The sequence below is a fragment of the Lagopus leucura genome, unplaced genomic scaffold, assembly GCF_019238085.1.
Source record: "Lagopus leucura isolate 7727_CA_CO unplaced genomic scaffold, USGS_WTPT01 Super-Scaffold_100002, whole genome shotgun sequence".
NCBI lineage: Eukaryota > Metazoa > Chordata > Aves > Galliformes > Phasianidae > Lagopus > Lagopus leucura.
In genome coordinates, this window is record NW_024962263.1 from 36,776,163 (window position 1) to 36,848,251 (window position 72,089).

Sequence of the window (72,089 nt, forward strand, 5' to 3'; positions counted from 1 at the left end):
ACCATCATGAGGCCCTAGCTGAAGTATTGTGCCCAAGAAACCTACTATTGATTGAAAAACTGTTATTCCTAGGGCTTATCACCAGACATATATCTTATCTTAAGGCCACATAATTTCAAAAGGAATTATGTGCAACGTGCTTCACAGAAGTATTTAATAAGTGATTAATTTTGTAATTCACAACTTAAGCTCAGTAATCCATCACACAATAAGGTCTAAAAAAAGACACATGAAAATTAATTCTATGTTTAGACGGCGTCTGAATTTATTTCATCATTCAGCATCAGTTTTTACTGAAGAAAGACTAGGAAGCTTCATTTTAATTTTACTGATGACTCATTTAATGTTATGTACAGAACTATTGTTGAAGAGATAAATCTGTCCTAAAGCAAGGAAACAGATATTTAAAATGGTTTACTTTCCTTAAGCACTTGGATAAGATTCTGGTTTCTATTACACAGCTGTAAGGAAACTGTTAGGTCATGGCTTGAGTTGGTGTTTGAGCACCTGGTGAAGGGGTGTGTCTGGTCCAGGGAGCACAGGCTTCTCAGGTGCTTCCCAGGTGACTAGAAGGTGTGGACACAGGGTGGAGCCACGCTGGGCTCATATAAGGACCAGACAGAACAAAGAATGCAGTATTGGCAGAGCTTCTCCTTCACCAGCTAGGTAAGTTCAGCTTGTCTTTCTGTATAAAATCATTAACTGTTTTGTCTTAGAAGGGATCTTTAAGATCAGATAGTTCCAGCACCTCTGCTATAAGCAGGGACACCTCCCAATATACCATATTTCTCAAAGCTCCATCCAGCATGGCTTTGAACTTGTCCATGGAAAAGGCATTCACAACCTAACTACGCAACCTGTTCCAGTGTCTCACTGCGAACACAGTAAAGAATTTTTTCCTAATATCCAGTCTAAATCTATCATCTTCCAGTTTAAAATCATTTCCCCCTGTCCTATCGTTACGTGCCCTTAGAAGAAGTCCTCCCTAGCTTTTCTGGAGGCCCCCTTTACCAGAAGGCTGCTATAAGGTCTCCTTGGAGCCTTCTCCAGGTTGAAGAGCCCTGGCTTACTCTGCCTGTCCTCATAGGGCAGGTGCTCCAGCCCTCTGATCACCTTCATGGCCCTCCTCTGGACCTGCTTTAACAACTTTATGTCCTTCTTGTGTTGGGGGGCTCAAGAACTGGATGCAATACTCCAGGTGGGGCCTCGCAAGACAGAACCTTGCACTTGGCCTTGTTGAACTTCATGAGGTTCGCAGGCCCACCCTGTCCAGGTTCCTCTGGATAGCATCCCTTCCCTATAGGGTGTCAACTGTACCACTCAGCTTGGTGTCACGATATTTGTCACAATTATTGGTCTACATGTGAATGCTTTGCCTGGTATTGCTGAGAGCTTGTTAGGAGTAATTTTGCTTATTTGTGAGCAGAATAGTGGCCACAGATATAAATAAAACAGAAACAATTTCCTTTATTTTTGCAGAAGACATCAGGCTACTATATATGAGTTTCCTCAAATGCATTCTCTTTTTCTGCCCATGTGGAATTCAAGGACTCTGGAAATTCCTCCAGGATTTTTGGCATACATTCGTGCAATCCTACCACAATTTAGAAAAATAATGAGCTTGGATCTGCCCTGGTATCACAGAAAATCTGTCCATCTTTATGTCCATACAAGTAGGCATTCTCAGTATTTCAGGTTACAGTTAACACAGATCTTTCTGGGACTAAATGCAGTAAAATTTTATGAACGTGACAGTGAACTGCATGGACTTCTCACAGACATTACATATTCAAAACTTCATTTTCATAGGATTGTGTTAGCTGTCCTTCTCTCTTGGGCACCAAAATCCTCCATTACTCAGAAAACTGAAAGTTAATTACTATTGGTTCTCAAAGGAGATTTGCTTTTTCAAACTCACAAGAGGAGCAATGCCTCCAATCTCCCAGACCTTTTAACATTCTTACTATGTTTAAATAAATTCTCAGTGGTGGAAACACATGTACATAGCAGCACAAACAAGGCCTAAGTGATCCCAAAATCTAGCTACTCCAGGTAGTGAAAATAACTGAAAACTGTAAATTACTTAGCAAGGTACTGAATACCACAACATTTACTAATACCTGATATATCATTGGTACATTTTACATAATCTTCTACTTCTGGGCAACTTGATCTAATGAAAGATATCCCTGTTCTTGGGAAGAAGTTCAGAACTAAATTATTAAAATCCTATTCAAAATTATGCCATTATTTTATTTTTCTATTATCAGAGAAAAAAATGTAACTTTTCTATTATTTCCATTATTTTAGCAACCATGCTAAACAAAATGTGGTCTCATGAGGAACAAAGATGAAACATGAAGTTTTCTGTACATGCAGGATTTCTGGCACAAAACCATTTGCTACTTCCTTCAGGTTATCCACAGGAGCCATTTATATAACAGTACTTACCATAGTCATTGATGTGACAGGTAAGCAGAGGGAAAAGGAAGAAAAAGGAGAGATGTCTCCCAGAACATATGTACAGAAGTAAAGCCTGAAAGAACCAGAACCTGATTATTTTTTTTTTTCCTTAAGAATTTATCATCTTCACTAGAAAAAAAATAGTAGCAGCAAACAAAACTAACTCAGCCAGCTACTCTCCTTATAATTTTGCAAATCTTCTCTTACCGTTCTGAATAAAAGATCACCAAGAAATACCAATAATGCTCTTTGAATAACCATGAAATGCTCTAGATTTGAAGGTTTTATGCAACAGCCATATCAGAATACTAATAAGGACATTATTCACGTCCTATTTTATCTGATGTTTTCGTCAAGGACCACAGAGAGAGACCGTAAGCCATATATTTTTATGGTTTTACTTTTAGGACCCACTTTTAGGACCTGAGACAAGTGATCCAAACAATAAAAAGGACATTTCTTCCAAAGAGGAAGTGATAAACAATTTTGCTGAGCATGCACAATTCCTCCCAAAATATTCTGTGCCACTTTTCCTGACTAAAACTCATCAAGTCAAGCAGTAGTTGTCCTACCTTCATAGCTCCTCATTGAAAGGCTGCCCAAAAGGCTGCCTGCACACTACCTGCAGCTGTCAAAACAGCTCATTGTTTTGCAAGTACGTTACTTTCTCTGGCTTTTTTTTTTTTCTTTTTTTCTTCAAACAGCCATTTATCCTCCATAGGACATAATGACTGTTTGAAGTGGTTAGTGTTCAATAAATGTCATAGACCCCATCAAAGCTAGTCAGGAGAGAGCTTGAAAGTAAACATCAAGAAATTATATTGTTTAATCAAAGTAAATTGTTAAACCCAGAAATACCTCATTGTGAAAGGACTCTACACCTTTCAGGTATTGTATTGGAACTGTTGAATCACAGCCTGAACCTCTGATTGATCACCTGAGGCAAACATGGAGTCAGCTGTGGGAGCACAGGTGAAGGTAATTTACCTGTGTGACTGGAAGGGGTGGAGCCTGGCTCCACCTCTCCTAGACCCCCCATTTAAGGGCTGACTGCCCCTGAGGAAGCATCTTTTTCTGGAGATTGCTCACTGTGGAGTTTCTTGCAAGCCTACACCACTGGTGAGTACTTTCCATTTTTTTCTGATTGTCTTTTCCAACACGATAATCTTACTAGCCTGACTTCGCTGTATTCTTATTGGTCTTATAGCATATATAATTTATCTTCATTGTTAATTTTGGGTACAAGAAATACCAGTTTCTCCAGGTTCTCATTGTTGAACAGTGGCCTAATAAATGAAAGGTTGGTCACCCATTTGTAGTTAAAAATGATAAAAAACAGTTATGGTTTAATGTAGAGAGTAGGTAAGCACCACAGAGCCTTTCACCAAATCTTTTCTTTCGTCTCAGTAGGATAGGACATAAAATAAGGGGGGAAAAAAGGTAGAAAGCATAGGTTGAGATAAAAACTATTTACTAAAATGAAAGAGAGAGAAATAACTGTTATGATATGTATAAATATATATATATGTGTAATTGAAACAAGTTATACCTAAAGTAATTACTCACTACCTGTTGAACAATGCCTCTGGGCAGGGTCCCTCCCCCTGCCGTCTTCCCCTTAGTTGTATTATTTTTCACTTTATGGCATATGGTAGAATATTCCTTTGGCCAGTTTATGTTAGCTGTCCTGGTGCTGTCTGCTCCTAATTCCTTGTGCCCCTGATTCCCCTTGCTGGGAGGTCAGTATGAGAACCTGAAAAACTAAAATGTCTTTGCCTTTGTGAAGCACTGCACAGCAACAACTGAGACATCCATGTGTTATCAGCATTGTTTTTCTCCTAAAACCAAAATACATCATCATAGCAAACACCATGAAGAAAATAAAATCTGTTTCAGCTAAAATCAGGACAAAAATGAAAAATCTTTCCACAAAATGTGGACAGATCCAATCAGTATTCTGGTCAGGAGAGAATAAATGCGCGCCTGTAATCTTAAAGGCACTTAATAGACTTTGTGTGTGATTGATTAAAACAGGAGCAAGCACTTTAAAATGTCCCAAATTATCATAAAACGGTATTTTCACTAGCTGCTTCTTTAACTGTGATATCATAGGTTATTTTCATGGATGAATCATACAAGACATAACTGAAAAGCTGGAACTTAGGCATTCATCTAGACTAAGGGTAAAACAGCTATTCTTTGGCTACTCACTTTTATAAATAAGTATAGAACCACTGAATGCTGAGTTGAAAGGGACACACAAGGATTATTGAGTTCAACTCCTGTCTCCACCCAGGAACACCCAATATTCAAACCCTCTGTCTGAGAGCAATGTCTGAATGTTCCTTGAACTCCCACAGATTGGGGCTGTGACCATTGCCCTGGGCAGCCTGTTTCAGAGCCCAAATACCTTCTGGTGAAGAATCTTTTTGTAACACTCAACATGACCCTGCCTGACACTGCTCCATCTGATCTAGCTCAGTCTACTTTGTGTGAATTATAATCCACTTCATAGTTTTCTTCATCATAGTAGTAGGAGTTTATTGCTATCGAAATTTCTTATTTTGTGTATTTTGCTAAGCCAAAGTAATATTCTTGTAAGGATTAGGTTGAATTTGCCTTCTTTCTGCTTGTTTCTCACATGTTTCTAGTATTTGCACATGGTCACATCAGAAAAATGTGATACTTATTCCTCTAAACATTATAGGGACAATCTAAGCAAAGTTTATGCAGCATATTTTCCAATGGTATCAGTACAGTAGTCAAAATATGAGACACACAACTTCTTCAGAGAAGTTCACAGTTAAAGGAAGAAAGTGAAAGAAAAGCTATCTTCTCTTTGATATAAAGTTTCACTTTGATTTTTGTATTGTACTTGCTTTAGAAGACAAGATGTTGTCTGGTCCAGCTCCTTAATGCAACTAGTCCCAGTTACCCTTCACAGATCTTCAGGTGTGTCCCTGAAGACTTGTTATTCTACCTCTGTACACAGAGGAACTTTCACATTTCACTGATAATTTAACAAACCCCTCTTTATATGTCACTTCAGCTGACTTGATCTGCCACCATATGCCCCACTCCTCCTCAATCCAGCTGAGTACCTCGAACTTTTTTAAAGACACAACTGTGAACTTTCAAAGGAAAAGAAAATATTCTTCCTCCCTGGAGATCATTGCTTGTCTTGTTAGTATGTTAGTTATTACCTACTCGTCTGCTTCCCACAGTCACTAGGGCAGGAACAGCAGGCACAGGCAGTTTTGCTCCCAAAATCAATGTACAGTCAAGCTAATAGGATCTGGTTAAGCTGGTTTTAAACTGAGAGGACTGTTGATTTGAATCAGAACTAGTAACAAAAATGTAGAAGAGCAAAGGGGGGTGGAAATAGATTCAAATATATGGGGACCACTGTAATAGCTTTCATTCCAGTGCATATAGAAAAGTACCAGTTCAATTGATAAGGGGAGTCCTAATCTTATTCTTGCTGAATGTTTAATTGGGAATGAAGTTGGTAGGCTTATTTCAATCTTTCCATTTTATGTCATCATAATATATCTAAGACAGAAGAATTAGAGTCCCATTCTTGAATGAATTACCTCTTCTTTACACACAGAAATGTTGTATAGTGTCTCATTTTTTTTTTCTTCCAGCCATCCCTAAGCACAATCACAAATCTGTGGCTAATTGTCAAATGTCTCCCTCTTTCCTCTGTGAGTGATTAAGTTTAACTATTAGGGAAGACAGTAGTATGGGAACTGCTGGGTCATGGCCTGAACCTCTGATTGATCACCTGAGGCGAGCCATGGGAGCACAGCTGAAGGCAATTCACCTGTGCTGCTGGAAGGGTTGGAGCCTGGCTCCAGCTCTCCTAGACCCATTTAAGAGCTGACTGCCAGTGAGGAAGGATCTCTTCTGGAGATCCACTCCCCTGGAGTTTTGTGGTGAGCCCAGGATGCAAGTAAGCTTTCTATTTTCTTTTTGTTATCATAAACTGCTTTGCATAACTCTCTTGTTTATTTTGTAATTATGACATCTTAATATTCATTGATGATACAATAGTATTTCCAGAAATAAAATATTTTGTGGGGCATACCCTCTGTCTCATATTCAGATGGGCAGTTATAAATTGATGACACCACAGCTGACTTTTCCTTCAAATAATGAAGCTTTTTCTATGTAACAGCATGTGAATTCTAACTTGAAAGATATTATCTTTTATGAACAGTTTCATTGCAACTTCATAAATCATCTTTGTAAATGATTTCTCTATGTTACATGAGCAAAATGCTGAACCTATCAATCCTCCTAGCTTTATGAGTCTTGGGATAGCACAAAGGCATGAAAGATAAAAGAATGTGTTAATTCTTCTGAAAACTCTAGACTCAGCTAACGTAGAGAAGCAAATATGCCTGACATTGCTTATTTGAAAGGTGCCACTGTCCCATTTTCACAGAGAAATATAACTAATGGTAATCTATTATCAGCAAAATAAGATAATGTCATCTATACATCTATTTATTTGAAAGGATAGTCTTGTTTTTTACTTTCTACTATTTGGTAATTATACACTGCTATCAAGCCTACAGTACTTGCAAATTACTATTAAATCAATTTTTATATGCTGAAACTATAGGAATGTCCCTAAAATTCAAGGGATTTACCTGGGAACTCTGTGCTATGGTAAAATGATTATGACAAACATATTCATTCACTGATAATCTTTTACAGTGACTAGCTTCAAGGCTTTGGGTCAACTGATAGTTTAAGAAAAGAAAGAATGTGGATATACCACAACAGTACATTTGATTAAGTGCATAATCCTATTTGAAACTTTTGTTGGGGTTTCAGGGTTACCCTTGGGATACTATCAACATGAGAAACAAACATCAGTAGCAGAAACCAGTCATCTTAGTTAGCAACTGTTAGCAGATAATGTACTTCCGAATTTGACTTTTTTTATGTCCTTAACTTCCTCTACAGAGCCCCCAAGGTCAGATAAAAAGGTTTGATTTTTAAAGATATTATCTTTAATGTCCTAAGGTGTGAAATCAGCATTTGACTGCCTGCCAGTCACCTTCACAGAGGAGTCCCTCTGGTATGTACCTCAGTGCTGGGTCAATATGATGACATTTTCACGATTTAACAACTTTCACTATTGACAGAATCGTGATCCTTATGCCACTTGGCTCATAAAGACATCTGAAACAGAACTGATATCTAGTTTGACTGTGTTTGAACAAGAAAGACAGAATGCAAAGTCACAAAGAACAGCGATTTGTCTCAGTACACTACAAAAAAGGTGAAGTGAGTCCTCCCCACCTACACACAAAAGATATTTGGCAGAGCAAGATCTTTCATTGAGCAGTATAATTTCAGATTAGAAGAGTGATTCCGTATGTTTACTAATAAATAATCATCTGATAACCTGTTAAATTACCTGCCAACATCATATTGGCTTATTTTGTGTATGAGCTGCCCCAGCTGCTAAATAAGACAATAAAACTAAATCAACTCTCTTGTGAAATTTGCGAAAACAGTCAGCGCTATTCTAACACCTGCAAAGTCCTTTGATTTCAATGCCAGCAGAAATTGGAAAACATTATAAAGGTGAATTCTTTCTGTATTCCTTTCCAAGAACATACAAATCTTAGGGTATGGAGAAATAATCATTTAATTACAAAATGTTCTGTTTACCAGTCAATTTCTAAACCATGGTCTCAATTATGGTCTGCACTGAAACAAACTTTGAAACCTTTAGTAAAGGACAAGACTGTTCAAGACTTCTTTGGTTTTAAGCTACTTCTTAATTTTTGAATTCAATAACCAGAAAAAGTGAGAAGAATAGATACCATTTTCATATCTGAAAATAAGAGTGAATTGTTCATTGCTTTTCTTTTTAAGTTCAGATCACCACTAGAATAATCAGCAACCTACTTAGGCATAATGAAATCAAAGATAACAGAACCTTAAGAAACAAGATAGGTAATTAGCTATTTACATTTCTTAGTAAGTTAAAGTTCCTTAAAAGTACCTTATCTACATTTGACAGGTTATACTGCCTTGCTAAAGCAATGTCACTGCTTCTAGTAAGAACAGTGGTCATGACATGAATTGCTTCCGATTTTCTAGCCAGGAAGGTCAAGTGGAACTGCCTGTCTTTATTTATGTCTCAAAGTAATTTAACTTGTACTTATATGATGCAAAAGAAAATGAAAATATTCTTTAGTAATAGAATATGAATTCAGTTTTTTCTCAAAGTGAAAAAGGGAAATGCAAGCTCATAAAATACTATTGGCTAATTTACTTTACAAGGAAAAGCAAAAATTCCAGTCATTTACAGAGTTCTAGGAATCATCATTGAAGTAATATTCATACCCTGACTACATTTCCAAATGCAACTGCCAGTAGGTGTGTCAGGTTCCACTTTCCTTCCCTGATGGAAGAGGGAGCCTTGGAGCTTAGAATAAAACAAAAATGAAACAAAAACCTTCAATTGATTCCAAGTACCTCTTCATTAACAGATCCAGCACAGGAATCACTGCTTTCACTCTCTGACTGGTTTAGACTTTGCCTTCAAGCTATTTATTCACATGTGTACATCATAAGAGAAATTTTTATACTAAGTAAACAATTGTCTGCATGTTGTTCATGCTGGCATAAGACTAGTTCACTACTGTATTTAAGGCTATAAATTATCCTTCAATCCATCTGAACTTCTTCAGTCTCAGTCATATATAAATGCATAAACATACATGCACAGAAAGGGACGGACATATTATGAGTTCTGGTAAGTAACTCCTTGGAATTATTCCTTTGAAAAGGTTACACTGATCTGTTTGGAATCTGCATCATGCCCGCTGGTTTTTTTTCCTCTACTTCCCCTCATATTACTTGCCTCAAAGTATAATGCTTTCTGGAAATCTTTTTAGCTCTCCTACCTGTTTTTATCCAGTTTCTCAGATAATTTACTTGAGGCTCAGAGAAATTAAACAGTTTGTGCAAGGTTGCATAAATCTTGGCTCAGGCAAAATCAGCATTAAGAACTAAAAAGAGTGCATACAAGATAGGGAGAAAAAGGTGAAAACCTCAGTGCTTTGAGGGTTTTTGCTGTAGATAAGTTTAGATAAGTGCTAGCACTGTCAAGAAAGGATTTTCTTATCTGCTTCTGTGAAGCAGGTCCTTGATTGTGCCATACAACTATCAGCTCACACAGAATGAGCCAGGTTCATCACAGTTTTTCTCCAGTTGTACCACTGTTGAAGACAGAGTGGAGTGGAGTAACAGGCAATGTTGCATTGGATTCTTAAAAAGGGAAAGGCATAAATAACTGCTGGTAGCTACGTTAAACCCCCTGCTGCATAACTATTTGTTCTCTTGAAAGCTGAGAGAAAAATAGGATGCTAGTCTTTCCTTTGAAGTAAAAACTTTTTTTTTTTTTTGCCCTCCTTTTTAAACAACCTCATGCTTATGCCTGAAAGTAGCCACATTTAAGAGAATTGTGTGAAATACAATAAAAAAAAAGAGGCTTTAACAGTGGGTAACAAAAGGTAATGAAATATTATCTATTTCACTATTAATGTAAGCATGAGGAAAAAAATATTTTGAAAAACTGTAAAGAATGAGAGCCTCATACACGGGAAAAGCTTGTCTCAAAATGTGTTAAAAATGTGTAGTTTCAAAACAGCATACATTTCTAAGGAAAAATGAGGACACAATGGTATATTATCATACTATCAAGTGTAGATGAGGTTATCATGCTATATAACCTTTATATACTTCATAATGTTGTTTCATTATTATTTCTTATCACTACCCCAGCTGCATGTCAACAGCATTATGATTGTTTAAAGTCTGTATGTTTTCAGGTCTAAGAACTGAAACTTATAAAAGGTCTACAGAGGAGGAAAACATTTCAATTCATTCCATTATTTTCTTAATTTCTCCAGCCCTCAAAATCCTTTGTACTTAAAAGGAAACACTATCATCCCTCCCTAAAGGATTAGCTTGTGCTTCCAACTGATCCCTACAGAAAGGAAAAGATTTCAGCTGATTGCCAATTTTTTACAATATCCACCCTCTGAAATTCAAATTTGTCGTTATTTTTTTTTCCTAAAGGGTCCCTGATGTTTCTTCCTACAATACCACCTTCAAGTTCAATTCCAAAAATGCAACTTTTTATATATATTTTACTCTTGAAAGGGACAGGGTAATGTAATAGCTTTTACAGTTCTAAGTGTATGTGGCAACAGATTTTCTTATGCCTCCCAGTGCTGCAGATAGAAAACTCAGATTCTTCTCCTATCCTTTTAGAGGTAGGAAATCACTCATTATGCACTTTTTTAAATTACTTTCCACTATTTAAAAAAAATCTGTGGCCAAACTCCTTGGAGGTTTTTGGTTTCTTTCCTACAGAAAAAACTCACAGTATTTGACATGCCCTTCAGCATCAGTACTTTTGCACTAGAATATATCTTCCCTTTGTTCATTATCAAAATCTATTTGTGTATTTCCATTGGGAAATATCTGAACTCATAAAGCAACGAGAAAGAGCACTAATCCATTCATTAGCTGAGCATTTGATCTTTTCCAAGGCAATCAGGACAGGAAAAAAGAGAGGAAAAAAAAGTTGTTTCTGGTAGGTCTTTGAAGACATAATATTTAAAAAATCTCAAGAAGCAGCCTACCAAATCTCTTAAAAGATGTGCAGATATCAAATTATGAAGCCTAAAATTTTTACATAATAGGTAGCTACATGATCAGGGGGAAAAAAAAAGGAGCAAAATCCCTGCAATGTAAAATACTGCTATTCATCTTCATCCAATATCCACTCTACTGGTATTGCATCTCTTGCATATTAAAACATAAGGAGGAATTATTTTTTCCCTACTTCCCTCAATTTTTTTTTCATTTTCCTCCAGCAATTTCATCACCTCTGCAACCCAAAGTAAGCCTACAATGTTATATGAAATAGATATGTCAGTATGACTCCAGACATAAGGATGACAAGGTCAGATTATTTTCTTATACACATTTCAATGAGATTTTATGCCTCTAAACACATTTGTGGAAACACTCCTTTGGCAAGCACTGGAGGAAAAAAAGGTAGTTCAAATTTCCTCTTGCTCAGCTTCTGTGTGCTGAAGTATTTATATGGTGCAGATTTTACTTTGGTTCAGATACCAATCTCAAATACCCTGACAGAACAGTTAGGCAGGATTTTAAGATAATGGTGGTAATTTTGTGCTGGCCACAATGTTAATTTCTCTGGAACCAAAAAATAGCATCATACCAGATGCTCTGGAAAAAAACAAAAAAACAAAAAAAAAAACCCACAATTCCTTCCCAGCTGAAACTAAGGCATAAGACTAATAATCTCTCATCTAAAGTAAAAACATAAGCATATGCATATGGTTACACCAAAGGTCCACACAGCTCAATATTCTGTTTGTCATGTAAGAACCAAACTATTCGAAACACAACACAAATATGAAAAAATCAATTGATGCTTCCTTCAAAAGCCCTCATAGCCACCTCAAGTCATTGTTGTATTTAGCAGAACTTTATGCATTTTCTGAACTACGTACATTCTTATCATCCACCACAACCACCAGTAAGGAGTTTCACACCTGAAGGTCTGCTGTATGAAAAACTTCCTCTTTTTGTTAGTTGGGTTTGTGGTGGTGGTGGTTTCTTCATTTTTTATTTATTTATTTATTTATTTATTTATTTTTAACTCATCCTTCCTGCACTTACTTTTTGTCCCCTAGATCTTGTTTTGGGAAAGGCAACATATGATCCCACTTCATACTCCTTGCATTACATAAGTGAAATTGTTTTGTAGCCCCCAGCCAGGGAACTACATGTTGTATCAACATGGAGCTGGACACAGTGACACTGAGTAATGGCAGGTCACATGCAGGGCAGGCAGATTGTGAGCAGCAGCACTCACTATAAATGGAGGCTCACTTTTCTGGCATATTATTCTTACTCTTGTTATGACAGCTCTTGTGAACTGCTGCTTTAAACCATGAAAAGCCTCAGGCACTAGTATGTATAGGGGAGTTTTCTAGAGACTTCTAGAAACAAATACTTAATCTGCTCCCTCAGACTGCAGAGTAGCTTCCTTCAAGCTGTCAAGCAGTAATCATTACCATACCACAGAAACCAGACAAGGGCTTAACCCAGAGGCCTTGCAGAGAGCCCCTTCACAGGGCTATGTGCCTTGGCACACAGTACCAGAAACTGGATATGTTTACATTGTTATTCTCTCCAGCATAAAAGGACAATGAGCAAAGAATATGGTTTATCTTCAGGCTCCACTGTGGGTCTTAATATGGATATCCCATACAGCAAGCATGGCAGTGATGCCGCAAGGGGCATTGGGGAAAATGGCACCAAAACAGTGATTAAAGCCCTGAGGGACATTGGGTTGTAAACAATCAGGTTGGGTAAAATGTGCATGGGGAGAAGTGTCATAGCTACAGCGCTAAAGAGGACTGATGCTTCTACGCACTCAGATAGTCTGATGGAGGGAGGTGTACAGAACTGTCAGCATCATAAGGCATAATAATAACTTCTTAGAGAAAATCAGGAATTTTAAACATTGCTACTCTTCAGGTAGATTTCATTATACTTAAAAATTATATTTTATGAAAAAAAAACAACACAATATTAATATCTTTTTTAAAAATAAATTATAAAGCCATTTCTGAGAGCTCTTTTTCTAGCTATTGTATCTCATATAAAATATTACAAATTTTACAAGCATAATACTGTTCCAGTGACTGAACACACTGCCTTCAATTTTAAAGCAAACTTCTACCAAACCAAACATCAGTTTCCTAACTGCAAAATGTAATATTCACGTTTGAATTAGCAGAGCTGGGGAAAACAAAAAAAACCCTCCACATACTGCAGCTGAGCTCAAGTTTAATTCTGATATAAATCTATATATAATTAATCAAATAATTTTGGTATTAACTACAATTTTAAGTGACTCTTGGAGGGATAGCTAATTCACTGAAAAGTTACATGAAATAAATTTTTATGTATGATATAGGTCTTCCTCAAATTAATATTAAGTTGTATTATTTTTTATATTTTCAAAAGTGTATCACTTTCATTTATGTATTATGCAATGATATTTTTCTTTTTTTTTTTTTCATTTTTTTGTCTTGAGCACAGGTTTGGCAATGCATAATAAATGCCATTGAATTCTAACTATATTACTCAAATTATAAATGCTGATTTTTTTTTTTTTTTTTTTTTTTTTGCTGTTGTTTTTTCAAAAAAACTTTTAGATTCAGTTTTGCATGTAGCTTTTTAGAAAAAGGATTTGAAAGTTGAGGAGAGATGAAGATGGGGATTACTTCATGTACTTATTCCAGGCATTTTCTGTCTTTGAAGTATGGACACAAGGAAACAGCCTCGCGTTATGCTGGGGTGAGTTTAGATTAGATATTAGGAAGAATTCCTTCACACAAATGTGATATGATTATGTATTGTCCAGGGAAGTGATGGAGTCACTGTCCCTGGAGGTACTTAAGAAACATGGAAAAAGAACATGGTGCTTAGGGACATGATTTAGTGGACTTAATGATTTTGAGTCTTTGCAACCTAAATGATTCAAGATTCTATGGCATTAGCCATGATTTCATTAAGCTTCCACCTTGTGCCTCCAGCATTTCACTCTTCCACTCTTCCATTTATGAAGCTGATTGAATGTGAGATAGAAGTAATAAGGATTACAGGTATCTTGATTATAAACATTTCAGACCTGCTTGCCTCAGCTGTAAAGTAAACTGCTACTCACCTTTCTTTGCTTACCATTTGAGAATGTATTCCATTTTCACCAAATTCACTGGAGTGAACAACAGAACAAAATCAGAGAATTACACGCATTCAAGATGGAGAGTAATCACACATGCATACCGAACTTGTAATAACATCAATCACAGTAGGAAAGAGAAGGTTGATTTTTCTTAGGTGGCAAAAACTATGAGATGTCCCTGGATTTTGGTTTAGGACCTAAGTTACAGAATATACAACAAAGTACATATCAGCTGTAGACAATAATTGATAATATGAACGCTCATTACTAGCTATCAAGGTATTTTTGTTTGCTTTAAAAACACATTTATAACTAGACCCTTGGGGGGCAAGTGTTTTCTTAAATATGAGAGTAAGTTTAAGTGAGCCACAAGTAGAATAAAACATTAACTATGCATATCCTTCAAGATGTTAACAATTCCTTACCTTCTGAGATATATATATATATGATATATATATATATATATATATATGATTTTCCAGAGTTGAAAAGGTTATTCATTTTAAAAAGAAGATCTAGGAAAGCATCAAGTGAACATGTGAAAATCAACACCAAATATTATTTCATATTTTGGAAATAAGAACTCTTGCCCATCTTGGTACATCTGGAGGAAGACTTCTGTAACAAATTCTCATACTGTTATTGTTTTGTTTGTTTGTTTAGGAAAAAAAGATGCATATAACTTGCAGCAGATACGCAAATATTGTAAAAATCATGTTCTTGAAAATTTTACTCTTTGAAAACTAGGCATTAATACAATTTGTATATGGAAATACTTCATTTTGAAAAGTCCATTGAGAGTGGTAAAAAGAACATATGGAACAGCTATAATCTATGGAATCTAGATTTTTAAGTCAGATACTCAAATCTACAATGTCAGGTTGGTTTTTTATTTTCTTTAGTGTTAGAACTTCATCCAGGTATAGAACACTCCACAGATCTTCTTGTGAATGAAATTTTTATTTACACACTGTATCCAGAAGCAGATACATAAATCCTTATACAATTATTTCTCCAAAATGTGCAAGAAATTACTATAATTTTGTTTACAAACCAAAACACATTAAAATCAATGGACTTTGGATAATTCACTCTGTGGCGTGCTTAGTACAAATAGTGCACACCAGGTCTGAAACAGAGAAAAGTGTAAACTACAGCAATCTGGATTGCAAGTATTAACTTCATGGCACTCCATCATCACTATAAAAATTCTTTAACCCGACATAAAAGTCATAGAAAATTCTTGAAGATTTTTTCACTATCTTTGTAGAATTTAGGAGTTTCCAGACACATCAATACCGTATAACGAACTACCACCTTGTCCATTTTTTATTTATAAAGGATGTTTCTAATTTTTATTCTTTGCAGTCATAAAAAGATTGAAAGAAATGAAATTCATCCATAGCTTAGCTCAGAAATTGAAAATACAGTAACAGAGAAATACTTCCTCAACAGAATCATAGCCCATATATTGCTGGTATGCCATGTAAAATTTATAATTCCAGTATTCACATAGATGAAATGCATCACAAGAAAAACTGCACAGATTTCACTTAGCCCAGCACCCAATATTCAAAGAAAGAAATTGGCCTTAACAAAATGTAAAGTCAGTTCATTGATGAACAAAGAATTTAATTATTAATTGCATTTCTGATCCTTCTGACAGGAAAGCATCTTTATCAAAAGATGATATTTGCTATGTCAAGAGCAGGATAAGTGCTGTATCCTTCAAATTGATAAAAGAATACAAGTTTCAGTTGTTTATAACACTGACCTATAAATTTTTTTAAAAAGAAAAAACAGTGCAAAATTTTGTATGTTCAAATAACAGACATTGTTTTACTCTCTAATCAGCGAAACACAAGTGTTACCAATAATTTCAGTTATTTCATATGCTCAAAAAAAGAAATTTTATTTCAAAGTTTCATTCTGAAAAACATTGTTCCACAATTCAGTTGCATAAAAGGCCTATCTTTTGAACCCTTAAGCTGTTGTGCTGAATAAATAGTTACTTTTCTACTCTATGAAAATGGTAGTCATTTAAGTTTTTCTTAGTGTAGCTATTTTAAAAGTCCTCAAAATATCTGCAGTTATTTTCCTTTTTGTTTGTCAAGGACACATTGTTTCTCTAAATTTTACGAAGTAGACATAAAACAATTTTTTGTGGTTACTCTGAGTATTTTAAATTGTCTCATAATTGTTACTGTGTTTATTCTATATTAATATCTCTTATATGAAGTTGTAATTACCCTTAAGGTTTTCAAAGTATTTTTTCTGGGTTCTTTCTCCTGGCTGTCCAATTACCTTAACATAAAACATACTGAGAAATTCTGAATAACGAAACCTGTAAAAATAAGTATTGGGTTTTTTGTTTTTGTGTTTTGTCTGCTTACTACTGAAGTATTTTGATCTCAGTAGAAACATCACCTCCATTTTTATCAAGAAACAAAGTGCTATGTGGTCCCCACATCCTAGGCCTCCAGTACTTTAAAATGTTCCTTTTGTGGAAGCTTTATAGGAGGGGGAAAATGACAAAAGTAAGTTGACCTCATTAAACAAATATAGCAAGGGAGGAATTCAAGAACTGGACAGCTGAACTACAGTTTCAAAAATCATCAACACATATGAGTGAACAAACAAATCTGAAAAGGCATGGGCACGTGTTCTTACATATTTTTCAATTCAGCAATAAGAATGGGATATTATAGATTCAAATACTTTGATTTCAACGTAGTAACTGCTAAATTAATGCATGTGGCATAGTATAACTTTAATGCATTCAATAGTGGTATTTAATGGCAAAGAAAATATTTATTATACAACAATCTTTCAAAGATTCTGTAGAATGCATAGGCCCTCCAGCTTGCACAGGGAAAGAATTTTTAAAGTGAAGTAAATGCCAGAGGTTTTTTTCCCAAGATGTATGCATCTGAAAACTATAAAAATGATTTTCTTTTTCTCCTCACAGACAGAACCAGAACACTGTACCATACAATAGGTTATTGTGCCTTTTTTGAATAAAGTTAGTGATTCTGATTCAGAGGGGTTAGAGCTGGGGAGATGTCAGTAGAGGAAAAAAAGAAAACAGAATTCACACTTGCATACATGCATCTCAATTGCAGAAACAAATTATGTATATAGACAGCTCTGATTTATTTTTTTTTTTAATTTAAAACTTTTACCAGACTAAAGAAGAAATCCTTACTCTTACTTCCTTAAAAGCAAAGGCAGCCTTTATCTACCTTTGTAATTTTTTTTTTGTTTTTTTGTTTTTTGTTTTTTTTTTTTACTTTTTTGTTAAACATTATGGTCAAAAAATAAATTAAAAAAATATAAATTTTGTCTATCAATTCAGGCAACCCAAGATGTAGTGCTATTACACCACCTTGCAGCAATAGTGTATTCATTACTAAATACTCACTTCAGGGGGCAAAAGGCTAGATAAAACAAAAAGAAGAAAATGACCTAAAAAAAGAAAGCTGTATCAAAGATAAACAGCCCTTTCTATGGTGATGTTTACTAACTAGCAACTCCTACTAGAGATGGGGAAGATGACACTCTGAAATACTAAAATCTAGGGACAGAGGGAGGCGGGCAGAGTAAGCCTCCCTCCCAAGTCTGTTAGCCATGATCCCTTTAACATAAAAGGGACAGAATCACGGGCAAGGAGGAGGAGTAAAAAAAAATTAAAAAAAGAAAAAAAGAAAATGAAACAAAAAATGTCATGGATTAACATTGCAAGAATGAATGACTGCAGTGTGGAACCTGTATTCCCAACTAAAAGTCTTTTTCCCTATCAAATGTCAGAATAACTATAAGCTTTTCAAATGCCAGAATCTTCGACAGATATCATAAAAATTTACTTAATGGATTCAATATTTCATATGTCAAAACATATTTCATGACAGTTAACTGAAATATTTTCTGTGGTCGTTATATATTCAAACCTCCCCTCCCCAGAACATTGAGGCCTATGAGAATAGAGCTTTAGAGATTCATTTCAAGCAACTTCCATCCAAAATATTATTAGTCCTATTTTTTCCTTTACAGAAAAATGGAAAATCCTGAAACTTCTAGTATTTTTAATAAATATTGTAGAAATCCTCCTGTTAGAAGTTTTACCCAATCCCTGAAATGGTTTATCAGTTCGTATTTCAGTAAAAGCTTTTCCTAGAGTCTTCCTACAATTTCAGGGCATATTTTTGCCCAAAGGGAGGTAAGAGGGTGAACAACAGAAAGAGGGGTCCTGGTGGGAGTTTGCTCATTTAACTGATGGCATTTAAAGATATTTGATGTCATCCCGATACTGCAACTTCCTCATAGGTATGATGAATTGACACTCACACACTTCTTTTTTTAAAAGGCCATTTTTAGAAGAACAAAATACTGAGACAACAAGAAAGCTGAACCAACTTTCTCAAACACAAAGTAGTGTACAGACAATACAAGGCTTAAAAGAAAGATGTTTTGTTCTTTATTGGGTTTGGGTTTTTTGTTTGTTTTTAAGATATCTGCTGCATAAGCATGTCTTTATCACACAGCTCTTCCATATTAGAAATTTATAATTAGGAAACTAAGAAATCATTTTTAGGATAGATGTAAATTCTTTAATTTAGAATACCAATGTTTTAACCATGATCATCTTTTTCAAACAGGCTATTTTAAAGGAATAAAAATCCATTGAACAAGTTTCATTGACTTTTACTTATGGTTGAATACACATGAAATGTGCTTTCAATGCATAAAAATCACAGTGGATAGCAGCAAAGGACTTGGGGGAAATTAAGGATAATTTGATCATTCACATTGTGATTAATCTGCACATTGATGAAAGATAGCTATTTCACACTTCTAAAAATAAAGTTGAGATCATTCTTTACAAAAAAATAAAAATAAAAAGCCCCCCAAAATACACAACCCCCCCACCCAAAACAAACATAAATCCAAATGCATTACCTTTCTTTTACACACAAAAATGAAATATTGTTATGGCAGCAAAAGATTTTGATAATAATGAAAGTTTGTAAACTGTAATTCAATCTCTTTTGTTGTTGTTGTTCCCAAAGTGCAAGATGCAAGATTCCCAGAAGCTTTCAGTAGTGCTTTTCCTGTAAATAATCCTTCATTTTGTTTGGCAAAGGCAGTTTCTGAATCAGGTCTATTCTGGTGTACTGACGTATTACAAAACGACACAGGTATTGTAAAGAACGCACCTGCATAAACCGAGATACTGGATTTGTTAGTCTCACTGGATAAGTTGCAGATCCAGGCAACCGGGATCTTGAATAGCAGAAAGCTCCATTTTCAGAGTCCCTGATCGAATGTTCAATTAGGTCAACTATAGACGTATGCCCCTCCACATCTGGTTGTTCATAAAAGCTAAACCTACCATTTGAATGTTCAATTCTAGTGTGAAGTGTTTTCCCATGGGAACGAAAACTCAAACTTAAAAGATAACGGTCATCAGAACTGTCTCGAACAAGAAACGAGCCATCAGGCACATTAGCTAATTTTCCCTCTGCCTCCCAACGCGTAATGGGGCCCCAGTACCATCCTTGTTTTGCAAGTTTTTTCAGTTCTTCTGTGAGACTTGTCACAACCATAGGACCACTGTTCTGTACAGAATCATAAACTCTTCCAACTCCAGGGGCAGTGTTAGGATCAAAATTCAAATGGCAGCGCATACTTTCGGCCACATGGGCATCAGTGCCATTCAATCCATTAAAGTTCCTTTGGATTTGATTATTCTGCATTGGAGGTAGCAAAGGTGAAAGTGGAGGGACATCACTGTGATTAACTCTTGGACTTTGCAACATGACTCCTGTGGTACCAATCAACAAACCATTCACTGTCTGGTCCACAAAGATATCCGGTGCAACTACTACATCCTGATCCACTTGACTCTCTTCTTCGTGGAAAGCATTTCCTCCCACTTGAGAAGAAACAGTTGAAACTTCCATGGGTGAGGAACTATCCAGACAGTAACTACGTGATCCTTCCAAAGGATACATTCCCTCATCTAAAGGCACAGTATACTGAATGTAGTCCTGAGGCATTAATCCAATAACTACAGGCACATGTTCATCAATATGAAGATGCAAGTCCCCATTCTGAGATTCCGTATTTTTTAATGCATTGTTTTGTTCCTGGAACACGTTTTCTGACTGCAAGTCATGGAAGTCCTTTCGAACACCATTCAGTGCTGGGCCTGGATTAGAGGAATGGACCAAGGCCTTGACTTTCACTTCCATTTTTATGCAAGTCTCTTCTGAATTTGTAGGTCGAAGGGGCCATGGAGTTGGACTGTAATGATGATTACGGAGGGAAGTGGATCTCAGAGGTCTTTGAGCTCGCACATCTTTGAAAGTTATTGGAGCAGATGACGAAGAAAAGGTGTCATCATCTGCAGAACTTCCAGATGGTGTGCTGCCTTTGCCTTTTTGCTTTTGTTTTGCTGAAAGCCTCCTTTTTAACGTACCCATTAAACTTTCACTTTTTGATCTATTTTTGCCTCCTTTTTCATCTTCACTATTGACTTCACAGCTAGCCAAATCTTTACCATAGCAGCTGCCAAATAGGGAGTCATCTTTTCCAAATTCACTTAAAGATGGCTGTTGAACCACTACAAAGTCACTTTCATCTTTACTTTTATTTAAGTTAAAGGACTTGCGAATTGTTTTGAGACTAATTTTCTTCATTATGACAAGTTACCACGTCTGGCTGATCAGCAGTGCTTGTGGTGATATAGCCCTAACACATGCAGAGCAGCTTCTGCTTCATTTATGTGTTTTATCCAGCCCTCATTTAACTTCAAGAGCCATCTCCTGGAAGCAAATAAAAAAAAAAAAAAAGAAAAAAAAGAAAAAAAAAAATCAACTTCACAAAAGAAATATTTTAAAAATTATCAATAAAGATATATTTTTTTTCCCCTCTAAACAAAACAAAAATTGCAGCACTTGAGTAAAAGGCATCAAATAAACATATGGGGAAAAAGCTGACTTGGAAATCAATGAGACTCCAAAAGTGAATCTGCCACTGGTGCCTTGATTTCCACAACTTCATTCTGCTTTTATCATGCTATTTTAAAATACACACATATCACACGCACATATATAAAACCGTAAAGCAAAGAGACATCTCTTCCAGAAAGCATGTAAAAACATCCCCACAAAAATAACTGCAGAACATAAAATGATGTAAGATACAAATCCCAATAACAGTCACACATGCTTTAACACAGATTTAATACAGATTAAAGCATGTTTAGTCACAGTCACACTTTTTTTTTTTTTTTTTCTCCATAAGGTAGTAGAGCAAATCTCAGGTAATTGTATAATTACAGGAAAACTAATTCAAGTCAATGAAAATAGAAAGAATTTAACTGCAAAATAACATCTACTGAGAGAAAATAATGGAAGCCCCTTCCCAAAGCACTATAAAAAAAAAAATATTTCCAAACTTTTAGACACAAAGGAGGTAATTCACAGGGTTTCATTGCCTAGTACTACTACTGCTGTTTAGTACTTCTGCCAAGACTAAGCGGACACATCTTCTCAAGTCCAAGGCAACTGTTCCACCTGGCATTTTCTATAGTCCTGTGTACACATACAAACACACACCCATAAGCTTGATTTTTCAGTTTCTTTTTCTTCAGCATTGACTAAACCAGTCAAAGAAGCAGTGCTGCAGAGTGGGGAGAACAATGACAAGGAAAATAGAAGAGATTGGGAAGTTGTTTCTGCCTTGAAAGTACAGTACTTTTAGTAGCAATCATTATGCCACAAGCATACAATTACACAGCATGTTAGCAGAACAAACTGCAGCAGCAAACTTGGCCCCTGGGCTAAGTATGGCAAACTGAAAGAGACTGTGAATCTTAAAATATATAGGTGGATAGACACAGGCAGAGAAAGAGAGAGCCATCTCCCCACTTTGAAGACAGACACCAATTTTCGCAGACCTCAAGAACACAAATGCTAAACAATCACATCAAAAACTAGCTAAAAGACAGTGAAAGGAATCTAAGGATTCTGAACTTTTTCTCATAAACAGCAGAAATGCTGAAAGTTTGATTTACACAGATTTGTATCCTAGCCTTCAATTCTTTACCATCTGCATCACACTACTCCAAAGACATGTTCTGTTTTTATAAATAGGAATTTAATATCTAAAATAATCTCAAAAGATAAATCTTTCTGGCAGCATATATACAGAAATGACAATGTTACACTTTGAGAATGACTACTGAATATGCTTGAGCAAAACGTGTTCTACACTTATCAGTCTACTTTAACAGCTGATATTTTTAATCAAGCAAAATGCATGACTGCCCAAATTCTTGAAACTCTCTTTCTATACTAGTGATATTTCACATAAAGAAATGATAAAGACTTTTAATTCAAATATAAATCACCAGATACAGTGTGTGTGTGTGTGTGTGTGTGTATATATGTTTACATTCAGAAGTCCAGCCCATTAATCCAGGAAAAGATTATAAAAATCCAGTGAATGACAGTCCTGGCCGAAGCTCTCTGAAGCAAACTGAGAACACCAACAAATCAGATGAAGTCTCTAAACAAGTTTTATCTAAAAGGAAATCATGGTACATTATGACATCTTACATGTTTTTTTATCCAAGACAGAAAAAGCAAAAGTATCATGAAGTCAAATACCCCAACTGATCCAAATATTCTTCTTCATTTGTACTAGCAAATGAAAAAACTAGCAATTCTGCATTACATATATGTTTAAACAGTTCACAATGTGAGATAAGCTAACATACTTGCAAGTATAAAATTTTTCACTGTCTGCATCCACAGAAGTTCAAACAGAAGAGCTCAGCATGCATTACTTCCTGGAATACATTAAAATGAGTTGCTGAATTTCATCAGAACTCTCAGCAATGCAGCAGCTTCACAAGTATTTTCTATATCACAAGAATTACAGCATCACTGAAGTCTTGCATAGATGTGCTCTTCCAGTGCCATCTGCTGTACTGTGCATTTAAGAAGTCTAACTAGAAATACCTCTGGAAATGTTTCTGGCAGGTATTTGTAACTATAAACATGCTCTGGAGCACATTAATGCACTGCAAAGCTTGGTTACTGTAAGCAGTAATATTTGGAACACCGACTGAAAGCAGGAGAATAATCAGACCCAGAAAAATAATGAAATATTAATGCAGACTAAAGAGTCAAAATGAAAGTTTGGCTTATCAACTTTCAACTCAAGCTCATTTCCAAATCCTTAAAATTATGCAGATTGATAAAACATAGGCATCCTGACTAACAGTATCAGGAATTACTATCCATTACTATCCATTAAATACCATGATCCTCTTTGTGCTATTAAAAATAATCAAACCTAAATATGTATACCTCATATTGAAGTGAAAAAAAAAAAAACTACCACCAACATATTAGTCAAAACATGAAGTATTAATGAACAGATGCAAAGCTAAAGCTTTACAGGCTGCTTATCTTTGGAGTCAGTCATGTGCTCACATACTGCTATTACACTGGCACTAAATTTATGAAAAATTTTGAAAGCTAAAAGTAGCACTTTGTGAAATCTAATTAGATGCTGCAAAATGGTTGCAATGACTAGCAGTCAAACACTTACGTCAGTGCATTGTATGCAAAAGTAGAAAAGCAAAAGTGATCATCTATATTTACATGGCCTTCAATCATTTCTTATCTATTTCACACTTCCAGATTAGATATACTCATTTCCTGAGACAAATCTCATGAAAAAATTCTGCCAAAAAAATACTACTACCAAAATAAAACAGCATTAACACTTAAGGATTGAGACAAAAAAACATCATACTACAAATATACAGCACAATGCAACTTACAATTATGCCAAGAATTGCCAACTTTTTAATAAAAATATCATCAGTAAATTTTGTCTGGTATTATTAATCAATAGTGCTTCAGATAGCTTAAACTTTCCTAAAAGAGATATTAATCTGTTCATTTATTTCCATAAAGTGAAATAGTATAGCATTTAACTTGATTTAATTTTTTTCCCTTGAAAAGTCTAGAGATAATTAGAATACATATAATATTTACACAGAATCACAGTAAGAACTGCATCATTTACAACTTCCAGCCAAGCATATCTTACTTCAAAACATTTGGTGCAGCTGTGTATGGAGCTACAGTGAAGAGAATAACATTGACAGGGGAGGAACAATCATGAAAAATACAGATCTGGTGATTTATAAGCTCAACTTTACAAAAAGAAAAGCTTTTCCACTATGAGACCCGTCAGGCATCAGAACACATTCCCCAGAGTTGTGTAATCTCTATCCTTGTAGGTTTTCAAGAGTCAACCCTATAAACTCTAAAGAAAGCTTGTCTGATTTCAGGGCTAAGGATGCTGAACTTGAGATGTCCTGAGATTTCTTTCAAACTGAATTATCTTTCAGTTCTATGACTTTAAATATTTTGTACTGCCTGAATTTTTATTAAACTTAACATTTCTTATGGACTTCACATGAAAATCAATGTTTGAAAACACTTTGGAATTCCAACTTTCAGTGCAGTACTACAGATTCATTAATTCTAGTTTTGCTATTGCAAAAAGAAGAGGATTCCGCTTATAAAGAAAATGCAAACACTAGAATAAGCTGCAATTGTTGTACTGTAACAAGCTTCTTTGGAATCACACCGCATGAACCAAGTAACATGCTTCAAATTTATTACATTTTTAACAATTATTTTTATACTCATACATAAATACCTTTAAGTAAAACAAACAAAAAAAGTTTCTGCATTCTTGGGGTGTGACAAATACCAGATTTTCATTACAGTAAGTGAATGAAACCTGCAGAAGTATGAAGCGTCACTCTCCTACTGTCCCCCAAACTCTTTCTAGAAAATACCCATCCATTATTTGGCAGGACATCTCAATAACAGCATCATAAGGAAACACAGATAATATGAGAAGTAGTTTGTAAATTCCTAAATATCTCTATATATTCCAGCATTCCTAAACCTTCTGACATAAATTACCAGGAAGTCATTTTGCATACATGTTCCCACTCTTTTCACTTCAACAATGAAATCTTTATATGGTTGGAAGTTATATCTTTATACCAGTAACAGAAAATATTGATTCAAGTTATTTTCTCCCACCTACTTGTAGTTTTAGTCATAGAGTTACATATAATATACTCATTAAAAGAAAAGAGAGACTAAATACCTATTTCAAACACCATCATTATTTTTACAGAACATTTTATTAAATGCACTGTGGCAGCTTTCTGACTAGACTTGCTGCTAGCATATGGTGATGGTAAGGCTTATCACTTTCCTGATCTTCAAGTAAACTCCTACATTACATTGCTCTTTAAAAAGAAGACTTTTAAATGAATTCATACAAATTCCACTATACGCTCTTATGTTGAAAGTTCAGACTACCTTGAAGACAACAAAATACAGTTTAAGTAGTGTTCATCCATTACCAAGCAAATTACTATTTTCAAATGAGTATGAATTTTATGAAAGTTGATATCATCCTCTCTTGAATACCTTCTTTTTTCCTCAAGTACGAATAAACACACCTTCATATAGAACTAGAACAAGGTAAAGAACAGATAAAAGCTCAGTACTTTCTACTCATATAACAATTCAAAAATACTTAATGCTCCCAATTTTTAAGTTAACAAGGCAAAAACTTGAACAGAGTGTAGATAGTATAGACCATCTGTTTAAAAATCCACCTCCTATGATTCGAATAGCCATGGAAATTTCTGTCTGTTTCTCTGAAGGCCAATATAGCTGAACTGGTATTACATAGAGAAACCCTAACCTCTAGCAAAGAATAAGCAAAGTATGCCTTTAATAATTAGTGGAAAAGTGAGGTAAAGTAATGAGGAAAAAACTGACAGAAAGAGACTTCTTCACCACTATCCATCCATAGAATTAACTTTATGCAAACCAGTAATGGAACCATTTACCTTCACTCCTAGCCCCTGTTGGAAAAGGATGTTTCTTGATCTGGAGATCTGGACTTTATTAATCCATGCTTGCAGTAAGTTCTGTTCGTCTTTCCCATATTTGGTTGCAGGACAGAATATTTCTATCTGATTGGTAATATTCCTCTGGGAAATTAGTGAGGAGTGTTAAATGGCATATTTGTATTACAGTTTATCTGTGTATATACAGTACTGTAACTACAATGATTGCATAACTACAATAGCCAAGGCCAGTTACTAACATTAAACATCTTTGCCCAAAGCTCTATCACCCTCACACAAGGATGGACTGACTTGACTTGAGCTACCACAGGCACATTCATCCTGTACGCTAAACTGAAAACAGAGCTACCTAACATGAGGACAGAAGCCAGAAACCATCATCTCAAGATCAGTTGGGTGTCATTAGACCAGCACTGCCATGAGAGAAGTGAGCTCTGGGGAGGCGACTGACCAGCCATCTCATTCATTCCTGTTAAATCTTTCACCAACAGGTGGGCATCAACACCAAAACACAGAGCGAAGCACACTGCAGTTTTTCATACACTTGCTAAGAGTGGCACAAGTACCATCTTCCACTATTTCTTTTAAGCAGGCATTTGATAACATAGTATACTGCTAAAAAAAAAATTTCAAGCATGCTGAGAAAACACAGGAAAAAAAATAAAGCCCCAAGCTGGCTTTCAGACCCTCATGAATAGTGAAGGGAAAATGAGCAAACAAAAGTAACAGCAAATCAATTCATGCCAAATCAATAGAGAGACAAAGTGAACCATTTCTGCTGAATCAAATGACAGAAGCTACTAAAGAAACCTGTTCTGCATAGCAGTTGTGCTTTCTCTGTTGGAAATCATATCCATCAAGTGCACATAAATCTTTCCTTTTCTTTTTTATGCAGAAGCAGACTAAGAATGAGAATAATGCTCAGTCAGGCTCAATTTTCATCTCTTGTTATTTTACCAGCCTGCACCAAACTGTCTGTCAGCAAACATTAAGTTTAGTTTCATAAGCAAAGGTTAGATTTACCACAAGATGATATACAAGAATTTCAAGTAGAACTCCATCCCACTTCTTCCTAAGAGAAGGTATATATACCAAAACAATTCTCCTCTGTTGTAAGGTATGCTCGTACCCTCAGCTTGGTAGCAGGGAAAACTTTATGCTTATCTAAGATATATACGCAATCCTCCTAAACATTAAAATAGCTATGTGAGGAGTCAGAGAAAAGTTGCAAGACTACAATGCTCTACAAACCAGCTTCTCATTTAGCTTCAAGGACCAATAGCATGTTTTGTAAAATGGAACAAGTTTTCAAACAGATTTGCTAAAAGACGTGTGCCAAGTTACCTGTAGTAAACTGTACACTGGCTACAACAATATAACGCTTTGGGCAATGAACCTATTCTGCACCTTCTTATTTGAGAGCAAAAATAGTGTCTGAAATGAAAATAGCAAGAACTAAAGAAGGCAGGGAAGGATAACCAGTAAAAAAATGCACTTCTATGCTTATTTTTATGGAAAAGTACACACAAATACTTGAATCAGAACATATGTTGAAAAGAACCTATCCCATCATACAAATGTGGGCACCAGAAACTAATTCTTAACACAGTTTCTTCTTGAACCCAGATACGTATCAAAAGTAATTTCAGAAATACTATCTGACTATTTAAAGCATATGCCAGAAAGAAAGAAAAAAAATCAACCAGAATATTCTCTCAAAGTGATTTTCTGGTCAGCATTAATCTGACTGTTCTTTTAATATTAACGACAAATAATATGATTGTGAGAAAGTCTTTGAATCCTTCTCAAAGAAGGAATGAAAATACTGAGATATGCAACAGCTGAACATTATAATTTGTTGGCTTGTATTGGTGATGATTTTCCTTTAAAAGTTTATCTTTTCAATTTGAGCTACTTCAGGATGGTGTTTCTCTTCTTGTAGAAATACTGCCACTGTAGAGAACTACTGAAATAAGAACAAAACCTGCTGAAAAGGGCCACATGCCCACAGATATTTTGATGAAAACATAAAAGAGGTGCTGTGCATTATCTTTCACACATTATCAAAACAAACTTTCAGCTTCTCAAACCAAATCAGCATCACCAATCAACTTCACAAACCACCAGACATACTGAAAGGGCAATATAGAAACACACCTCCCATTTAGTGCACGTACATGAGTGCCTCCGTCCTCAAAAATACTCAAAAGGAAAGAAACGAGGGGCAAGAGGGGCAAGAGGAAAATCCAGGAAAGTTAACAGAAACACTACCATCACAGAAGTTCACTACACTTCTTGCCAGTATAAACCTACTTTTTATGTTGCTGCTCTCTCAAAATTAAGAGCTGCTAATTTGTAATAAAAATCACATTTGCCTGTCCAGTTCAGCTGGTAAGAAGATGAGTTGTAGTTTGAAATCTGGATGAAGTAGCATTTGTACACTATAGCACCAACCAAGAAGTAAGACTGGCAATGACAACTATGCTCTTCTTAAGCACAATATAGGATACTCTCTTTATGACAAGAAGAGATGAAAAACCTAAGAAACAAGTCAAGAGAACTCTACAGTCACATTCATTAAAAAAAAAAAAAAAAAAATGGCATCAAAAAAGCACAAACACAGAAAAACGTCCTGTACAAATACTTTCCAGGTAGTAAAGTTACTTTCTAAATATTAAGGAGAAAAATCCCCTTTGTTGAAATACCCCAAGTTACTATTAATTAAAATAAGCTGAGTAAGACCATATTTTTCTTCAAGTAATAATCCAAATTTAGGCATCTAATAAACTCCACTAGTACGAAAAGAAACATTGTTATAATTCTAAGTTCCATCTTAAAAATAAATAAATAAATAAAAGTTCTTATTCCGTGGAGTTTTAACATATGCAGCACAAGTTGAAACAAAAAAAGCTAAATCAAGCTTTCAGAATAAACAGATGGAGACCAATTGGAAAATGTATGACTGAAAAAATAAAAATCCTTTTTGTCCACCCTACCTACAATTGGAGGATCTTTGACTTAAGATTCCCACTCCTATTTTCAGCTCAGAAAAGACTGCTTCAGCACTAGAAGATGCAAGCACACACACATACACAGTCAAACAGTAGTCTTACACCACTTTTTTTTCCTATTACTCCATCTTGGATCTTGCAACTCATTAAGGCTGGACCTGTGGCTTCAAATCAACCGCAGAGAGATTAGCTTCTGACTGGGGATGAAACATACTTTAAATTTATATGACCAAGTAGGCAGCTCTCTGAGATCTTTGCAGCTACCACCCTCACCACCTCTACTGTGTCATTTTCAATAACAGTAACAGCTTTCTTTCGTTAAAAGATACCACTCTATCTCAATATAATCATCTCAATTTAAGTTAAAATGTAGCAATCCTTTATAATGCAGTTAACCCTCTACATAAATAGAAAGATTAAGTCGACCCATTACGGTCTGAGTGGAAAGAAAGCACAAGGCCTTGATTAAAGAAAGGAGCAAAAAGATCTTTTGTATATAATGTTTAATGTTGTACAACATTCGTACATTTCACTTAAATCTCAAAGCACTGCAGAGGAGGAAGAAGCAATTAATAAGAGAGGAAGGGACTGACCTCTGCTTTCAGACTTTCTTTACTTAATTATCAGAGGGGCAAATACAATTTATTTGCTACAAGGCACCACAGAGATCTTACCCTTCTCCTTCAGACCACATAAAAAAAGTTTAATCTCAATACAGCATAAATACTTGCCTCATATAAAAGCATTAATTTTCCACAGAACTTAAAGACTTAATAAATTTCAGACTTGCACAGACTCCTACATCTGTTCCTTTAATTTTTAAGTGCATTAAATCTGTTGTTTCCCTTACTTTCTCAGTGGAAAATTCTAAAACAACACAGAATTCAGTTTCTATATATGGAAACAGCTCTATTCTATATATTCCTCAGCTGTGTGAAGTGAAAGAAATCTCATTTCTGTGTGTGAAATTCATGTATTTTTTCACTCATTGATTAAACGCTTTTTTCCAAAATAATAACCAATTGTTGTGCTACAAATGCACATCATTAACAGAAACACAACATGCATAATAAAGTATATGTTACCATTCAGTCTAAGCCTGAATTACATTAAGTGAAACATGAAGTACCTGAGATGAAATTGCATCGGCTGAATTAAAATAAAAAGTACTTCTAGACAAGCCTGGATTTCCCAATCCTTGAAAAAATAAAAACTCGATAAGCACTGTTTTATAGTAACTTATGCAGACTATAGGTCCTACTCAAGAAACCGAGTTCCCTACTCAGTTCTTCAGAGGTTAGAGTTATATTCAATAAATTCAATACAGTTGGGTTTTGTCTTACTTTCTGTAGAAACAAAGCTTCAGCAAGCAAGGCTCTTTCTGTTCATATGCATCACATCCCCTTCAGGACTGCCAAAGTTTTAATCAGAACAGCACATAAAGGGCATCTGAAGTGAGACAGCAGCCATTGCAAAAATTCATATATTCTTAGAAAAATAAAATCCAAGGCATGGACATCGCTAAATACAGGAAAAACTTCCTCTGGAGTTCGAAAGTTTGTACAGAACAAGGGAGGAAGCTCAGATTAAATAGTCCCAGTCCTCACTGAGCCATGCGTTTCACAAAACTTTTCCACTATAACACAAAAAATATTTAACTCAAAATATCAAGATATCACATATGTTAATTAGAAGCAAAAGTGATTTGTTATTGTGATGTAGTTTTTATTTCTGAGTAACAGACAAAACAAGAATGGTTTATGCAACACTGTATCAGTAATAATGAGAAATCACAAGAAAGAATATTAAAAATTGAAAACATTTTCTGTATAACATTGGTTCGAATTTTGAGGTTTTACTTCTGAAATCTGCTAGTTCCACTAGCAATTTTACTTTCCCCCAACTTGTAAAATAGTCACTAAAACTATCAAAGACAACTTCTGAAACAACTTCTAATCATTTACTTTTCCTCTTAAACAGCAGTACAATGTGAAACATGGTTTTATACCCTTTTTCTGAGTTGTTTACATAAGGAAACATATCAAAAATTTTCATCAGGGCTCAAAGTTCAAGAACTCAGAAGTTGAGAAAAGCCAGAAGTTGCCTATGCAACTCTTTTCTGTCTTGCCTCATACAGAAAACAAAAACGCTTACATTAATTCTATTCTTCATCAAGCTTTGAAGTGTATGATCCCATAATTTACTTACAGCATACTAATTAAACTCCAAATTCCAGAGCTCACAAACAGAATTATTGGCTTAATTAAGGATTCTTGCTGTCTCTATATCAGACCCTTAAATGTTAATGCACAGGCATTCAATGCTCCATTCAACACTTACTGAGCCAGAACATGGCGAACTCAAGTTCCACTGTTTTAGATGGATTCATAAGCTGACTAACAATGTATATGCACCAATGGGACAAATTCAGGTGATTTAATTCCAAAACCTGAATTCTGAACTTTAATGACGTGATTTGAGGCAGGGAGAGTTTGACTTGTAGGGGATCTTGAACAACTGCCTACTTAAAACTGAAATCTCCCTCATATCTCCATGAAAGTATATAATGTCAACAGAACAAAATGAGCATGACTCAAGTACTTGATTGCAGCAGCAAGTTGTCACCCACTAAAGGAGATCAATTAGTTAAAGCCTGTGGAGCCTTTCAGGAATTTGCTGACAACACAGAAATAAGCAAGAACAGAACTTTAGGTTTCATCTTTCTGATGTACTCAACCTTTCAGGATAGCTTCTACTGTTGTCCTCTATTTAGTAATGATTCAACTTTCTGACATTCTGTTGAATTCTGAAGTCTTTAAAGAAAGTAAACTCAGACAAATAGGCTGACAACATTCATCTCTAGAGCTTAAACTTTATATGAAACAAGCACTTATTATGCTAACTGGTGTCTCCATCGAGACAGAGCATTCTCACAGTTCCTACCACGTTCTGCTTGTGACACTACAGATCTGAGGCTGACGGCCTGCTTTCCAAAAATACAGTTCAAAGCAAAGTACATTTTGACAAACTGCAAAGGTCAAAGCTACAACCAGCCTAATCTAAAATAGATTTAAAGTATCTGATTTTCATCCAAGCTAAGATTTTTTTCACCATACGTGACTCCCCCAAAACTCAACAGGGACTGCAAGTACGTGGGGCATAGAAGAGTCAGGTTCCTTACAAGCCCACAGAAACTAAGACCATATAGTTAAGATATTGTTAATCAAAAACCCTCTCCCCTACACACACAAAACTGCTTAATCAAGGAAGCACTCAAACACCAGAGATGCTTTTTTGTTTCTGTAGTTTTAAATTAAAAACTCTTTAGCAGCCCTTCACTTTATTTTTGCATACAAACGCAGTACTCTATCTGGGCAAAACTGTACCCAGGCCTACTTCATGGCTATGCCTTGCTCCTCAGGCATGTTCTGAAAGGGAAACATGAAACTGGCCTGTCATCACCTCACAAAATCACATCAAATAAAATATGAGCACAAACACTTTTTCTTCTGGGCATCATGAGAAATGGATAAGCTATTGCAATATATCTCTGCACATCACAAAAAGAATTTTGCCCCATGGGAAAAATCAAATGACAAATTCTAGCAACCTGGAGAGCAGTCCTAGGCATGATGGAAGGGAAATTCTTAGTTATTCTTCTTTAAGATATTCTGCTGTGAAGAAACAGTTTAAGAAAGACGAACTGGGCCAGAAAGTCAGTCTGTGTATGTGCAAAGAAGGGAAGTTTTGGGTAATTTTGCATTTAATCTTGTATTGTAGACAAATGTTGCCCTGTAGAACCTAAGCCCAACGTAGTTCACCCACAATATAGAACAGTCCACAATAAAGAAGAGTTCAACAAGATGCTTCACTCAAACTTCAGAATCTGTTCTTAATGCAAAAGTGTATATAATACAAGTATAAAGAACTCAGTCTTGCACACAGTTACATTAGCATCTCATTTCTATTCTGAACACCCATGCTACTCAGCAAGATGCAACCCAACTGAGAATAATATTGATTTGTTTGAGGCTCTGAAAGTACCTAAAAGGAGGGAAAACTTAATTCAAGGAAAAGGTTTGCATACAAAAACATTTTTCTAATAATCTTATAATTTCTTCCCAAGTAAATAAGATTCACTCTGTTTCTCTCTTTCCTTCTTTCCTCCTATCTACACATAGTAGTTATCAGATTCTTAAACCCATCTTCATCACGCTTTTAGGTATCAAGATTTTAAGGTTGAAAGAACCACAACACATAGAAAAATATAATGTTCATCACTCCATAAGTATCCTACACAATCTTCCTTGTTACACACAAATGATAACATTAGCAGTTAATATTACAAAAGGGGGTTAAAATAAGAATTTTGGTTTAAAGATAAATATTTAAGATGAAAGTAATAAAGTAAAGTAAAAAGTAAAATAAAGTGAAGTGCCCAAATAAAGTAATGATGACTTCTTTCAAGTGACTTCATAGCTTGTGTTGATAATCAAACTATAACATTTCCCATTACTTCTAAGTAAAACCATTTGATTTTTATGGGCAAAGACAGTAATAAAATCTCCTACAAACTGCAGTCATCACAAGCTAATATAATACAGAAGCAAGTTACTTCAAAAAGCTGGAAAAAATCATTTTAGTTCAGTTTTCGAAAACTATGGTATTAATTAGGTTTAGTTTACCAGGCATATTCTGTAAGTGGAATAAAATTACTGATGAGAGGTGAGAAAGACCAAATTTAATCTGCCTTTCAACAATCTGAAAATAAATCCAAGAATTCCTGTTGTTTGAAAAAAAAAATATTCCCCCCAGTATTTGTTCTTACTTAATTGCTTATTATCAAATTTGATAGTTTTATGATATTTAATAAGTACACAAAATCTCTATTGCCTGCATCTTCACTTCTAACTACCCCGTTAATCATATTAAGCTCTGAATACAATCAAATTTGGTGGCATTTGAGGGGAGGGGGAGAATCCTCACTCATTCTTTCAAAACTCAAAGCACATGAACGGCTGTAACATAGCTAATCACATTCTTCACATTGTGCCTTGATAAAGCAATATTTAAGTAATACAGCAGTAATATACGAAGCTTCACTTGCAGATTCTGAAAACATTTCCAGAATCTTCAGAATCAGAAAATGTTTCATACGAGGCAACTAAAGAAAGATCATGTACCATCATGTTTCTTAGAGTACTGCACGTACAAACAGAATGGAAGAAGTCTCATAATTCTGTTCTCTTTTCCACCGTTAAGATTCCAAATTGTTTTTCTTCTACTCTTCGTTACAATATATTCTGTTTCTAGTATCCCCAGCATTTTTTTTTTTTTGGACTCTCCATGATTGACAAGCTAGCCTGCCAGTTACTAGACAACACTAAGACAATTTTAAAGCTTTATGTTTAAGAAAGCTTTAAAACTTTATGAAAGAATTAATCCTTTGGAATGGGACATTTGAAAATGATCCTTCTAAACTGTCATGATTATTTTATTAACTGTGTATTCCCTACTTAAAAGTAAAATTGGTACGTTTGTTAAAATACGTATAGAACATTCTGTCAGGATTGCTTTCACCCCAAGTCTAACCAAATCTATACACAGAATGATGAACACTATCTGATACCATAACCAAGCCTCTTACGGATTCAGTTAATGAAAGAAAATCAGGGCTTGTTTACAGGCAAACCAAAAAGAAGGAAACAAACCAGAGAATGTGAGAGGACTTTCTTCTTGCTGCTTAAAGACTGGGAGATCCTCAGTCAAGATGAGACCCAAGAGAAAAATTTCCTCCTCATAAAGTGCCTCCTGTAAGCATGCAGCTGCTCTCAGAATACACTCTGGCAGAAGAGCCTGGACGTGTTGACCAGAAAGTGCATTCTGACTGTTTTTCCAAGTTCTTAGGACCCAGTGCAGACAGTAATCCAAGCTCTGCATTTGGGAAAATAAGAATGTAAAACACAGCTTATTTAAAATATTTTCCCTCCCATTTTCAGTGGCAGAAGGCCCAATAAGAACAAACAGTAAAGTAATTACCTTTTTCATGATTTATAGCTTGGCCATGTAAGAGTAACAGTAGAAATGGCTGTCTTCAAAGTACTGTCAAATACACAAGGTAAACACACCTGTAGAGAGTATTATCTCCATCTAATGTCAAAAATTTTATTATTTTGTTTCCCTTAAAAAAGAAAGTAAAACATTACATAGCTTTTCTAAGTTGACAGTCCTTTTCAGCCTAGAGTGGAAAAAAAACACTGCACAACTAGTGCATTGACTAAAATAGGAACACAATTTTTACTGCATGGGCAAAACTTCTTAGCAATTTTTTTTAATGAAGACCCAATTTGCCAGAGTTTAGGCTTTTCACAAGACTGCACCAGATCTGACAGAGTTTAGTCTACATGCAAATTCTGTGATTTTGGGTCAAAACTACACCCTCTTAATTATTCATAGTTAAGATCTTTTTTTCTTTTTTCATGTCCCATCCAAACCTACACTGCAATAATCAGCAGTTAGAAACATCCTGCTATGGACAGCACATCTGATGGAGAAAGAATATCTTCATTAAAGTTTTTAGAGAGACACTGTTTTGTCCTGATGCAAACTGGAAAGCTCTCAGGTTGGTTGTTGTTGCATTGATTTTTTTGTTTGTTTGTCATTACTGCCTGGGGTTTATTACTGTTGTTGTTAAGAGATATTCCACACAGTTCCAAATAAGCTGATTTTTATTTTTTTTTTTTTTTTAATATTGAGTATCAGCCCAGTAAAGATCAATTTATGAGCAGACATTTAACTCAATGGCACTGCTCACAGTACAATATGTTTAGCTTGCACTTGAAGAACTGGAGTGTTAAACTGAGGAACTTCAAATTGGTGTATAAATTCTTAGATGCAGGACCAAAGATAAAGTTTTCATTGTCTATATGAAATAACATGCTGCATGAAATTTATACAAACACAAAGTCCTTAAGATAGCTGTCTCCAGAGTGAGGTCAAATTTCTGCAGAGCCAGGAGTAGAGGAGCTCTGCTGCAAAAGCTAGCTGAGCTTGAAATTTCAAACATGGAGAAAAAAAAAAAAAAAAAAAAAAAAAGGGAGACATATATGCACACAGAATCTGCCTTTTCCTCCTGTTCTCTCTGGCATAGATTTAAACTTATGTACACAATAAATAAAATAAATGTGTTAACCCAATTAAAAAATGAAAATAGATACGTACATTTCAATGTTCACACACTGTTTTCCACGATAAACCATTTAAAATAACGCAAATTCCAAGAAGCATCTGATTTTGTGGCATGCAAGGCTTCTGATTCCCTAATGACACAACTCCCCTTCATTTTGTTCTCTTGAACATCACTGAACTACATTTCAAACAGCACTACAACAAATACGATTGGTCAGTATAGAGTCTTAACCTTTCAGCAAGGGACTGAAAAATATTTACATTTTCATTTATTTTCCCAAGTTACTAGATTTTGCCCAAAACCATGCCAGAGACCTATGACTAATCCCTAATTATTTCTCAACATTATTTATTACTAACCAAATACTCTCTTTTCTAAAGCCAAGAAAAGGAGAAAAGTCAAAGTTTCAGAACGCATTGGATCAGAACTGGTTTCTTTGGTGGTTTTTTTTTTCTTTTTTTTTTTTTCTCCTCTGTTTTCCACTGAAAAGAGTACAGTGAATAGGAGGGGGGAAAAGCCACTAGACACCCACCTTACAGTGATCCAGGCGAGATCTTAAATTCAGCCCAGAGACTTAACCTCTGAATGCACAAACCGACTATTCTGGAATCAGTCTCCTTGGGCTGACCAAAATTCCAGCCTGCAAGCCTTTCCCAGTGCAAGTTTCATCAAAACCAATATGCTTGCACAAACAGCTTCTGTTCAGTGAATCCAGTGAGAATTCTTCAGTCACAGAGTTCTCACCAGCATCTGAAAGAAGAGTGTCATCCTGAAAAGCTGCCTATCCTGTTTTTGGAATGCAGCTTCTACAAATCTCACACTATAAGGCACAATTTCTGGAATCAAAACCTCTTTACCTGATGCCACTGGTCTGTATTTCTGTATTTCAGTTATTAAACTCCTAATCTGATACCCAATCACCAGCCAAAAGAGTAGGTAAGGGATTCTGAGAGTATTAAAACCCATTACCAATGTCAGAAACACAGTTAATACCATAGCTTGTAACTGCCCAGTCTTGTAGCACTTCCCAAGGCCAAGTCTGGGGATTCTCAGAACCAGAAGGACAAAAAGGAAAGCAAGCTTCACCACTATTTCAGAGACATCTTGGGATCAAATATTCTTCAGAAACATTTGGAATAGCCTACTAATTTATTCTTGACCTTTTTGAGGAATACAGACTGCTTTAGAGAAGGGAAAAAAAAAAAAAAATCACCTACTCAAGACTCCTACAAACTGCTGTTTTAGCAGATTTACCACAGAACGTCAAGATTAATTAAGAATAAAACTACTCAAGAAAAACAAAGATCACGCACTGTAAAAGGAAGCCTGACTAGAATCTCATTTTCAACGATTTTGTCATCGAGAGTAACAGTCTATGTGTTGTTTTAAGTAATGCAGAATATCCCTGAGGAGCAATAACTAAAGCTTTACCTCTATGGTTTCAAATGCTAAAATTTATCCATTTATGTGCTAGCTACATGTATCACATTAACTTCAGACCATCAAAACCTTACACAAGTCTTCTTACAGATCGGTATCTAACTATGCAAGTTAAATAATACAAATACAGCTGCTGATTATACACTGCTTTGGGAAGCAAAGAAAAATACCACATATCTGTACAGTTTACCTAACAATACTCATAGGTTCATTTTCATTGTTTAATTTTTTTTTTTTTTAAACTAGAGACCACTTAACAAGCTATGCAAGAAAAAAAAAAAAAAAAAAAAAAAAAAATAACATCTATTTATACCTTCAATGCCAGAAAAAATGGCTCTCATCCAAAACTGTTTTACAGCAGTTTACAGCAGAATTATTTGGTTTTTATAACAAAAAGCACACATACCTTACAAATCTAAGATTTTCTAAAGCTGCCAACTTACTTGCACTTACTGATGAAAAAGAATTTTTCATCAGAATACAAGAAACCTCATCTGCTCTGTGTGTCTGATATATACATAATAGGAAGCAATGTTTGGAAAGCAGCAACTGGACAGAAATACCTACACAGGACATCTTTAGGTTGAGGTTTTGTGCAAGCAAGACAAACATTTTCTATATACCTTCAACAGAGTTTTAATGTCAGAGGCAGAAGATGACAGCTAATTTCTTGCATCCTCAATAACCAAATGAAGATTTATATTTAACTTGAACAGTTTTCTTGGCAACATAGCATCCAAGGAACAACTTCTTAGGTAATAATATGGCTTACATCCTTGTCATAAACAAAACCAACTGAGCTCCAAAGAGTTCAAAGTGTTATATGAATGATTAAGGAAACAGAAAAGAGACACTATTTTATCTCAGTATTTTCCAGAACAACAAAAACAAGAAAATAATTATGGCAAATAACACTTTATTTAAAAACAAAAAGACAGTAATTTTCTGTTCTTGAATCCATATTACAGTCTTTAGTGAATAGTAATCAGATTTGTAAAGCCATACACCTCAAAACTTGCTGAAGCTATCTGGAGCTGCAGATGCTTATTCCTTGCATGCTCATACATGACAGAAAAGTCAGAAAACCATGAAAACTGTTACAAAAAGAAAAAAAAAAAATCTGGAGTAACTTAAGTAAATCTAAGAGCTCAATTTTTAACACTGATGTGAAAGTTTTAATTCTGACAGTAAGCAGCCTAAGTCAGAATCTGTATTATGATGTCTTTTTAATATCAGCCTATGCAGATTCTAGCAAGGCTTGCACAACTTTATATATTTAATATATTAGACAACATTTCACATACAGCCAGCTTCATATTTGCTATCCAGGGCAATAATTCACAGCCAGTTACTTGTTTTAACTGTAAAAACAAAAAAAAGTCTGGTTTTTAACTACTAGAAGAGGCTGAATTAGGTGAGCCATCTTTGTTTTATTATTCTTATCACAGAAAATCACAGAAATTCATTTAATGCATACATACATGTTTTGATTTGGAATGCAATTATTTTCAGAGAAAAACAGAAATAACAATAGCAGAAGGGATCTACTGATCACCATTTATCTTCAGGGTCTGTCATATTAGAAGCATATCTATCTCAGTGGAACGAAGCTGCTTTTTAAACATGGATAGTGAATATTCTATTAGAAGCATGATCCCCTTATTTTTAAATAACATAGTACTGCACATATCCTGTCATCTGATATTGTCAATGAAAATTTTCAGGATTTTTTTCCTTTTGAAGGATACTTCACTTTTCTATTAAATGCAAATACACTGGGATCCACACGAGCCCCTCACAAGGAAGGCTCACAAAAACTTAGGAACTTTGTATCAAGTACATTTACGGTCTTCTGAAGGCTTATATGTATTTCCAGAAAATAAGCATATATTTAAAAAAAATGGAATGAAATTAGATTTTGGCACAAGCATAAGGATGAGGAAAATTACTAGATATTGCTGTTCCTCTTAAAAAAAAAAAAAAAAAAAAAGGAAGCAAAGTTCTGTATTTCTCTTAACACTCCACTGAAATATACAGTCAATTTGCATAAGAACTCTACTCTGTTTTTCAGTCCCCACCCTACCCAATTTCCACTCAATAAACTTCAGTACTTGCACTCACAAGTTAAAGTGTATTTACTTTTATAATATCTGTAGTATATTTTCCTCCATGCAGCATCACAAGCCTCTCTGTTTTGTTGCTAATGGAGCCATCCTCTCTGTTTTGTTGCTAGCACACATTAAAGCCTTACCAACAAGCCGAGACACACCAGCAAAGATCAGTCTCCTTTCCATTTACTTCTCTATCATTCGCCTCCCTATGGCATGTTGTACTACCAAAACAGCACTACATAGGCCCAGGGAGGAAGTAAAGTAACAGCAAACATGGCACATAATGAATTCCCCTGAACTATGGCCTCAGTTTTGCCAGCAATGATGCAGCAAATATGTAGTCAATTCAAGGCAACACTACTAGAACAAGTCTTTCAGACACCAATCCTCTAGTTACCCTACAAATACAGAAGTTTTCATAAAAACATAAAGAAATTAACATGCTTCTCAAGAACTCTTGATTAAGAGTCCACTCTCTCTCCACCTCTTCACTGCATTAAGCAGAGTAATGTGATCTACCTGCACAGCAATGGGGACCAAGTTGTTGTTTTGTCCAAACTTCCTCTTCTAGGCCTAACTCAAAGTATCTGACTGACCCACTTCACAACCTAGGAAGAAACAAATTAACAGCATGGTAAACATCAGTAACACCAGTATCTTTTTCATATTTTACTGAGTCAATTTTTAAGATTATCCTACATTGTAACTTACGCTACAAGAGCCCTTAGTTGAAGGTATCTAGCACCATAAAGACCCTCCCGAAAGCTTGGGAAACAATACAGCGCTTCTTCTCTACTGATCTATAGCAAGAAGCTTCTGGGGATGTTAGCAAATGCACATATCCACATAATACTACAACAACTCATACTTTTAAGGTTTAATTTCATTGAATCTTAACTGCCAGGGGAAAAAACCCAACAACATCTATTTAAATCTCAAAAGTCAGGGAATAGGTGCTTGATTCAAGTGTACATAACAGGTGAGCCTGCTCTAAGTGAAAGTTCAGTTCTAAACTTAGTGTGATGCTGCATAATAAGAAATATACAATAGAAGTGAAAACTTCGTTAAAGGTTTTCTTCACTAAAGTAAGCACTTCGAAAAAGCTGAAATCTGCCTTAGTAAGTTAGGCAGAAAAGCATGAGCTACAATTACTCTCTTGCTGTGAAAGACTCCAAAAATACCTAGATATTCTCCGGTGGTTTACATTTTCCAGCCAAGCTAGAGTAATTTATCTCATAACTATGCCAAAGCTTACATATTTTCTACAATCCAAGGATGGGCTAATTGACGTGAAACAAAAATAGCATCCAGCCATGGCAGAAATGCAGAAGGATTATTCTTCAAGTACTTCTATAGAAATCAGCTCCCTAAGACAGGAGGCCTGCAGCAGGCATTTTTAACTACAGGTGTGCTAAGAGGTTGGACATGGTGTAAGCATTACTGGCAGGCAGGAAAGAGGGGTTGAGACCTCATCATGAAAGGGCAGAAGAATATAGTAACTGGAAGAGACACTTTCCCATTCCAAAGAATATTCTACTGCTAGTGCCTTCTTAACAGAGTAACCTTCTCTGCAGAAAAATACTATCCTGCAAATTATCACGGTTCTAAAAATATGGGGAGAAATGATGAAAGAACGAAGGAAAAAGAAAGACATTCAAAGCATCTCACATCACAGCAGCATTCTCTGCATCTCAAAAGTTCAGGGTTTTGGAAAGGTCTTTCTTAAACAACAGATTGGCAAGGACCAGAACCAGTTGTTTCTGACCAAAGCTACACCATTAGGGAAAGAGAATGGAAGAGGCAGTTTAAAGAACAATAAAAGCTAGTAAAGTTTCTATTTGTTTACCTGTTGTTTGGATTTAAAAAATATATATATATATATAGAAAAATCTTAAGCTTTTTAAGCCTTTTAGTGCTGCCTGTCTCAGCTAGCAGTGCTTCCCTTACCCCTTACACAGCCCTTGGCATACCCTCAGTTAACAATAACATGACATTTACAGCTTCACCTTCCGCGAAGCTCCTTCACAGTGCAAAGCCCCGACAGCAATAGTACAAAATGACACCCCTGGCGACCTGCCCAGCAGCAGACCCTTGCAAACCCAAAAATGAAGGCAGATGGATGTGGAAAGGAAGCAGCCTAATTCGGCCGCCCCCCGGTCACGGCACAAGGCAGCTGCATGAGCACTGGGGCAGCGGCCCAGGGGAGGTGGGCACAGGGCCGCGAGGAGGTCGGCGGCGGCCCCTCCTGCCAGGCGGGGGCTGTGCAGAATCCCCGCGGCCCGGCCCGGCTGCTCCCTGCCCGCCATGCAGGCCGCGCCGCAGCCCCGCTGCCTCCGCAGGGCCTGGCGCCGCCGAGAGCTCGGGGCGCCGCGCAAACAAAGGCAGAGGAGGCCGGGGCTCGGGATGAGGGATGCGGGCAAGCTAAGAACTGCACCGTCCCCATCCTGGCTCTCCATCGGCTGCCACCGAAGGAAAGAAGAAGGGAAAAGAGTGGGGGAAGGCCGTTGCCCCGGGGACGCTCACCCAGCGGAGGCCGCGGTGTCCCGTTCGCGGCGCGGGCCTCTCTCCGGGCACCTCGGCGGCGCGGCCCGGCCTGAGCCGGCATCCGTGCTGGGCGGCGAGCAGCCTCTCCGGGCGGCGGAGCGGACTCACCGAGGCGGAGGAGGAGGAGGAGCTGGCGTCGCTGTTGCTCTTGCGGGGCCCGGCCCGGCTTCGGCTCGCTCCCTCCCTCTCTCGCCGTGCCGCCGCCACCGCCTCCCTGTTCCTGGCGCCGCCGCCGCTTCCTCCGCCTCCTCTGCCCCCACCCCTCCGTCCTCCGAGGGGCGCACGGGGGTGGCGAGCCTGCGATGGCCACCGCCTGCTGCAGGCACGGCTCCGCTGGTGCGGCCGAGTACGGCCCGGGCCGCCCGCCCTCCTCCGAGCCCTGCCTGCACCTTCCCGGCCGCCCGCTCCACCGCCTGTCCTCTGAAGCCCGGGCTCCGCTCTGTTCTGCTTCCCCTGACTCCGATCCGCCCCCTCTGTGGCCGCAGGGCTCCGAGGGAGCTGCGCTGGGGCCTTGTGAGCCCCCGGCCCTTTCCTCCCCGTCTCTCTGAAGGCTCTGCCTGGCTGTTGCAAGTTCATAAATAAAGTTCGCAGCGAGCTCCTTTTTGTCAGTGATGAGTGTCGCTGTACTTCATCCTCTGAGGGATTCTTTTCTGCCCAGCCCCAACTGCTGCCCCTGATCAGGAGCTCCCTGCCAGGCCCGTGGGTGCGGGAAGCTTGGCTGCTCCCCTCCTGTCCCATTTTTTCTCGATGTGCAGGAAAAAGCATTGTTGTGTGTGACGCCGCTTCACAGATTGCCTGGAGAAGAGTGCCGCTAAACTCCAGCCACATCAGCTGTGCCTTAGGAACTCCAGCCAAGCAGGCTGCTTGCTTGCTCTGCTGGTCCTTCTTTAAAAATAAAATGCCAAATAAAGAACAACAAAGCAGTTCCTAGTTTAGGATGCATGAGACTGGCAGAAGCGACAAGTGAGGGGGTGAAGAATTCAAATGTGTGGACAATATGGATCTTAGAAGTTGTGGAAAGTAATATTTGCTGACTGGTGTCTAGCTGGTGAAGTATTACTCTCTAAAGCGATTTCATCCTTCATTTCCTGCTTGTGGTTTTTAACTGATGCAAATATAGACTTTGATTTTGTGAAGATATGCATAACTTACTTATCTATAAGAGTCGGTGATGTTATTTGTGTGACTTTTTACTCAGCCGCTTACCTCATACGGAGTTTAGAAAGTAATCACTGAAACTCATGAGGCTGTGAGAGTATCCGTACACATTCTGCCTGAATTGTTCTGCTGAAACCAAGGAGGTTTGTGGGCTGAGGTCTGAGAGTTGCTTAATTGCCTGAGTTATCTGAGGTTAGGATGTATCCTGATTGCATTTATATTTTTGTGTCTCAGATGTTTAAGGAGTGTCAAAGAATTTTCTTGAGTCTCATCCGAGAGTTCTATAGTTCTTTATGTGTCTGATTGTCTGCAGATGCTGGCAGACTACAACAATTTCAGGTGGTGATGTCTCCAGTCAGAGCTGTAAAAGGAAAGTTTTTTCTTATTAATTACAAACACAAGCTTATTCAGACATGAATACCTAGATTTATTTATGCTTTTGTTAAAACTATATGTTTTACTATTATAATTAAATGTCTTCAATAGTACAAGGAAAACAAAACAAAACAAAACTAAGAATAGCTCCAAGTGGATCATTTGGGAATCTTTATGAAGCACAGCTCCTAGTGTGTAAAACCGCCAGTATGAAAAATATGAGCAGCTTTCTGGTTGGCAGCATTGTCTAAAGGGAAAAAATTGCAATAAATAGCAAGCAAAAGACTTTTCAACACTGTATGTTCCTCCTTTCCTAGATAAACCATTGGGACTTCACCAATCTAATCCAAACAGGAACCAAGAGGGGCACGTGAGAAAGGAGGGCCCTGACTAGGAAAATTTCAGTTCTAGTTTGACATTATTTTTTCTCAAACAGAATTTTTGAATTCTTACATGCTTCTCGGGACATTTTTTTTCTTTCAATTATGTTGCTTGGTATACATTCACAATATTCATTTAACCAGTCTTCAGTGTCAGCAGAAAGATGGTATCAGGATTAGTTCTCACCATGTAGAAGCCATTCAGCCTAACAGTGTTTTTCTGCATTCGATTTTTTTGTTTGTTTGTTTTTGGTTTTATTTTTGCCATAGGATCTTGGAAAAAGAAAAAAAAAAAAAAAAAGTAAAAAAAAAAGTTGATTTTTAAGGATAAAATTTTCTAATCCATGTGTTGATCAAAGATTTTCACATTCCTCAAACATTCTCCCTGACTTGTTACGGGCCAAAATCTTAGGTTTTTACTGAAATTGCACTAACAGTCTTTCAGAGTTGAAGGAAAGGAATCCAAAAACCTTTGCAAGTTTTTTGCACAGTTTGTCTTCCATACTTTATTTTCAGCCTACACAAAGCCAAGAGGCAGTTTGTGTACTTGCGATGATGGCAAGGAGAAAGGCAGAGGAGGTTCTATAGCGGTAATTTTGTCTACATGCTGCCAGGGTGCTGTTGCATTGTCCTTGCCTTAGCCTGTAACTTCATATTTGGCATAGAGTTTTTTTGTCCAAATTTGCCAGCAAACAGCTGCATCCCAATATAAAAGCAACAGTTTTATTACCAGGATGAACTCACTCAGAGTGCCGCTGGCACTGCAACATTATGGCAGGCAAGGAGAAAGTAAGCAGAATTGAACAGATGAATATTCTTTTGGCTTAAGAACACACTGACCTAATGGAGCAGTTCATGCATTCAGACGTTTTGCTGTAATGCTCTCTACATACATGGACCTTTTACACTTAGCCACAGTTGCTAGCTTTCATTCAAAATGACGAAGACCAGAAATGTGATTTTAAGAATCAAAACTCTAATCTTTCTTATGCCCTTATGTTCATGAAATTTTAAAGCTGGAGCTCTACTTAATTTTACTTACTTTGATTGTATCTGCAAGTTGATAGAGTCATCACAGTTACATCTTCACCCCCCACCTCCCCCCCCCCCTCCCCTCTCCCCCCCCCACACACACATACAACCTCTTTACTCGAAACTGTGATTGCAAATTCTTTTCTGTCTTGTGAACTGCATCTGTAGTTCAGATACCTAAAATATGAGGACTCATGGACAGCAAAGTCCATGTGATAGCCACCATATCCACTTTTCATCTTATTACTGCCTACCCAGAACATGTTACAGAGATTCTCCTAGCTCACAGGCCTGAACTGGATCTGGAGGTCAATGCCTTTGTTTTCTTTAGGTATGTTGTTGTGCATGATTCTCTGTATTTTAAGGAAACAACTGCCTTTTTTTTTTTTTTTTTTTTTTTTTTTATTTTTTTTAAAAAAAATTCTTTTTTTTTTTTTTTTTTTTTTTTTTCACTTCTGTTAAAAATAATTCTGAAAGTGTATTTGTTGTCATTGTATTATAATCTTCAAACTACTGTGATGGCTTACAGGGATTCGGTCTCTTAAAGTGTGAAATGTTCAAGCACTTTTGGAAATTCAGACATTTAAGTAGAGAAATACACACAAAGTTACTAAATATTGTTGGTTATTTAAGACTAATGTAGCCTTATTTTATGATTTTCTGATTCTTTTATTACTTTTCTATCACATGCATATTATTTCATCTTTTATTGATTTCTGTGCTTTTGTTTCATGCATACTTATATTCCCATATTACAATATGTATTAATAATGTTTATATATAATATCACCACATCAGTATGTGTATGGTAGGTTGATTGTTCCACTTTGCTTTCTCAAGAATTCTACTACATTTTCTGTAAATGAATGCAAAAATTTAATTTCCATTAATAGAGTGTGAATTTAATTTTCATTAATGCATGTAAATTTTTTTTATTTTTTGTCTTCGCTCAGTTTAACAGTATTATTAAAAACAAAAACAAACAAACAAAAAAACCAACCTGAATTATGCAGAAGGTTCTTTCACCTCTGCTTTTGTCCCAGATTGGAGACACTTTTGCAGTGTTGACTGGGACTGCTGAAAATACATGAAGGTGTAAATGTTTTTAAGACCTCATTACAGCTACTGAGGATAATCTGTTGATAACACAAACATATAAATTATGTGCCACCTTTTTATTAGAATAGTTTTATTGCTTCTATTTCATATTGTGGCTGTATTTTGATATTCTGTATCTTTATTTGTTTTGCTCCTGTTGAATAAAAAAAATAAATCAGTTCTTACCTATTTAAAATTGATACAATTTAAACCTATTTTTGAGTGTCACTTTTACCAGTTTCATTTCCTTTCAAGGAGAAATGTTTTTTAAAACATTTTATGTGCTTTTCTGAAATTAAAATTCTTAAATCCATCACAGAGTTTCCTGTTTATGGTAGGGGTGTTTTTTTTCTGCAAAAGAGTAGCTCAATATTTTCTTATCTCAGAGTTCTCTGACAATTATTTTATGGTATAAAACAGAGTATGGCAAAATAACATTTTCAGTAACTCCGCAGGAAAACTAAAGTCTAATCTGCTGAGTAATGGAGAAAGGTAGGATTCATTTTAATTGTCTATGGACAAAAAGCTGGATAAAGTCGGGGTAAATTGGGTCTCAAAAATGGATTCCTATTAAAGCCAAGGAAGTGATTTATCACATTTCTCTATGTGAAGATGCACAATAAATCATGAGAAAACTTGGGCTTGTTCTTTGGAGAAGCAACATAGAATTTTTCTGTAAGTAGTTCTATCTACTGTTAGGTTATGCATCTTAATCATTGATTATCCCTATTGCCTGTACACCTGCCTTTACAGTAGCTCGGGTCTGCTATGGGTCATGCAGATGTGCAGATGCAGATAGGCATGCAAAGCAGTGAATCAATCCCTGTCCAGTTCTTATCTTTGAAAGTACTGCTGACACAATCAGACTGAATTTCTTGGTGGAGTACATTTTAACTTGGATTAGGACATCACAAGCAACTACATCCCTGTAAACAAATTCATTCTATCTAAAATCTTTATCATTCTTCACAGTGTAGATCATGAGCTCAGCTTTATAGCCCTGCAGAAGAGTTCACAACCAGCTCAATGATTACGGAGTTCACCATGGGGCAATAATTAGCATAAGCACCAAAGTTAAAACAAAGTAACTCCAGATGCCACTTCATAATACTTAAAGGTTCTGAACTTTTGGTCATGAGGTTGTCATAGGTCTGGAGGATCGAAAAGAAATTTCTGTGATTTGACTGAGATTGCAGCAAGGGAATGTGGCACTTAATGTCTTTATTTTTCAATTTCCCTGTCTGGAGGCTGAAACTGGCCAAGACAATGTTACACTTTGATTGTTTTTTTTTCATTAAAAAATCATAAAAAATGTGCACCCAAAATTTTTTCGGTCATTTAAGAATAAATAATTCTATTTTTCAGAATTCTATTATTCTTAAACAGGACGGCTTAAAAGGAAAAGCAACAGTAGTTGCTAGGCCAAGGAAAGCCAAGGTCAGATTGAACTAATCTTGGCAAGGGGTGCCAAGGAGAACAAGAAAAGTTTCTGCAGTTACCTCAATCAGAAAAGGTAAGTCCAGGAGGGTGTACCCCCTCTAGTGAGTAACACAGGCAAGCTGGTAACAATAGACAAGAAGAAAGTTGATATGCTTAATAACATTTTTGCCTCTGTCTTCTCTGACAACTGCTTGTCACACAGCCCTCACGTTTGGCTTGGGAGAAGGGAATTGGGGGCTCAATGTCCCTCCCATTGGAAGTGAAAATCAGGTTTGTGACCACCTGAAGAACCTGAACATCCATGTCTGTGAGTCCTGATGATGTGCATCCTCATCAGGATCCTCTGTTCAAGAGTCCTGAGGGAATTAGCTGATGTAGTCACCAAGACACTCTCAATGATATTCTTAAAAACTCATGGCGATCAGGTGAAATCCCTGGTGACTAGAAAAAAAAGGCAACATCACACTCATTTTAAGAAGAATAGGAAGTATGACCCTGAGTACTACAGATCTGTCAGTCTCACCTCTGTGTCAGGAAAGATCATGGGGCAGATCCTCCTGGAAGCTATGCTAAAACACATGGAAGATAGGGAGATGGCTTCATCAAGATCAAATCCTGCTTGACCAACCTAATGGCCTTTTATAATGGTGTCACTGCAGCAGTGGATAAGGGAAGAGTCACTGATGTCATCAATCTGGGCTTCAGTAAGGCCTCTGACACAGTACTCCACCACATCCTTCTCTCCAAACCGGAAAGATATGGATTTGATGGGTGGACTGTTCAATGGATGAAAAGCTGGCTGCAAAATTGAACTCAGACAGTGGTGGTCAATGACTCAATGTTTATATGGAAATCAGAGATGCGTGATGTCCCATGGGAGTCAGTGCTGGGACTGATAATCTTTAGCATCTTCATGACATTCACAGTGGAGTCAGGTGCACCCTCAGCAAGTTTGCCGATGACACCAAGCTGTGGGATGCAGTCAACACACCAGAGGGATGGGATGCCATCCAGAGGGACTTAGACAGGCTTAAACAGTGGGTCCAGGTGAACCTCGTGAGGTTCAATAAGACCAAATGCAAGATATTGCACCTTGGTCAAAGCAACCCCCACTACCAACAAAAAAATGGGATGAAGGCATTGAGCATAGCCCTGCCAAAAAATAGCTGGGGTACTAGTGGATGGGAAGCTGGATATGAACCAGCACATGCCCATGCAGCCCAGAAAGCCAACTGTATCCTGGTCTGCTTCAAAAGAAGCACAGCCAGCGGTCTGAGGGAGGTGATCCTGCCTCTCCACACTGTGCTGGTGAGGCCTCACCTGAGTACTGTGTCCAGATGTAGAGTCCTCAATACAGGAGAGATGTAGATCTGTGGAACACATCCAGAAGAGATGTAGATCTGTTAGAACACATCCAGAAGAGGGCCACAAAAATTATGCAAGGGATGGAACACACCTCCCCTTTGAGAGTCTTAAGCCTGGAGAAGAGAAGACTCTCAGGTGACCAGATAACAACCTTTCAATATCTGGAGGTATGCTACAGGAAAGACAGGGACAGACTCTTTATTACATTAAATTAAAAAAATGTCTAGAACAGTAGTAGCAAGTGAACTGAGAAATTAATATTCTACTTCTGCATAGCTTTAGTGGCTTTAAATGTTGAAGCCATTTCCCCAGTTATGGAAGAGAAGGACAGCTGAGCTCTCTATAATTGTCTTTAGAATATAACTCTAAAAACATTCCTCAAAGCATTGGAAAAAATACTTAATTCATGGGAAGAAGCATATTAAAAATAAAAGACCCTTGCTCATAAGATGCATATATGGTAGCAGGAAGCCAACAGATTCCACAATGCCAGCTGAGCAGCTGCTGTCTGGCCTTGATCATCCTTCCCTTCTAGTTCACAGGGAAGACTCACATTTAACACTGTTAAGACACGCCTCTGATGCCATGAGCCATTTATCTCGATTTTCAGAACTGCGGCCTGATCCATTCTTGCTCCACTATTCATGTTTCTTAAGGGCTTATCATTCATTATATGGTGGACTTTCAGCCCAACTAGGCGTTACTAGGATACTCTTTTGGTCAAGAGCTCATCGTTACAGAGCGTAACATCTCCAGATGCTCATTTCAGTTGAACATACCTTGTAAACAATTTAAACTCCTATTTATTATATTTATAAAGCTCAAATTTAAAAAATAAAAAATAAAAATCAAGCTACCCCAGATTATGCCAGTCAAAAAGTACGGTTCCCAGCTTTCTGGAAGAAAATTCCCTATCATTGAGGAAACAGTATTTAAATCTAAATGGCTCACAGAGGTACATACAGAACTTTTCACATTTAGGTCACAAGTTCAAGCACTGTCTTCATTACCTGGAAATTAAAACTATCAATAACTGACATTTATTACATAGGAAATATGAAATGAGTTGGTTCTCTCTTTTTTTTCTGAGAGAAGATGTAATTTGTGAACTGTTTTCAAAATGTGCTCTGAATATACCTGTTTAAGTATGATTCTTTTAAGAAATGAAACTTCCCTCTCTTAAAAAAAAAAGTCAACACTACTGACTTTTACAGTTTTCCAAAACATTGTTTTATTAATGTTGTCCTGACAAGTATTAAAATATTGCAATTAAAAGCTCTGTTGTACATGAGACCTACTTTTTTACACAAGTCAAAGCTTTAAGCTACAGTTCTTCATGTGTACATTGGTCTGTCACTGAAGGTAAAGCCAACTGGAGAAGCCTTTCTTGCTCACACTTCACATTTTCAACAGGCTTTGGTCTCATGTAACATCACCGTAAGATCCTGGAACGTCATTGCATCTATCAGAAAATAGTCTTCTATGCCTCTCTATACTATTTTCAAAAACTTCCTGATTACATTTATTCAGACATCTGCACCAGTACAGGTCCACACTGTAATATAGCCACATTTAAGTGTGAGGAGGTTGAAATTTAGATTGTTCCTCAGAATAATGGCCTGTCAAATATCTTGAACATTCCAAAATATGTTTATATTACACAAAGACAATTTCAGAAGAATAAATGTGAAAAATCTTCAGGCTGTGATTGGTCTTGCAAGCTATCCTCAGTGTGCAGAACAGCCAGGAAATGTTCCCATCAGCTTCTCTGTCTGCTGCTCAATGATCAGGGACGTGGTTCCAGAAGACTTTGGTGGAATAATTCTCACGATTCTTCTTTCTCAAATGCTTTACAGACCTCTGAAATTTTTCTCTGCTTTGTATTTATGAAATAGTACATTTTGTCACTGTGATTATGGAGTAGCAAAGTTCTTTTTAATCATTCCTCTCTGCTGTGGGTAGAAATGACTGAAGGCATCTTTTGGAGGAAAAAAACTCAGTAGCTACAGCATGGACAACTGAAGATCATGCCGTAACTCCACTGTTTGCATCCAGGAATTTTGTCAAAGAAAAAAGCAGCACTGAATATGTAATGTCTTGTTCCAAAGCAGGAAATTATTACTGGTATAAAGTAACATTGCAGCATCGTCTTTCCACCATAAATGCTGTGCATTTGAATCTGCTCCTCAACATATCACTAAAATCTACATCGGTAAAGATGCACAAAAAAGAATGTAATGTTAAACCACTGGACAGCGGATTTTCAGCTGAAACTGGCTATTTGTTTAGAAAAAGGTTGATACATTTGCAAGACAGGCTTACACAGTTAATACATAACTGTCTTTTTTTTCTTTGAGTAAAAATCAGTCTCCAGCTGGATTTCAAATGCTGCTTCAGAAAAGAAAGTGCTTACTTTGATGGAAGCAATATCAATCACATCAAAGTGATGTGCATTCAGGGTATTTCAAAGACGTGGAGGGCACTTAGGTGTCTCATGTATCCTCATATCTTTGATAAAATGTCCTTCCCTGCTCTGCTTGGATTTTTTTTAACTCAGAATTTGTTTCTTTTATGACTCATTCCTATCATTTCTTTGCTGTAAATAAAACATTATTTTGGTTTTATAAATATGTTGATAGGCAGCATGGAAAACATTAATCACTGTAAAGCTGAAGGATACTTAACAAAAGTGAAGAGTGCAAATTGAGGAATAGGGATTTGAATGGTACTCAGCAGCTACAGAAATGCTGTGCACTCTCAACATGCATGATAACACAAGAGAGGCTACTTGGTTATACGTTAAAAATAATAAAATCTAATTTGAAAGAAAAAAGATAGTGAAGCAATATTATTCAAAAATGTATTTTGTAAACTAACATTATATTTGGCAATTACAGAACCTTTAGAAACAGTCATTTTTGATGAAGAAAATGTGCAAAATATTTGTAAAATACATATGTGCATACAATATGTGAACAATTTTTATACTCAAATAACGAAAGTTATGCCTCTTTGGTGTAGATAACAGTCAGTATTTAATTTGATATAGCTAACAGTTCAAAATGAACTGGTAATTCCATTAAAATACTTAGCAGAATTGCCTTTCACTTCAGGACTGTCACTTTCTCCACTTTGCCAAAATTCTAACAAGAATGGCAAATGTTATGTATACTACTGAATATTAAACCATTCCTGTGGTAATGTAAGGCAAAAGGCAAAACTAAGAGAACATAATTTTAAAATCTTTTTGCTTCAGATTCAAACAAAATACTTTAAAAAAAAATTATTAAAAACTTTAAAAGCAAAATGGTCTAGTTGCTCAGAGCCTGGTCCAGCCTAACCTTCAATACATCCAAGGATGAAGCATCTCCCAAATCTCTGAGCAACCTGTTCCATTGCCTCACAACCCTTATCATAAAAAGCTTCTTCTTTACATGTTGCCTATTTTGTTGATCAGTACAGAAGTTCAGTAGAAATTTCTTGATAATTTTGTCGCTATGGTATGGACAGAACAAGAGAGGGTGACACACAAATGAGTCCTCCATCAGTTCTCAGCATTTCGTCCTGGTACCTGGCTCCTAGAAGCTCTGAGATCAAGATCTTACTCTCTTGGGTTTTAAATCCTTTACTTAAAGGCATTATAATGTGAATAGGCAACACAGCTGGTGTGAAAGATGCAGTTTGACATAAGTTAAACATCAATTCAGCAGCAGCAAGCACACAGATTTCCATAGTTTTGTTGTTTTTTTTAACTGACTATTGCTGTTCTGGTTCCAGAATTTATCTTCCCTAGCAGGTAAGATCTGGAGAACATTTATAGGAAAAATTCCTCGTTTTGCTGGCAAGGTTCCAGAAGGGACCTCATTCATAAACATCAGAATAATTTTAACTACTCACTTTATGCTGCGGGAGGATTCTTGTGGAAATGCTCAGGGATTTCAGATTTTCCAAGTCAGTTTGTGGATGTAAGTTAAATGATGAAAATCAATTCATTTCAGTGAAATTGCAGTAATTGACAGTAGGAGAGTCTGTTTTAAGCCAGCCATTTACTAATCAGTCAATGGTGAAGTAGAAAGTGAACTGCAGCCTTGCAGTGAAAACTTTTAGGTTACTGGCACATAAAATAATCACTATGGTGAAATTATTTCTCTAAAGTAATTTATACTGCTTTGCCTATCACTACCCTGTAAGCCACTGGATTCTTCAGTACCACATTGTGACTATTTATATGCATGTGGTTCTCACCAGCTCTCTAAGGACGCCCTTCATATCAAAGCTTAATTTGTGTATGATAATTTACTGTTATATTTCTTAGTTGGATTGCCAACAGAGCAAAGAGTCTGTGTATCTGAAAGGGTCTGAAAGAGTGCAATTTAATAGAGCACTAGTTACAGTTTAACATTCGTCTAATAATCAAAACATATTTCATTCATTCATGTTATTTTTAGATATCATTAATTCACAGGGGAAACCTAGAAGTTTCTCCGGTCTGTAACACTATTATACAGATTCAGAGGACAAAAGCTGCATTGTCTGCTTCTAAGGAAATACTGCTGGAGGCATTTCTTTTGTTTTTCTAATGAACACCATATGAAAGCAGGCATAGACAACTATTTACTTACATGCAGTGGTCTTCTAGGTTCTCATGCACTGAGTATTTCCTTTAACATGCTACTGAGCAACTGCTAGAGAAATGACATTGATCAGCCTATGTACAAGGTCATGTAATTTTTTTAAATAATGCAATAATTTATATATTACCTTGACTAGAACATTTAATGACGATGCTCTGTGTAAGGGTAAAAGATGCTGTTATATACAGTTTGCCAGACTTAAACACATCAAAGAGCAATAATATTTAACAGTTTTAAATGTTACTAAGTCAACCCTGTTCATTTCCTTATTTCAAAGATCAGATTTACTGTTCGATAATACCACAATTTTTATTGTTCACTGTCCAGGAAGTTTCTCATTTGCCTGGTTAGAGATGGTTTGGACAATATGTTGGAAGAGGGTCTTACAGAACTTCCTGGATTAAATATCTATTGGATGTGGTTTTGGTGTTTGAGTTCAATAATGTGCAGAGTTTCTTTCCAGTCTAGCACTTCCAGCTGTGCCAGATCCCCACCAGTCAGTATGTGTATGCTGCTGAGTGCATTGGCCATGGAGCAGCACTGTCTACAGCATGGAATGCATCAGACCTCGGACTCCATCATTCTGCTGCAATATGGGTATCAAAGTAGCATCTGAATGGTGGGATGCCATGAAATATTTTTTATCTCTTTTCATGTCTATGCAAGTGTATACAGCACTATAGAGAACAGAATTAATTTGCAAATAGAACACAGATACAGACATAAATGCATATTTCCACACTCATTCCTTCATACAAATTATTTTCTTCTTTCTGAATTTTTAATTTTCTTAAGAAGAGAATTTAGTCTGCTTGTTTTGGCAATTATACCGTTTTTATCACAGTTATGAATAATTTCTATAAAACTTTCAGCAGATACAATACCTGTTAGCTTTAAACCTTATTTAACAAACAAGAATGCATTGTCCAAGAGAGACAGGCTGAATGTGAGCAAAAGTACAGAAAATGACTTGCAATCTTCCAGCTCCTGTCTGGAAGTTTCAGAACTATTAAGCACCATTAGCTTGACATTACCAAGACTGCTACTAAAGATATATGGCTTTCATTCTGTAAAGAATGGACTGCAGAAAACTAGCGTCAAAGGCCAATGAGGTGAGGCAATGATTTATTTATGTGCATCCTAGTATGAGAAAGTGACTTTCAAAGCTAAGAGGAATGTTTTGAAAAAAATATCACCTCTACTAAAACAAAACAAAAGAAAACAAAAACAGTGCAGAACCCTATACCTTCTGTTGAACAGGATATATTAAAATGAAATTAATAACAAATATATCTGCAAATGATTGTGGAAATGTTCAGTTCAAAGAAATCATGTGTCACCAACAAGATCAGATGTGTTCAAGGTTTTTTGCCAATGAAAAGCTTGATAATTAAAAACACAACTTCTACAAGAGAAATAGCTACAGTTATTTCCATTTAATTATAATTTGAGTAAAATAAACTTCTATTAAATAAAAATAGTGTCTGCTAAGTAAGAATAGCAGTATGCACCTAATACTATGGAATAAGGAATTGTGCTTACATTGTTAGAAGAGCATTTGCAGGAGAAAAGTCGCAGGAACAGTTATTTTAAATCTTACTTCTCCCCACTTACACCTATTCTGTCTAAAATTGTAACTAATGGTGTGACATCTGGCAACCATGCTACCTCAGGCTATGACCTTGTCAGTTCTTGTAAAACTGTGGGAAAGGTTTAACAGTATAAGCATCAGGCTTGGATTTTTTTTTTAACTGTCTAGAAGAACAGAATCAAATATAGATACAAGCTACTCAGCTCTTTAGTATCTAAATAGCTAAATCTGCTTTCCTCACAACAGTTTCTTTCAAGAGTTGCAGTTAGGTCTTATGTAGGCAGGGAGATCAAGTTGTTGGGGGCTTTCAGAATGTAGCAGTTTTCAGAGCTTACAGTGAGTCTACTTTCAGTTCCCATTTAATTTATATTGTCCATCTTGAAGAGATGTACAGCAGAAAGAAAACAGGTTGTGTGAAACTGTGAATATATTATTGCAAAATATCATAGCTGGAAAGCTTCTTGTAAAATTGAGCATTTTTGCTGTCCTTATGTAAAATATGCTAATTTCAATGCTAAGGAGATGATAGTAAGAATTAGGTGCACTCCTATCTGAATAGGTTTAAAACTGTATTTGTAGTTCAGGTCCTATATATCCTCACAGTTACTGTCAAGATGGTAATAGAAAGAAGCAAAAACATTTTCAGTCTGCTTTCTGGCTGAGGTTACTTTATGTTAAATTACACTGTGTTGTGGAGTGAGTTGCTTTGTCTGGACTCTGGTGAGTTTGTTGCAGTATTCTCTCACTGCACAGCAATGATCACCACAGAGCAGAGGTTTTCATTTGAGAGATCATTCTGCATTGAGTATTGTGAGGAGTGGCATCTGGAGAAATCACAGCTGATTAAAAAAGGAAAGCCAGGAGGAGTAGTAGCAATACCATTAGGCCCAGGGACACAGAACAGAAATTTCTATTTACATAGTGACCATCACATTAGGAGGCCATTTCATAGATTTTTCTTGTTTTTCCTATCAAAATTTCTTATGTCCTCTCCAAATGGCAAAACAAAATTTTTTATGTCTGGCAATTCAACATTAAAAAGGTTATCTAAGTTCTTTATATATTTAAAAACTTCTGTTAATTTCAAAAAATAGCAGAAACATTTGCTGTTCTTGCACATTTCCAGAAGTATGGATCATATTGTTTTACAGGTTGCTGTATCACCTAATACAACATAAGTGACACCCAGGCTGCAAAATGAAATTGTGTCATCACATGGATAAGTTCAGTAACTCAATAAAAGTTATTCCATATTTTATTAGCCTTATCTTCTAACAACATAGTGTTTGGTAGGGTATTTAAGCACTTCCTGTTGCAGTCCAGTGTTTGGTGACAAGGTCAGGGTGCACTGATGGCTAAATGCTACCAGCAAGCAAAAACTCTTATGTATCTACTCTTCTCCTCCATCACTGGAAAATAGTTGAAAGAAGTATTTTGCAGTATTAGGGTATTAACTTTCAAAAACTTTCTTGTTTGCCACATTGATGAAGTGTAGATTACATATTCTAAGAATACAGTTTGGAAGAATCCCAAAGAAGAAACCGTATGTTGAACAGGTTCCTTCAGTATTTAGAATAAAATGCCATGCTTTCTTCTTCTGAAAATTGGTGTAAGTTTTGACTCTATTTATCTGCGCTTACGTTTTATCAAAGATGTCATGCAACCATACGACTTGCATTGTCACATATTTTATTGAAAAATTCTACCACAAGCAGATACTTTCAGTGTTCTTCAGTTTTGTTTTTCATCATATAAGCTGAGAATAAACACTGAAACAAACATAACAACTGTTTTCATTGGATCACATAAATATGGCAGATATCTTCCTAAAAGAAGAAAATTTGAATCTCCCCACATTTGTGAAAGCCCACAGTTACATCCAAGTATTATTTTGATAATGGCACTGACATTTGGAAGCTAGTAAAAATAGCTTTCTGCTCTTTGAGATATCTAAAATCCCTGTTGAGCACTGCATGCTACTTTATCTGACATCTTAGTAGTGTGCTAAGAAACTCTACACACTATGAATGTTGCAAGTTATTGAAATAAAGTTCCTATTTGAAAACAAATTATTTCCATGGAATGTTGAAAAAAATAGAAACACATGCATGCAGAAACTGTCAGTTTCCCTAGAAGATCTGTCTCTTAGCACAGAAGTTACCATATTTCCAGCAATGACTTCTAATTTTGGGCATTGCAGTCTTTGGATTTAAATGTTTTTCAAATGACCTTGAGGGACCTGTGAGCTCTCCAACCTTAACTGAAGAAAAAAGGTGCTTAATACTTGAAAATCAAACCTAGGGAAAGCAAGGACAATCCCTCAAACATGTGCTTCTCATTTGAAGGTACTCAGTAAAATGTTGCCTGTGATGAGGTACAAAAGAGCAACAATATGCTCTAGCCACATCTCCATCTGCCATGGCACATGTGTGCACATTTCACGTGATAGAGAAGCAGACACAAGGCTGTGTCATCCTCCCATTCAGACTGAGTCTGAGTGTGCCTTTGTCTTTAACCAAGTTGCTTTCCATTACACATACATAAAACATTTCACCTCCCTTACCTGCCTCTTAGGGCTGTTGTACGACCTAATTAGAAACAGCAGTGAATTAATTTCATGTGTAATTCTGTTGATTGTTATGCACTTGCCTGAGCATCTGCAAGGAACCTTCTCCCAGAATATCTTTATCTGTGACACAGGTACTACTGTCATTATTATTAAACACTGATGTCAGTGTCAAACTGACTGCTAATTGTCAATATTTGCCCGATCAAATTTTGCACATTAGGCTGAGGAAGAAATTCCCTATTATAATTCTCCATAAATTTAAATTAAATGTAAAAGCTTCTTGGGAAAAAATCATTTTTCATATCAAGGTGTCCAAATGTTGGACAGATGTGACAAGTTTTCTCTCTCTCTACTTGTACAGACTATATCTCCTGTAGAAATATAGATAATACTGTAAATGGTATTTTCTTTCACTTATTCTGGGAAAAAGAAAAAAGAAAAAAGAAGAAGAAAAAGAGGAAGAAGAAGGATTAAATCAACCATGATTTAAACACATATTTCAAAGACAATGCATTAAAATTAAGCAACTTATCTACTCCACAAAATCAAGAGTAGTAACTTCAGTGTACGCAACCAAGTTCACAAGTATTTGAATGTCTGATTGTTCATTAGATTTCTCTTGAATTTTTAGTGACTCAGAAAAGTTTGATGTTAACTAGCTTATAATTAGCTTTGTAAAACATTTGAAATACTTTTATCTTTTCTTCAATATTGATACAGTTTGAAAATAATAGTTATCTTACTGGCCATAATATTACCCGGTGTTCAAATCCACATGTCCATCAGTTGGCTCTGATTTATTTTGATCCTTAGGCTTCCAAATAATATTTATTCAAAGTAAAAAAATATTTTCACAAAGCCTGACTGTAGAAAAGTAGACATTTCTATGAAGCTATACTGTTTCCAGATATATTAATATATTCAATGGGCAATCTTACCTTTACGTCATTATTGAAATTATACCAATGAAAGTATACACATCTGATGAAACAGTACTGAATTACACTCATTGAAGAAAGCAAACAAATCATTATTGCCTTTGTAATGCTCTAATTTTATCTTGGATAAATGACATTTTGTGTTCTTGACTTCCAGCTTCTGAAAAAAAAAAAAAAAAAAAAAAAAAAACCCACCAAAAAAACAATTGGAATTTCCTGTAACAACTTGGTCAGTTTTTTATCTCAGCTGAGACAAAGCTCCTAAGTTAGAGCAGATCTTGGTTGCAGTTTGCACAAATGTAACCAAGTTTTAAGAAAATGGCTCGCAGAATAAACAAAGAAATAAAGAATGCAGTGTTTTCCATGTAGCAGCAGTTTAACAATAGTTTCACTTCATGTGTAGCGCTTTTGTTTCTGGATCTGGGAACAGCAAATGGGCAATTCCTTTTACCCTCAAAGGTCAGATTCCATTATATCTGACCTCTACATTACAAATTAACAAACAAAGCTATTTGTGAGCCTTCATTGCTTCTCATTGTTATTCATGCAAATTTCCTGCAATGCGCTTGTCAGGACAGTCATTGTTGTAACCCAAGTTATAGCACAATACATGCAAATAATCACTGGACAAAGATGCAAAGAAAGAAACAAGAAGTTAGCATCAAATTTTTGCCAGTTTTCCATATCTGTTGGCATTAACAGCAAATATCTGAAAATAAATGAATCAAGAGTTTATGGAGGAATGAGAATCTCATCACCAAGCAACTGCAGAGATGCCAGCAGAATAAAAGAAAGAAAATATGTGAATACAGTTTATCAGAGGTTTTGAAAAAGTTAAAAATGCGAGAGAAAAAAAAAGTTTTATATTGTAAAGGTTGATTTCAATGAGAAAATGTATAATTTTCATACAGGGCACATTTTAATGGCATTGGCTGAATTAACATCATTGATTGATTTCAGTGTAGTATATCCTGCAGGGTATTTTTGGTGCAGGCATTTGCTGTCAAGTGTCAGAACCCTCAGAAAGTGTATGTGCTACACCCAGAAGATGCCCTTGTGAGATGTGTTAATTTGGAGAAAGCAGGGTGGAGGGCACTAGTCACTTAAGAATTGACCTCAAACAACATTTTAGGCATGAAAGTTAAACCCATTAAAATAAGAAATCTGTAGTATCGGATTCAGTATATCTTAATCTCTTTTTTTTTTTTTAATGATAATAAGGTGGACTGTACTGACAGTGTAATGAACAATGGCAAAGAGACAGGCTGTTTGGTCTAATATATTTGTTCTGTTTGTAATTCACATTTTTATATGTGTGTGACTCAGATGTTTACAAAATACATTTGCATTATACAGAAATCAGTGAATTTTGAGCCAAAGTAGTTTGTAGCATTTGTCCCCTGGCTTTCAATTGTGGGTATTTCCATGTAAAAATTAGCTGTTCTATGCTGTTAATATAATTTTTAAAAAATCCAAAATTTCATGATTATAATCTTGTATACTGATACGATTATGTGGGAAATTAAGAACTTTGGCATAACATAAGATCCATAAGATAATAATTAAAATTAACTTTCTCTGCATTCCTAGTTCTTCTCATCCATATATTCTATTATCTTTACACATGTATGATATGTAATACACAGTTGAACTAAACTAAAAGTCTATGGAGATCGTTTATCTGGCAATCCAAAGCACCTTATCATATCTTTCCACATTTTGCAATAATTATTTCCATTTTGTTTGCCAGAAAGAAGCACTAAAATGCACTTCAACATCACAAAATGCTGTATTGTTCATTGCAACTCTTCTACTGCACTGCTAAGCTGAATTATCTCTCTGATCTCAATACCTTTTCTTTACAAAACTAGTAATATCCGGGCACTTAGGAGTGCTTACTGTAACTGGGCCAGTATCTCTTTTTGAAGTTATGAACAATTTTCTCAAACAAGGAAGTTCTATTAATATAAGTTTACAGGCAAGAAGCCTGTGTCTGCGTCGTTCTCTGACTCATCTGCTATCAAAAGAACAAGTGTCTTCTTTAGAAACCTGTTATTTTCAAGTGGAGCCTGAAACTTCAAAATTATTTAGAATCTTTGAAAGTCAAAATTTTGCAATGTTAAGATCTCAGATTAAACAAAGAGTAACACAGAGAGAAAAACACTATTTGTGTAATGGAAAAAAAAAAAAAGGATTTATCACACTTGATCTACATCTGGATGAGTATCCCATCTGAACCTGATACTCTATTTACAGTTTTGCCCAGTATGAGGTACTTCATCTAAAGAGGAAGTTTTGATACTCCCTCAAATACTAAGATAATTGTGTAATGCTGCTGAGAACTTAGGAGATGCAAATGCTTCCTGACTTGTCCAAGTATAAACGGAGCCTTAGGTTTCCTTAATTCACAGGACTGTGTGTGAGACCATGATCGCCTCATTGTGCCTGGCTCTGTGGCATCCTTGCACACTTTCTCCTCCCCACCAAACTCCTGTCTCAGTCTGCAGCTGCATTTGATTCTTCTCAATTAACTTAATCCAAAGTGAACTATGAAAGTAGTTATCTTAAAATGCAAAAAAATAGAGAAAGATGGTTTAATAAAAAGACAGAGTTGAGTGTGGAGGAGAAGTGGATATTTACTGCTAAAAAATGCCTATGAGTGGATGCCTATGTGTGTGCCTTCACATCTGTATGTTTTATTAAATATCCTTCACATATGAGAAGAGAGTCTCTGCCAGAAAATGACATTTTATTGCTGCTGGATGAAGTAGCTTGCTGTGCTAACTATGAAAACTGTCACATCAATAACAAATAACTTCTGATGAAATATTTAAGTAACAGAATCTTCTTGGATTTCTATTGGCATTCTTTCACAGAGTAGTCACACTTGAACAGCTTATGAAGTCAGAGGAATTTCATCAGTAGTGAATTGCTGTTCATTTTCTGAGAAGGATTTTAAGTTTGGCTGTATATTTTAATGTAATTTTTCATTTTGTCTTAAAAGCAGCAGAATAGTTAGGGTTATCTCAGGTCACCACATGCAGCTTCATTTTCTGGAGCTGGTAATTGTCAAACAATTTCAGCAATAACTTTTATCATATAATACCTCAGACCTGGAATATATTATAAAAATTAATTGTAAAACATTGTTTAAATTGTCTCTCACTTTATCTGAATAAAATACAGAACAGAAATATTTGGGAACAGTGTAGTGTTGAGGCTTCTTAAACCTGCTAGTGTTGAGTCTGCTCCCTCTGTAACAAATCCTAGTGTTTCAGTATTACAGTTTGGCATTTCCTTTCTTTCCAAAGGGACATCAAAAATGGTTAACAGAGAACTGAAATTCTTAAGTGTAAAGAACTGGGTTGTTTTTGAAAAAATAATTAAAAAAATATATCTTAGGCTGATGATTTGACCACCACTGAAAATTACCCTTTCACTCAACTACTAATTAAGACAGCGGAAATCACTCAGGCCAAGGTTTCAACCTCTTTGTGGTGGCGTCAGGAGTCTTTGAGCTTTATGTACTACTGTTTCTGAATTACACTGATGAAAACTGAGGTTTTTCAGAGGAGGAAAAACTTGCAAAAATGGAGGTGTTAAGTAAATTAGTAAAAATGAATGTACATAAAAATTGAATCAGGAAAAAAGTTTGAGACAAAAAAACATGCTACCCATTGATAAATGTATAAGATATGCTAGAATCTAAGATGGGAATAATGAGTTTATTGTCTGCTAGGAATGAAAATGTAAACATGCAAAATGGATTATAGAGAAACAAGATTAACCTTTAGTCTATTATTCTTTAAGTAAAAAAAAAAAAAAAAAAGAGTTGAAAATAATTACACAAGGCAAAAGTAAGAAATAATTTGAAACAACTAATATAGGCTAAATAAATACTGCACAGAACAGTCTTTCCTGTGGTGCAAATCTGGAGAACTTTCCATGCTCCTTTTCTCTTTAATTTGTAATTCCTAGATGTGTCTGTTGCAAAACTGCCTAACAACACAGAATGCCCTGTTTCCCTTAGTGTTAATAAGAATGGGGTCTCCAGTTTTCTTAGCTACTAATAACTCTGAGTCCTAAACCATCATTACATGATTAAAAAGATAATTAGTAAACAATCTATTGCCTTTGAAGTGCTGAAGATTCTGTCCTCTCTTTTGATAGTGATACAGGTCCTGCATTGTTTTCTTTAGTTGTGTGTCTTCAGACAGTTATTACACCAGTGAAGTAATTTACTCCATTAAATTTTACCTTAATGTTCCTCAAGGGGACAGGAAATCAATTTTCCTTCTGACCTACAGACTATAAATAAATTGTATTTCAGTCCTTACCAAGTGTCCCAGACAGTACTTTCACTTGTGGCAGCGATGGCTAAGTGCGGAAAGAGGATATTAGCAAGCTCCAGAGCATAAACTAAGTTTTTGGAAACATTATTTTGAAAGGTTGCGGCATGAATTCATTATGATCACTGGCTTAATATATGAGATCTGAAAAATGTATTTCAGGGATGATTTCCTTCTCATTGAGAACACTGTTGAAAGTGGCCCTCACATAGTGGCCAAGTAGAAGTGGTTGAACATTCCTCTGCTTCTGGCTATCTCCTGGAGTCACTGCTCAATTATTCTTCCATCTATTGTATATTTCAGAGCGTTTCCCACTTTCCAAAGCTGTGCTTTGGGTGTATTTCTGTCATTAGGGCAAGGAAAAGAAATGGTAACCATTACTGATCTCTTGCACAGTGGCTCAAGTTGCCCCAGAGAGATGGCCTACATCTCTTCTATTTTTAGAACATTTCCTTTAAAAAGAGAAATCACAGACTAAATGAAACTAAACCCAAATAATCAAACCAAAATTAGAGAAATATAATAAACTAACTCAATTTTCATAAGTTGTCTCACATTGTATACAGTATGTCAAGCAAAGGGTGTCTACAAACTGAAAGTAGCGAGCCTGCAGTTGGCCTTCAGACAGCAATATGTTGCAGGTGAAGCAGAGCAGGATTATGGCATTTCAGAGTGTACAACACATTAGGCAGTAAGTTGGGGCTAGATTGTATTTGTGACTTCAGGCGAGCAGTAGGAAGATGAGCTGCACATCAATAACAGTTCCCAGGAATTCTCTCTATTGTGCTGGGAAGGCAGATGCAGTGGCTGCTGACGGAGAGATGCTGACACATTCTTTGTATCTATCCTGATCTATGGACATCTGTGCATGAACAGCATCATTTCTTGAGCAGCATCACAGCTACTGCTGGCTGCTAATGAGGTTTCTGTCATCACTTCTGACAAGCCCTGATGAAACACATCTAATTCTAAAAAGGGTAAAATAAGGAAACAGAAGACTATGCTATTCTTTATCCTCATTCCTATGCACATACTTACAGAGAAATGTTATCCAACAGCTTGTCATTGTGTTGAGAGATGTCTGTGCAATGATACAGCTTTCTGACGGTTAAATGGGTGGTTTGGAGCTAAACGAGGAATCTGGGGAGGCAGTCTGAGACCAAGCATCTGATTTTGAAACATCACCAGCAAAATGTTTAAACCATACATAGTGAGGCGGTATGAACCCTCAGTTATATTTTTACTAAGCTGTGAATCACTAAGATTCTCTGACTTGAGAGGATGAAAAAATTTTGACCTAACAAAGTGATCTGTGCGTCATGTTGGACAAATGATTATCTAGTATTAGCAGTAGAGTATCCACATGCTTCTTTCTGAAAGGGTCATGAAGCTCAAATGGATTCTTAATCAAATTAGTTATTTTCTAATTGCAGAGCTAATTAAATTGTAAAGAGATATGAGCTGGCACTGGAAACAGTCTTCACATTCTTCAGATAGAGCCTTCTTATTCAGTGAGCTGCTGAACTGCTTTAGGCTGCCTGGACCTCTGATTTAGCTGTCTAAACCAGGTTTCCTCAGTATCAGATAAGAACATTTCCTTAGTGCAGACCAAGAGACAATTTCAAAGAATACCACTATAATAAATTGCTTCTTAGAGATAAGTACATATCATCTTCCTTTAGTCAGTGAAAAGAGCAGTAGATAGATACTGGGTCACTCTTTCCTCTACCCCTGACAAATAAGAATTGGAAGATACATGTGGCTAGCTGGCCCTTTGCTATAATCTTTGCTATGGCCTACATTGAACAAATAGAATTTAAATTGGGGAGAAAAAAAAAAAAAGAGTAAAACATTAAAAAATGTAATTACATGAAGAAATAGTTTTTCATCCTGTAGATTGAAGAATAGAAACATTGTCCAACAAAACAGAGAAGTAACAATACTAATGGTCATAATGATATCAATTATTTTGAAAATTCTATTTTTCTTCACTAGATATAGCTTTGGAATGTTTAGATACTAATTATAAGCTGCCTATCTATGAGAAAATGAAAATTAAAACACCTTTTAATTTTCACTGTTAAATCCAAATATACATACCTTGCATAAAATTTGCTAGTAGATAGATTATGAAAAATAGGGGAACCAAAATGGTAAGGATTTCAGAACTGAACACAATTATTTTTAGCCCAGCATGTGTCATATATCTGGTGTCTTTAGGATGCTATTAATAAGGTTTTCCTATATGAAACCAGAAAAAGGCATTACCAGGCATTTCTTTTTTTTTTTTTTTTTCTCATTTATGCTTTGAAAAACAACAAAAAGCCACTCACCGATAATGCCAGAATGCTTACCACATTTTAATGTTTTCAGATTATTAGCAAGTCTTAAAAGTGTATTAAACCCTAAGGTAATGTGTGCCATGTAGCACTGGCAAAATTAGAGCAAATTAGGTGGAAAACAGAGAGAGGAGAAGGGATTCTTTGTGAAAATCTTCCTTGTTACCATACACATATAAAGGCTGCTCCAAAAGTAATGCCTTCTATTACATTTGTCCATGAAGTAAGTGGCAGATCTTGGCGGTATAACAGTAGAGGTTGAACCTTCTCACCAATATTCCATTAAACTTTGCTGCTGTGTGACAGATGGCAGCAGAGGGGCAGTCTGACACAATAGCGTCTGACATGGAAGTGTGTATGAAGCAAAGGTGTGTCAATGAATTTCTACATGTGGAAGAAATGGCACCCAGTGACATTCATTGATGCTTGCTGAACATTTATGGAGACCAAACTGTGGATGTAGGCACAATGAGGCAATTGGTAATGCTTTTTAGCAGTGCTGACAGCAACAGTTTTTCACCTCCCTGATGCAGACTTTTACAAGCGTGGCATGCAGGCTCCTATTCATTGCTGACAAAAATGCATAGCTAAAGGTGTTAACTATGTTGAAAAATCATGTTTTGTAGATGAGAATTTCCTCTATCAAACAGTGCTGTTTATGCTCTTTGTATCTGTTGTAGTTTCCATGGAAAAAAATAGAAGACATTTATTTCGGAGCAAACAATGTACATAAACTCACAGTGCAGCAGAAACATAGCTGTTTGTTTTATTTTGCCTTTTTAAGAAGTGCTAACACCAAAGCATCAGTATTTTAACACATCACTGTACATGACTGAAGTATCTGCATTTTATATTTAGTTTGTTCACCAAATGAAATTATGCCAAAAAAAAAAACAAAAAAAAAACAAACAAACAAAAAGCAAACAAGCAAAAAAACCACCAAACAAAACTGTGAAATGACAAGTCGGCAGCCAAGCTAGGTGTTTCTCCAAGGTGACACATGTCAGAAGATGAACTTGTTGCTTTCAGCTACCTGAAAATGGACTCTGGCCCTTCTCATCTGTATGTCAGTAAATGCTACCAATCAGATCTGCAAACAGCTCTGGAGTCAGAAAATGAACCATCTTCCTCATTGCTTGGCAGCTACCCTGATTTTAGCAGGGTTACAGTTATTGAAAACTTATTTTTCTCTGCTAAGAAAATAGGACTAGGTGAAGGCATACATATGGTTGCATTTTCAAATAGACTTCTGAAAAATGTTCTCAAGATATTTGGAAAAATGCCTGTTTTTAAGGACATAACAGTTTTGGATGGAAAATTGGTTTCTTGCATGCACTGTAACTCTCACAAAGATTACAGGTGACTTTGCTAAGATGCTTCCAAAACTGTGCTTATGAAATTTAAAAAAAAATAACCTGTAAGAACTGACATTCAAAACAAGCCAACTGACAGCCTAAAATTTTTAGCAATTCAGACAAAGATAAAAGGCTGAGTGGGAAAATAGGCAAACTATGAGAATCTGCTTATGGACTAGGGCATACATTTTTTCTCCCATCGGGGGAAAGCAGGAATTCAGATAACTCCAGGAAAGCAAGTTGGGCAGAGTTCCTTCTGAACCATTAGGGCTGGCAGTTCTGCTTTCTGGAGCACAAAAGACTATGATTAATGGAGGACTGGCAACATCTGTTCAAAGTTGTTTTGGTTTTCATTATTGTTTAATTTGTAACACTGGGGAAATGTGTTGCCCATTACAGTTTTAAGTGTGGACTATGCGTATGCGCTCTGAGAACCACATGAAATCTACAGGAAGGGAGGGTGATAAACAAGAATTGCATAATTTCTGCCTGTCAAGAACATTCTACCAAAACTTGAACATTTTTACTGCAACTGAAGAGAACAGAGTGAGCAGGATTCTATTGGAGGCACATTTTTCCAGCTGCGGTTTAGATATTTGACACTAGTCTTATGTTATGATACCTGACAGCTCCAAATCACAGGTTCAAATAACTGGAAAAGTTTTAGCGCAGACTTGCTAACAGTTGATGACTGACTTTATTTTGATTGAGATACCAGTAAAATAGATGAGAATTTAATTCTTTGTTTAATGTTATGTACTTCCTCAAGAATTTACATATGTATTTAAAAACCAGGTGGTTTGCACAAAGGGCACATAGAAAAGTTTTTCCTGCCACAATTAAATAACATATACAGAGGGTGCTCCAAAAGTAATGCCTCCTCATTATTTCCATGGTAAATATAACAAATACAAAGAACACAGAAGCAGTGTTTGATAGAGCAATATTCCCAGCTACAAAATGCCATTTTTCAATACAGTCAACACTCATAGCTGCGTATTTTTGCCAGTGATGAACAAGAGCCTGCATGCTACACATACAAATCTGCACCAGTGGAGGTGAGACACTGTCACTGTCACCACTACTGAAACATATCACCCACCACCCCACTGTGCTCATATCCACAGCTTGGTCTCCATAAATCCATAATAAATAAATAGAAGCATCAATGAATATAAGTGGGTGTCATTTTTTTCACGTGGAGGAATTCATGACACACCTTTGCTTCATACACACTTCCATGTGAGATGTCATTGCGTCAGACTGCCCTTCTGCTGCCACGACATCTGCAAGATCTGTAATTGTTTGAATGCTCTTGGGCAGTAATGTGAACAATGTAAGAGTCTCAATATTTGGAAAGATTTCTGAGCTTGATAAGACAGTTAAACAGTCTTGGAATAGCATGTGCACTTCTATGTTAATCTTAAATGTAAGTTTTGTTTCTTATACATTGATCCGTACAGTGATCTAAAGTGTTTTACATTTTTTAATTTTTTCCACCTGAACGTGAGATCAAGAACGTCTAACTGCAGAGTCAAATATTTCAACACATGACTATTGTATTTTCAAGATTTGTTCAAAAGCTAGAAAAGTTGGGAACATAAAATATACAATTCCAATTGCTTCTGAAGTCAAATCACTGCTATGAGAGTTCTTCTATCTTTTCTCTTAGAAGTTGTTCTACTCAAAACAGGCTACAATTTATATTAGAATACTCACCTCAGTGATTTTTCCCCTCATCCTTTCTGCCTGATGCAATTGTGTGAACATTTAATGTTTACAGGAATGCAGGCCCTGTGTTTTAGCAGCAAGCTGCCTCTCATGTGTGTGATTAGAACCATAATTTTGAGAAATGTAGTATACTCTTAAAAAGACGGAATGGAAACAGTCTTATTTCCTTTGGTGCCATTTTTAGTTTTAATTCTAACCATTGGAGAAAAGTATTAAATGGTAGGCAATTAGCACTAGCTTCTCTTTTCCACTACAACTCAGAGACCACCAAGTAAGTGCAATGGTTAATTAATGGCCAGACCTGTGAATACGACTCTGTGGATTATTTGAGTCTGGGAAACTTACTTTCTTAGGCAAGTGACTATCATATTATCTGAAGATACTATTATAATTAAATAACAGTAATAACACCCAGAATCATTTTCAGTTCTATAAAGGTGACCCAAAATGTTTTCTAGTCCATAAATTAATGTGAGACTAAATACAAAAATAATTGCTCCACAGTGTTTTAAGAGGAATTGTTTTCTGTTTTGGCATAGACCTGTAAATTTAATTACAGTTACGTCTGAATGAAAAGAAGAATGTCATAATGTTGGCTAAAATGGGAATATCATACAGCATTAGTACTAGCAGGAAAGGTAACATCTATGACAATTTAATAATTCTCAATAGTTATTGTTTTCTTGAACTGTAGACCATCTTGAGATGTTCAATATTATGTAAGCAATAAACTACAGAAACAAGCTGCATTTATGAAATGCCCTAAGCAACATACTAAATTATCAGAATGTAGTAAAGAAGTGTAGTGATGCAGACTAAAACAGTTGATATTTTAGATATATTGATTTTAAATCATATGACTACGATTTGTTTACAAAGAGGAAAATATATGTGGTAACTGTTAAGTATACAGCCAAAGTCAGAAATCATAGATAATGCACTGGGCCCTCAAGTAAAGTAATCCAGCTATGTACGTCAGGCACTGCCTAGTCAGCCTTTTCCACGAGGTGGATGCAGACACATCTGCAGACCAGAGTTTAATCCCATCTTTTCATTTTGAGAAAAAAAAAAAAGAAAAAAAAAAGCCAACATTCAATTTAAGGTTGCTTTATACTTCAGAGGTACAAAGAAGCTTGCTAACAGAAAAGGTCACTAAAAATCTCTGGGCTACATCTCCCATCAGAAGGTTTTGGAACATGACAAATGCTAAAAGCTGATGTGTTGAGGGAGGACCTGTTCAGTGTTGTAAAGGGTAAGCATCTTATTCATCTGAATTCTCTGTGTTGTGCTCTCCTTCTCTCCCTGGTGTGTTCCCTTTGATGGGATCTAAATTTGCACAGCAGAAGAAAATAGGAGTGTCTTGATGGGGGAGGCTGCTCTGACAGCATTATATCTCTGAGCAATGACCTGAGATGCTGCTTGGGGAGAATTGCTTCCTTTGATCTGTGCATCCTGACCTGCCCAGGTACAACCACAGTGAATGGGCCTGTTCTCCACTGATTGGTCTGATCTGTTCATTTTGTCTTAATTTATTTTATTTCATGAGAGCTCTTCCAAAAGTAATGCCTTCTATTTTATGAAGTGAGCTTGCAATGTCAGAGGCAGATGTTAGCAGTATGGCAGTAGCAGATGAACCTTCTCACCAATATTCCATCACGTTTTGTTGCTGTGTGACAGATGGCAGCAGAGAGGCAGTTTGACAAATGGCATCTGACATGGAAGTGTGTATGAAGCAAAGGTTTGTCATGAAGTCCTCCACATGGAAAAAATGGCATTCACTGACTCTTAATAAACATTTATGGAGACTAAAGTCTGGATGGGAACACAGTGAGTCATGCTTCTTAGCAGTGATGACAGCAACGGTGTGTCACCTCTGCTGGTGCAAATTTTTAGGAGTGTGGTATGCAGGCTCCTGTACACAGCTGGTGAAAATGCATAGATAATAGTGATTATACTGAAAAAAAAGTGTTTTGTAGCTGACGATTTTGCTCTATCAAACTGTGCTGTTATGCTCTTTGTATCTGTTGTAGTTTCCGTGAAAATAAATAGCAAGTATTACTTTTGGAGCAACCTACATTTAAGAAACAATAAATTAAGAATCTTATAAATGAGCTCCAAATCTGCATCTGTAATGCCGCAAACCAAACATTTGCAAGAGGCACACAGTTTGGGTATTATGTACCTGGAAGCAGTAAAATTCAAGAATCTAACAAAAGGCAGAAATCTTGTTGAGATCTTGTCACAAGTTTTAAGATCATGCAATAAAATGCTGTTCCTGGCCATAAAAAGCATAAAAAGTAAAAATTTTTACTTATATAGCTTCACTGATGTTTACAGAAAACCTTCAGAAGTCTGCTATCATCCTACTGATTTTGAATACTAATTTCATAAATCTGGTTGTCAGATGAAGGAAGTGATAAACACACAGAAATGCTTTTTGCCCAGGCTGTATTTACAATGTATGGACAGTAAGTCCCATAGGTCCCATGTGGACTGCATAGGTAAGCAACATACAGGGCTGTTTTTTGATTTTTGGACTTTAGATATCAGTCGCAGTTGGTATCAGTAGTGAACAGAGAACAGTAAGCAGGTCTCCAGAACAGGGAAGGACACTTTTGAGCTGACTCTGGAATTAATACAGGCAGGCTGAGAAGATGGTTAATATATTCAGATAATTTTCTCAGATGAGGAGTTCCGCATCTAAGTTCTTTTGCCCCTTTGTAACTCATTCCATTTCCACTGTTTTCCTTCTCTTCGCTTCTATTTTGCCGTCTTCTTGAAGTTGTGAGTCTCATTTTAAATATAGCAGTCAGTGAGGCCAGGGTATCACAGTTCTCATTAGGCGTTCCCTTCACAGAAACTCCTGGAATTCATATTTTGCATCCCACATGACCTGATGTTTCTTCCTACGACTGCTGCTCTTTGGCATATGTGAAGGAAAATTCATGAAAAATCACAAATTGCAACACTTAAGCTCAGAAGTGCAGTAAGAATATTATCAAAGGTGGAATCAAGACTGTCACACACAGTCTTTGATATGGTGATCTCTAGATAAGTTGAAGAACATAAGAGCACAGAACTCAAGAAAGTAAAGAAAGGAAATTGTGTTTTTAATAGACAACTTTGAAAAAAGAATGCAGAGATAGTAAGACTGCATCCTGCAC

At 36.3% G+C, this 72,089-nt stretch overlaps 1 protein-coding gene across 4 annotated transcripts; it reads right to left on the reverse strand.

Moving 5' to 3' along the window:
* Window positions 1-15,231: 15,231 nt before the first annotated feature.
* Window positions 15,232-42,758, reverse strand: SOCS6 (suppressor of cytokine signaling 6). Of its 4 annotated transcripts, none has more exons than XM_042870060.1 (2): window positions 42,680-42,758; window positions 15,232-21,114 (listed from the first exon to the last, which is right to left on the reverse strand). In XM_042870060.1, the coding sequence occupies exon 2, from the start codon at window positions 20,986-20,988 to the stop codon at window positions 19,384-19,386; it is 1,605 nt and encodes a 534-aa protein (XP_042725994.1). In that variant the 5' UTR covers window positions 20,989-21,114; window positions 42,680-42,758; the 3' UTR covers window positions 15,232-19,383. The 4 variants fall into 4 exon arrangements, with proteins under 4 accessions (XP_042725994.1, XP_042725993.1, XP_042725995.1 ...); XM_042870059.1 differs by lacking the exon at window positions 42,680-42,758 and adding an exon at window positions 42,551-42,612; XM_042870061.1 differs by lacking the exon at window positions 42,680-42,758 and adding an exon at window positions 40,547-40,618.
* Window positions 42,759-72,089: the final 29,331 nt, after the last annotated feature.

What these genes read in the sequence shown, in the direction of transcription:
- SOCS6 (XM_042870060.1), bottom strand. Translation starts at nt 20,988, where the DNA reads ATGAAGAAAATTAGTCTCAAAACAATTCGCAAGTCCTTTAACTTAAAT.